Here is a 72089-nt window from a genome sequence, read left to right on the forward strand (position 1 = left end):
ACTTTTCTGTGCACTAAACCTAAAAGGACAGTATGGCGTGTAAGCAAAGCTGGGTGAAAACAGCAAGCCATTTTTTTCCATGTAAATTTGAATGCATTATTTTCTGTGTTTGTACCCCATTCATGGTTACTTTTGCAACTTGATTGAGATCTGCTCATCCAATCACAAAACAAAATCATGCCATATGACTTACATGTCCAATTAAAACAGCTCTAATTAAAAATACTGAATATCCTCAATGAGTTCCTCATGAGCAAATACAAACTAAGAATTATTTATAGTAATTATTGGGTGAGTATTTCAAATAGCAAATACATTTGAGAAAATCACAATCTGTTCTCAGATAACTCATAAAAGAGAGAGGATGCAATATTTGTTAAATACGTTATGAATAAATTCACCCAGCTTCATGTAAAAGGAATATTTTAGAGTGCCATCTGGAACTTCTCAGAAATGAGATGCACACTCACAAGGGTAATTCGAGTCCTGGCTGGGAAAGAATCCTTGGATTGGTTACATTTTGAAATACTTTTGGCTAAAGTTTTGGGACTGATAAAAGAAAACCCACTATTTTACACATGGTACGGTAGAATTTGTATGTACTTGGATTTGAGTTCTGTGATGTGGAAAGACACACACAAAACAGACAAACAAACAAACAAACAATACTTTTTATGGTTGAGGGAGCAGAAGCAAACCTGCCAAACATGATATTGTTTTCAACACAATAATTCTCTTTTGGGAGAATCAGGGAAGAAAGTTCAGGGCAAGAAAACAAGACTAGGTCAAATCTGGACAACTGAAAACTTTGAGTCAGAGATGTATCCACTGTTGTCTCTCATCTTAGACTGTAAGCTTTTTAGGGCAGAGACTATTTTTTGTATGTGTTTGCACAGAGCCTAGCAAATAGGACTGGGACCTCTAGGGGTTACTGTAATGCACATAAATAATAACGTTTAAATAACGTACACCCTGAGCTCTCTTTGCTTTAATCGGGTTTTGTGTATACACAGGGGTCTGCCTCTCTGCACAGAGCTCATTGCACAATCAAGGCCCTAATAGGTTCCATAGTACAGAACACACTAGAAATGCCACAGATGGTTTGTTGTACAGTAGATAACATAAAATATAACACATACACGAACACACACACACACAATTAGAGGTATCTTCTACTTCTCTCCTTGGTGTATTTCCTTTATAAACCACTGAATTACAACTTTTCCTTCCTTGTTGGAGTTTCTGTTGGAAGATTCACCTTCTCCCCATATAGTTGCAAAATACAAGCTGCAACTGGATCCACCTAAGCAGACTTATACATATATATTTAATCACTTGGTGGAAACAATGTCCAGTCAAAGTTGTGTGGCTATATAATTATGCTAATTACAAGGGAACAAATCCCAATCGGGTTTTTAAATCAGAGCTGCACAAGAGAATTAGGAGAACAGAGAAATATGACAAAGAAACAAAAATCAGGCTGCTCAAACACTCAGTTTTCCATGTTTAATCTGTATGTGGGAGTTATAGCATTAATGCTGCTAACTAGTAATAGCCTAGTTTTTCCTTTAGCAAAATATAAACATAATTATACAACTTTGGCAGAAGGAAAACACTTGTCAATTTCAAAAGTGGAATCATCAGATTTTTCTTGCCAAAAATATAAAGTACTGTAGCACTCACAAGTGATGTTAAGCACTGTAATATTTTTTTCAGTATAAATGTATCCTCTTTGGGGGGTTAAGTTGGTTGTTTTACAAAAAAAAAAAAAACAACCCTGGGTAATGTGTCAGATCTCTGTATTTACACACATTATTTTTTTTTTAATCTGGACTCTGTTCCCAGGTCATCTCCGGGAAATAGGAAGTGATTTTTTCCCCAGTTAAAAAGAAATGATCCCTGTGTGACTATATCAATAAAGGTCTCACCACATAGATCATCACCAAGTTCTGAATGATTGGATGTTCACACCACCAACTAGCACATTTATGGTACTCTCATAAAACAGGCATGGAATGAATTGGGATAGAGACTGAAAACCCACTGGAACAGGATTAAGGCTGATGGGCAGAAGCTCACATTGTCACTGTGACTGCAGTGGCTAAATAAAGGAATTTATACCCCCGGCCTGACAATCCAGCATTTTGTATAAGTGCTAAGATAACTTTTTTAAGGGAATTTTAAAAAAGCCTTCCTAATAATCAGACCCATATCTTTTATTTTTCTAATCTCTGGTTTGTTTGTTTGTGCCTCTGCATTTGATACATTTCCCATTTAGGAACTCTTTTTTTTTTTCTTTTTTGTTTATTTAAGTGTCCCTTTATTGCTGCTGAGGTGTATAATCTTCTGTACTGAACACCGCTACATTTTCTACAGCATTTTTCTCTGCATTGAACTCATGCACATTATAATGTAAATGCAATGCTTATGCATACAGGAAAGAAAGTTTTAAAAGTTCCTTGTTTACATATTGTTAGATTGTTCTTTTTTATCTTTGCTTACCTGTCAGTGTGAGAAAAACTAATTCCTTTTACAAACTTGAAACGCAGGGACTGACTCTCTTTACTGGTTTTACACTGGTTTAATTCTATTGATGTCAGTGGTGTTACTTTTGATTAAGTCTGGTGAGAGTTACTTCATGCAAAACTGAATAAAGAGAAAATTAAAAAATAAGAAATCTTTAAATCACCATTCAAACATCTTCCTTCCAGCTACAAGACAGCACCTATGCTAAGCTTTTTCTAACCACTTACTAAACCTGGAAGGACTAACTTCACTATTGCTACCCTTGAAAGTGTTTGTTAAGGTGGTCATTGTACATACCAAGTCAGTCTGTCATGATAATCAAGCACAGTTGTAGCTGTGTGGGTCTCAGGATATTAGAGAGACAAGGTGGGTGAGGTAATATCTTTTATGGGACTCACTTCTGTTGGTGAGAGACAAGCTTTCGTGGCACACAGAGCTCTTCTTCAGGTTAAGGTCAAGAAGAGTTCTGTGTAGTTTGAAAGCTTGTCTCTCTCACCAACAGCAGTTGGTCCAATAAAAGATTTTACCTCACCCACCTTGTCTCTCATGATAACCAAGTGACAAATAGGAGCTCTTCTTCATTTTAAAGGTGGTCTATGGATTTCCAGTCTCATTAATTGGGGAAAAAATCAAGTGACCCTGGGGAATATTTCAGGCATTTTAACAGATCTGAGTTATATCCTGGTTAAGTCTTAATGACCTTTGCTATACTGGACATCTTACTTTATGAGAGATTTAATCAGGGAAATAAGTAATTAGAATACCGTCTTCTTTGATTTATGTTCTGTTCTTTTTGCAATGCACCACAGTATTGTGCTTTCCCTTCTTTACAATAGTCTTACACTCATTTTGATGGATTTAAGAAGTTTCCTACAATAACTCCCAAATCTATTGCCTTATCAGTATGCTACAACACCTTCCCAGGTCTTTCACACACTGACTTTTAAAGCTTTTTGCACTGACTTATTATCCCATCTATTTATCTGCATCAGACCACATTTGTCACATTCCAACTCTTCAAGCCTAAGTCAGATGTTTATAAATTCTATGCTTAAATAATCTTAACTTTTTATGAGCTGGCTGCATTGTCTCACAATTTAAGATGCCTTCTGAATTGATGCATATTAGAACCATCTGCAAACGGCTGGATAAGGAACATATATCCCAACCTACCGTGAAAAGTCAGTTGTTGGTTGAGCATTCATAAGAAGATTTAGGTGCTCTGCTTGTTTGTTGTTCAAGAAAGTTGTACTATATTTCTTTCATTCACTGGCCTGCTATTTTATATTCTCCCACAAAGTGGGAAGGAAGAGAGAGAAAGGTTTTGGCTATTATTTCTTTAACACTTGGTCAGTATTCAGATTGTATGGTGATGAGGGATATAAATGGATTTGTATCCCTAAAGCAGAGTTGCTTCTTAAACCATGTAGAACAATAGTCACAAATAAAAATGGCAGAACCACAAAACTCATGGCAGGAAAGAACTAATCATGGGTGAACCTCAAAGGTTCAGTGGTTTAGGTGAGCTAAGCACCCAGAAGTTCAGATGCTTATCTAAACCTAACCAAAACTATTCCATGCTCTTTTTTTGTTCAAATGAGCCTGAAATCTCATCAGAACAGACTTTTCTTGTGAAATTTCTAGGACTTCCATCTAGCTAGACCAGAAATACTGCAAGATGGACTTATTTGTGTCTTTATTTGTTTGTGATATTTTTGTCAGTTCTGCTTTCAATCACAGCTGGAATGAAGAAATTCAGAGGTGCCCCCAAATGACACAAACACTATCTGGATATTTCAAACCTCCATAAATGGTTCGTTCTGACTTTGGGAAATATGCTGGATCAGTTTGTATTTTATCCAAATTGCTGTGGGCAGCCTTAAATATGCATGTAAAGCCTGGAACTTTCTTTGGGCCTGGGAATAGTGGATTTGAAAATAACAAGGCTCAGGAACAGGATTTTAATACGGTTGGATTGTAACTTGTGTTAAAGAATTGTGCAGAAGAGTAAGGGGAAGAGAGAGCCCTTCTTGCATCCACCCCTGAGGAGGCTCGTTGGAATTTGGGTCTGAGTGGACAGGACATGGGTGGGGAACAATGAGGACTGGGCTAAGCCTTTTCTCCTGCTCCCCTTTCTTCTGCCCAAATACTGGCCAAAACTGCTGCGCATCAGTCAGGAGGTAGTAATTGGCTCAAAGTATAGCCCCGCAACAAATTGCTACCTCGTGGAGTAAAGGAGAAGCAGAGAGAGAATTGTGCCTCCAAAACATGTTCTTTTCCATCTGCAGTAGCTACATTTAGCTCAATATTCGGAGTATTTCTTATACTAAGCCTGAAAAATACCACAACACTATGTTGAAGGCAAATATTGTGGGGTACAGTAAAATTCCATTTCTGAATGGCACCCACTGTACGTCCTGTTGAAATTCTAGACCACCACCACTTATGCACCATGCATATCAGGAAAGTGTGACATGCTCCTGGAAGTCCCCCTATTCCCTCCTGCACAAAGGGGAACACAGTGCAGGAGATAATCTGAGCCCATATATTTTTTCTAAAAGGGATTGTTCTTTGATTATCACTGGCCAGCTTACTTTCAGAGAGGCACAGATATAAGCAGAGGATAAAAAGCTGAGAAGGGGAAAAGGTAAAGAAGGAAGGAGCAGAAACAGTGAAGTAAGCCGTTGCCTAAGATCCACTCTCTGACATACCTCAGATGCCACAAACATGTTTACAGAATGGTTCAAAACAAGGTAGAAGTGATCATAACACAAGTTATTTTGGACTATGGACTTCTTGGAAAAAGAGAACCTTTCAGTAAAGAGACACCATCCCTTCCATATCTTCTAGATCAGTGATTTTTAAACTGCTTAGGCTGCATAACCTTTTCCAAATAATGTAGTCTACCATGTACCCCCATCTGAGATAGGCAGAGGTGATGCCTGGGGGGGGGGCATGCACGGTCACATGTCCCGCCCCAGATTTCTAGGCAGCAATAGCTTCTAGAGATTTTCAAACTGTGGGGTGTGGGTGGTCCATTGAGGTGAGTCGGGGGTGGAGGTGGCACTCCCTCCTTGAGCCTCGCCACGCTGGGCTGGCCCAAGCCGCCTGGTGTCACTGCTTGCCCCTTTGAATGTTCCTCTGCAGCCCCCCCTATGGGGGTGCACCCCACAATTTGAAAACCATGGTACTAAATAAAATGCATTGTCTGACATAACAGGCTTTTTCTCATGTGCTCCCTGATGAGAGCTTGTGTACCCGTAAGGGTATGCATACTCCAGTTTGAAAACAACTACTCTAGAAGCTCCCCCAGCCCCAAAACATGTTCTTCATAGGCCAACTCACTCTCATCCACACCCTGATCTCAGTCAGGCACTTGGAAAGCAAAGTCACTCTACCATCGGCGTTTACCATAGAAGAGACTTAGAACTGTGTGACATTATTAATGGCATCAGGATCCAACTCCTTCGCTGTCTCTTCCAACAGCCTCACATACACATTGAACTGGAAAGGATCCCTGTGGAACATCCTACCAGAGGGCACTGGAGGCAGGCGTGTAATTCACCAATACCACCCACTGAGATCTAACTAGAAGGAATGTGTGGAATCACTTAAAACAATCCTATTGACCCCAGCTAGAGTCTGCAGGTGCATCCACAAAATCTCATGTTCAAAGGTATCAAAGGCTGCTGACAGTTCTAAAAGAATCAGCAAGGACACTCTTCTACCGAGGCAAAAAAAAAAAGCCAGACTTTAGCCATTGAAACTATAGAAATCTGATGGAAAGATCGAAAATAGCTTTCCATATACTGTACGAACTATCTTTGATTGCCAGGAAATCAATAGATTGTGCAGAGCATTGTGGGGAGATCCAATACTCCAGCTCTTATCAGGCAAATGCATGTGGTTATTTGTCTGTCTCTCTAATAAGGCATCCTTTGATCTTCATGTTCCCTTCTTGATAGAATTGTCAAGTGTAATACAAGAGATGTCTTGCCTACCAGATTTAATTGCAAAGAAGAGTGAGTCACTAAAAAGATTTTGTTAAAATATCTTAAATATAATAATTGAAATGATTAACAATCAAACAGAAAACTGACCTCTTGACAGCCTGATAATGCAGGACTAAAAAAGTTGGCTTTCCCCTATTTGAAATCTTTGGAAATCAGGTTGTTTCCAAGTTACTGCAATTAAGTTCTATAGTTTTGTTTGTTTTTTGTTTTGTTTAAAAATCTGTTTGGTCTATTGAACAGCTGGTGTAACAAATGGTAAATGAACCAAACTAATGTTTAAAATACTTATATTGAATTTACAGCAATTATTACATTTTCCCCTGGGAAAACCTATCCGTTTAGACTTAGTTTGAAAAATCAATTTGGCTATATGTCCGTCTCTCTCTAATACATCCATTACCTTAGTATGTAGGAACCAGACTAGCCCTGCTGGTTCTTGGCAATAGCTCTCTTCAGTTAATGGAGATACTATATTTTAAAAGTGTCAGGTACTTCTAAAATCCTTCTAAATTCCTTCTAAAACATATATTATACATAAAAAACATGTTAAAAAGAACATTCAGGTTGTAAATTCAAGCACTCAAAAGTTAGGAAATGACAGAATTAAGGTTACCTGATGCAATGTTAATTCACCCCCCCCCCCAAACCCCAGGGGCACGGAGGAACATTTTTGCGGGGGGGGGGGGGGGGGGGGCACAATAGGGCCTGGGCCAGCTTGCACGGGGGGGCAGGAACGGAGCACCACCCAGCTCCACTATGCCCCCAGCTCTGCTCCAGCCCCAGCCACATCCCCCCAGCTCCTGGCCCTACACCTGGCCTAGCTGTGGCTATGTACCCAGCTGCAGGCCTGGCTGCCAGCCCCCACTGTGGCCTGACTGCAGCTTTTCTCCCATCCCTGCCCCTGACCCCAGCCTCGGTCCCTGGCTGCAGCTCTGTTCCCGGCCCGTGACCGGGGCTGGGGTGGGGCCAGGAGCAGAGCCGCACCTGGTTGCGGGCCCGGGTCTGACTCCATTCCCAGCCCCGCTCCTGGTCCCAGCCTTGGCCCCCTTACCCCGTCCACGTCCTCCTCCCTGTCACAGGAGCCGCGGCCCCGCTCCCTGCTTCAGGGGGTTTAGGGGGGAGTGTGACCCTGAAAAGTTTGGGGACCATGGGTGTATGCATTAGGATACAATCTTTCCTTATGTGATCACATATTATTCTTTTCACAGGACCCTTGCCTCATTCAGTGCACAGGATGGACTGTGCTCACTTCATGAGCAGTATTCAGTATTTTGTTTTCTTCTTATTGTTCAGTGTGTGGTCCTGTGCCTTATTTACTGCACACTATTCAAACCCTGCTTGGCTATTCAAACCCATTGCCTTGACAGTTCCAGTCTTTCATCCGTCCAAGTTCCAGTCCCAGTTTCTCTCTCCCTCCCTCCATCTGAGTCAGGGGGTTTCCTCCTCTACACTGTGTGGGCACCATCAGGGGGCTATTGAGTGTGGAGGAGAGACAAGCTCCCTACTATCAGTTGCAGTGCCCAGCTGGACCCTGACCTGGAGCAGCCATTATAGGGTAAATCCAGCTTCACCCCAGGAGCCCTGAGCTGTAGCTTGCTCATTTGCTCTGTAGGGATTGTGCAAATGTAGCCTGGTCCGTACTAGAAGCTATGAGAGGCTCAAGCATGCTCCTACATGCTCCCACTCTATGCATGCACCATCTAGAATTTTCAGAGCTTTTAGCTGCTAAAATCTAAGAAGTCTATTCTGAGCATGTGCAGACTGTGACTTTTCAGGCTTACTACCTTGGCCAAATTTGAGTGGATTTTTACAGGAACAGCAACAGGTACATGCCTGATTCAAAAGCCACCCCCTGCCAAATTTCAAGTGCCTTCTCCAAAGGATGAGGATGCTACAGCTTCTCAAATAAAAATTCACCAGAATTTTTTAATATTGAAAAACACACACATTTTTGTTGCCAGAAATGTTTCATTTTGGCTGAAAATTTCCAGAAAAATCAGCTGGAGGCAGATAGGGGGAATTACATCCCAAATGGTTAAAGTTTGGCAAAGTTATAAGTAACTGAAAACAGGGTCCAATGAGACATGTCGGGCAACCCTAATAATGAGTGGTGCTAATAACCCCAGATATGTACCATAATTGGAAACATTTATTTTACTATCTAAAGCCCTGATTCTGCAAAGATTTATGCATGTTTCACTCCATGCACTATGAGTAATTCCACTGACTGCAATAGACTACTTCATAATGCATAGGTATTGGAGAATCAGGGAACTTAGTATTAAAATTTCCTATTCGAATTTTCCTTGAAAGGGTTTAGAGGAAGGGTGGATACTATTTGAGTACTCTTTTGTCCTTTGCAACCTGGGCTCTGGTTCACTAAGAAAGAATTGACCCAGAATTGGGACGTGTGGTGGCAGATTCACAGCATTGCATTATCCCGGTGAATTTCCCAGCAGGATTGGAAAGCAGCTCACACATCATGTATTCATTTGGTCTGAATGAAAAACCAATAGTAACACTGCAACTATTTTTTTTCTTGGAGACTACACTTTAAAGTGTGTCCAGATATCCACTTGGGAAACTTGGCATGCTAGAGAAACATGTGGAAAAGATTTGAGCAAATTTGACTTGACCCAGATCCCACCAGAGGAAAAGTGTACATGTACAAAATAGGCTTGCATAGCCAAGCACAGACAAAGAGAATGAGAAGTCAGCAAAGCCTGCACATGTATTGTTTAGTTGTCAGATTAACAATCGTTTGGGAAATTTTGCCATACATTGGAAGAAACCCCAAGTTGCAGATTTAGCTTATGTCCACACTGCAGCTAGGACGTGTGATTCCCAGCACAGGTAGACAAATTAGCCACCCGAACTTGAACCAGAGCAGACTTGGACTCTGGCAACTAGCCTGAAATGCTGCTTGTGCTGCAATGTCCACACTGCTATTTTTAGCATGTTAGCTCAAGCTGAGATACCTGTGCTAGGTATCACACCTCCCAGGTGCAGTGTAGACATACCCTAGGTCTGCATGTGTTTTCCTTATTCACTCACCTGTTCTCTCAATCTTTATATTACCTGATATTAAAATTGCTGTCATTATATAAAATAAAAGCTAGAAATGCAAATAAAAAATGAGGAAATATCCAAAATTTAGCCATAATGGATCACACCAATGGCCCATCTAGTCTATTTGTTTCCAGCTAGCCCATGCCTGTTGCTTCAAACAAAAGTTACAAGAAATCTTGCAGTCGGAATTTATGGAATAACCTCTCCATAGAAAACGTTTCTTCCTAAACTCCATTAGTTAAAAGATGGCTTGTGCTCTGAAGCATGAGGGCTTATATGTCTTCCACTGTGATTTATCCTACTGTATAAAGGCATATACATCTAGATATCCATTGTCCAAACCCACATGAATTTCACCCAGAATAATTTCTGTGTAGATGTGTATTTGTTGTATAAAGAATTTGATTAATATTAATCAATCAGGTCTATTTAATAATATGCACTATGATCTCCTTCTCTACTACTTGGATTTTCATTCAGCATAGATTACTTATTTTCCTTCTATATTATTTTTCCTTTTTTGTACCTGGCAATGGACACTCCTCTACCACTAATATTCTGCTGCATAATGTTCCTCAAGAGATCAACCTTACTTTTTATTTATCTCTTCCTTCTTGGCCACCTTCTGTTAATTCAACCTTAAGTATCAGTCTGTGTGGATTATACCCACATTTCTACTTCCTTTTCTCCTTACAATCTTTTAGGATTCCTCAGCCTAGTCAACTCATGACCCTGCAGTAAATGCCTTCAACTCAATCCATTAAAAACTGATCTTATACTTCTGTCTGCATTCTGATACCTCCACCTCACTCATTGATTTGTTTCATGTTTGCTTTTCCCACACCTCTCAGGTTTGTAAACCTGCTTGCTTTTTGTTATTTGCTATTGAAACAGTTTCCTTAATACACAATTCTAACTACTTTTCATGCCTTCCTTTTCCACTGTCATTTCCTTTTCCATGATCTTCCCAAGGCGGTACTTCAAGCTATCCAAAATGCAGTAGCTCATCCTTTCACCCAGACATGGAAATGGGAATACATTGCCTCCATTCTCAGCCATCTACTAGTGCCATCCCATCCATTTCAGATCCCAGTATTTGTTTTATTTATCCGCAGGTTTACCTATAAAGAATATGATTGACATGTCATATCCACTTTATTAACATTTCTGGCCTTCTAAGTTTTTTATATACATTCATTATTACATAGCTAATGTCTGAGAAATTCGCTAACCTGATGCTTTTTGTTTATTTAAATTACTGTTATTTCAATAATGCAGAGAAGAAATAAAGCCTAAGTGCACACAGATGGTGGGCCTACATTGCTAATTAAGATTGTGGACCTACCATCTGTGTTCACTTAGGCCTTTATCTACTATATTTACTGTATGTTCCCTTGCTCAGTTAAAATATATGTAAGGCAGATAGTAAAGTAATGCCTAAGTATATGACATAGGCACAGATGCACCTTAGGATGGATGCTTAATGGACTTAGAAGCATCATTGCAACCTTCACAACTGCAGTTCTTCGCTGCTCATCTAGTATAAAAACTGTGCACACTGGCAATGAATTTGCTTGTATTGTGGAAGATTATGGTTTTGCTGCACTTTTTTTTCAGCTATTGTGCTGACCAAATGTAGAATCTTAGATTCCAGTGCCAGAGGGACCATTGTGATCATCTAGTCAGATCTCTTATATAACACAGGCCATGCAACTCTTAAAAAAAAAATCCTAGAGCAGATCTTTTAGAAAAACATCCAAACTTGATTTTAAAATTGTCAGTGATGAAGAATCCACCGTGACCCTTGGTAAATTGCTCCAATGATAATTGTTCTCACAGTTAAACATGTATGCCTTATTTCCAGTCTGAATTTGTCTAGCTTCAACTTCCAGCCAGTGGATCCTGTTATATCTTTCTCTGATAGATTGAAGAGCCCATTAATAAATATTTTTCCTCATGTAGATACCGCTAATAAAGTCACTCCATAACCTCCTCTTTGTTAAGCTAAATAGACTGAGCTCTTTGAGTCTATCACTCTAAATCATGTTTTCTAACTCTTTAATCATTCTTCTGAATGAACCCTCTTCTCTGAACCCTCTCCAATTTACCAACATCCTTCTTGATTTGTGGAAGCTAGAACTGGACACAGTGTGCCAGAAGTGGTCACTAAACAAAGAGGTAAAATAACCTTTCTGTTCCTACTCAAGATTCCTCTGTTTATGTGTCCTAGCATTGCAAATATGTCAATTATGTGTGGGAGATGTGTAGTACCTGCCCTAATTCATGCAAGTGAAGCATCTTTGGGTGAACTTCTGGCCCCATTGAAGTCAATGGGCGATGGAACAAACTAGTTTGTAGACCTTGAGATCTTTAAATGATGAAGATCCTTAAAGTGAGAGAGAGAGAGAGAATTTTATAACATTTACTCACTCATTGCCAGCATGTCTGGCTATTGGAATAATCATAGAATCATAGAAGTGTAGGACTGGAAGGGACCTCAATAGGTCATCTAGTCCAGTCCCCAGCACTCAAGGCAGGACTAAGTAATAACTAGACCAACCTGTTCTTAAAAACTTCCAATGATGGAGATTCCACAACCTCCCTAAGTAATTTGTTCCAGTGCTTAACTATCCTGACAGGAAGTTTTTCCTAAAGTCCAACCTAAACCTTGTTTGCTGCAGTTAAAGCCCATTGCTTCTTGTCCTATCCTCAGAGGTTAAGGAGAAAAAAATTTCATCCTCCTCCTTGTAATAACTTTTCATGTACTTGATATCATGGCCCCACTCAGTCTTCTCTTCTCCAGACTAAACAAACCCAATTTTTTTCAATCTTTCCTCATAGGTCATGTTTTCTAGGCCTTTAATCATTTTTTTTTTTTGCAGTGAGAGATCCCAATTTATTTTCACTTCTTTGTTTAACGGTTACAATTTCTGTCATACCACTTTGTTCTACCATCATCAGATCTCACAGCCTTAACAGATTAGCCTGGCTTAGATGGAAGCTCTTCATGGCACACCTAGGAGTGATGTTGGTCATTCATCTAGTGGAGTTCTTGCCTTTGAATCAGTACTGAACGAATCTCCCAGCATGCTTTGAAGTGTCATTGTGCTGCTAGAAGTGCTGATTTGCATATATAAAACCATGGCCGCAACTGGAGCTGGGTAAAAATTGCAAAACCCATTAATAAACATTTTGTTTGAATAATCCTGTAAATGAATTTTGATGCAATTTGAACCCCTCATTGTTGGCTTTTTAGTATCATTTCTACTGGCAACTTAAATATTCATGGAAGGCGAAAGAGCTATGACTCTGGCAATGTGACCATCTTCAAAAACTTTGAAAATATTTGAAAATCATCCCATTAAGGAGTATAAACAATATCATGACCAACTACACAGCAAGAATTTCAAAGAGTGAATGCTCAGAGCAATAGTCATGGTGGATAGTTTGCAAGTAATTGATAAGCTGGAATATGTTGGCAGAAAACATTTGTGGAATAATTTTAACAAATAATTAGAAATCAGTTTGTGGATGGATTATTCACAAACTGAAAAAGGGACTAAATTTCTTGACTAAATTGTTCATTGAAAATATTTTGTCTAGCTCTAGACCTGATCACTTGTCACATTTCCAGGAGATGAGGTATTAACTTCATCGTCCTAAGCAAATTCCACAGTAGAATCAGATGACATTCTTCCTGACCTCATTCTGCTAGGGTGTGTAGCTGGTTCCTTTTCAAAATTTGACTGTTTCAATGGTGGGTGAATTGACGGTTGTTAATACTTACTACTTTGGGCACGTAAATAACACTATGGAATGAAAAGTGCCCTGTGAATATCAAATATTTCATTACTTTAGGTTTACATATTTTTGACTGGTTCTATACCAGTCTGGCTTAAGTAATACCACACAGTATGTACTTTATCAAGCCAAGGGTTGCTTTCCCTAGCTATTTTCATCAGCAGATGTCTTTTTTGAACAGATGGAAGCAGACAGGAAAGCTAAGACAGACTCAGGAAGAAAAAGGAGGCGCTGATATGCTCTCTCTGTCCTACATACAGAGCACATTTTTGGAGGCAAATCAGTTTATTACATTATTCCTGCCAGCACTAGAGGAGATTAAATTACTATAAATTAAAACTTTTACTTTCCTGAGAAACATTCTCTTTGTCAGTTGATTTCTCTGACTTCCCAGCACTGCTAGAAGTCATTTTAGTTTTGTTTCTAACTGTGAGATAGCAATATCAAGTTCAAGTCCATAGCAAATGGAAGTTTTAGTCCATTTGTTTTCATGGCACTTTGAAAGACTTGAAGTGGGGGGAGCTACTGTTTTTTTTTTTTTATGGAAGGTTCCCTTGCACTATGATGGCACAGAATTCATTTTACAGGATTTATGGGGAAACATGGGGGCATGGATCAGCATTCATGTTGCAGTTCCCGTCAGTACTTGGCCTGGGCCAGGGAAGCTAATGATCCAACCAGTGGATCAAATTCGGTGATGAATCCTGGTCATGTGCCAACTGAGGCATGTTGCGCATTCGCTAAGAAGATGAAGGTATACATGATCGTATGCAAAAAATCTTATAACTGCAATGATGAGATTTCTGAAAAGAGTCAGATGTAAGAAAACTACACTTGAAAAATATTGTAAATCGTGTGAGATAGAAGTGGAGGGCTTGTGGTATGGGGGGGAAGGGAGGTGGATAAGATTGAGGGGTGGTTGGGCTGCTGGCATGCGGGGAAGGAATCGGGTGAGGGATGGCATAGGTGTCGACTCCGTGGGTGCTCCGTGGCTGGAGCACCCACTGGGAAAAAATGGTGGGTTCTGAGCACCCACCGGCAGCCCCCTATCAGCACCTCCCCCTACCCCCAGCACCTCCTGCCCGCTGGTGGGCCCTGCCAAGCTTATGCTGAAGCACTTCAACAGCACAACTTTAGACACTATCTCTGAAAAGGTTTCTTTTTACTATGTCAAATTGTCTAACTATTGTGTCTATTAGCACACAGATAATAACGCATTAGAACAGTAAGTGTGATCTGCATTCTCACTGTGTTTTGGAGTGGGATGTCTTCATTCCATATATCATTTACTCTTTGCTAAGTGATTTCACTAAGTCAAAATCACCTTTTTAACACAATAAAAAGAAAGCCGAGAAATAGATCTCTCTCATTGGTTGGGAAGCTGGATGAATTGGGCACAGAAGTGACTGCAGGTGTCAAGAGAGGGACACTAAGAACCCTCCCTCCCCCATTGCCTTTAAGGAAATTAGCATTGTCTCACAGAAAACCTAAAGCCATACAAATAATTTGAGAAATGAACCCTTTTTTGTGGTCTGCAGAATATGTGCAAGCTGATTGTGACATCCGGAAAAAAATCAGTAAAGCCAGGAACACCTTCAGGAGCTTAAATACTGCCTGGAAATCATCAAAATACAACATCAAAACCAGACTCATAATTTATCAGAGCTGCGTACTTTCAACACTACTTTATAGTGCAGAATGCTGGGGAATGAGAAAGTATGACATGTCCAGACTGTCTTCATTCCATATAACCTGCCTCAGAAAAACCCTCAGTATCTTTGGGCCCAGAACAATCTCAAAACAAGATCTATTGACAAAGTACAGCCAAGAGGATCTGAGCACCATCATTGCCAGGAGGCATTGCAGATGGATTGGCCATGTGCTTCGGATGGAAACTGATTCCATCACCAGACTAGCAATAAGATGGACACCTCAAGGCAAGTGAAAACGAGGCCACCCGAAAACAACATGGTGAAGAGCTGTGGAAGCCAAGCTGAAAAACCTGGGGCACAGCTGGGGAACCATTGAAAGACTTGCCAGAAACAGACAGGAGTGAGGGAGCTTCATCGCCGCCCTAAACGCCAGAGGCGTAATGGGAACATGATGATGATGATGATGATTGTGATTTTCTCCACCTCGTCTGATTTTTGTGCTACACAGGCTTACATTTCTTCAGGAAGGTTAAAGCTCCATACTTTCTACCCCCCCCCCCAGCCCCTATCCCCATCCCCATTCCACCCTGTCCCTGCCTCTTTCTGCCCCCTCCCCAGAGCATGCCCCATCCCCGCTCCTCCCCCTCCCTCCCAGATCCTCCTGCATGCCACGAAACAGCTGATTATGGAGGACGGGAGGCACTGGGAGGGAAGGGGGAAGAGTTGATCAGCAGGACCGCTGGTGGGCAAGAGGCGCTGGAGGGAGGAGGGAGCTTGGCTGCCAGTGGGTGCTAAGCACCTGCTAATTTTTTTCCTTCCTACGCTTTCTGCAATGCTAAGTAGGGCCACACTTCCTGGTACCTCAGACTCATTCAAAGAATGGAAACAGTTGCAAAGACTGAGACAGAGTCAGGCTAGATCATAGCACCATCAGTACTGCGTATATAATGAATGAAAAAATTATCCTCCATCTCCTCTGAAATGCCACGTGGTTCCATGAATTGGAGGCACAGCGTGCTGCTGAATCCAGGAAAAGAGCAACCGGATTGCAAATATTCCGTGTAAGTGATACTGACAGAAGAGAGGAGAAAGATATAATAAATAAAAACAGACTGCTGGAGGGTCCATGCAACTGCAGTATATTGTTGCCCCTTTGGCCCAAGCAGGTAGCCAACATTCAGGACCTCACAGGAAGAGGAGAAATTGATTATCTGAGCTAGGTATGTTCTTTGGTGCAATCCTGTTTATTTACAAAGAATCTACACAAAGTCCTGTTTCTTGAACACAGAAGAAACAAACAGCAGCAGGCAGGTTCCTTCCTCTAAAATACGCAAGCCTGCCTTGCTGGCAAGTTCTGCCCCAAAAGCTCTGTCTCTCTGTTTCTGTTCAAGGTCATGTTCACTACTGCTTTTTCTGCTTTCTGCTGGCTATCTCCTGGTTTTCTGCTTCTAACATATACACACCTGCAACCAATATCCTAGGCCTGTGTGTGCAAATACTCTCAGGGAAACATCTAATGACCTGTGTTAGTTTTCGGAGCAGGCTTTGCCATATGGCCCATTGTCCTGGATAGTAACTTCTATTTTTTAACAGCTATCTCAGTACATATATGGGATTAGTTGCTCCCTCCATTTAGTCTGAATGCAAGATGCTTAATATACCCATTTGCTTATTAACCAGGTCTTTGATTGTTTTTGAATCAAAGACTCACTTGATGGCAGCCATTAACAAATTCCAGCATAACAATAGCTATCCCATACCAGCCTTGAAAATGACAGCGAATGTTGATGAGACCTGGATAAAGTTCAAACAGCAATTTGAAATGTGCATGAAAGCAATGGTGTTTAGTAAAAATGGAAGATGAGCACACACAAAAACCCCAGCTGTGTTTTTGATGTCAGCAGGTGCAGATCACTGGGTCTAGACAATGTATTTCATACTGAGAATGATGATGAGGAAGGGAAAGAAAGCTATATAGAAGGAAAAGTGCATGAGGATCATTGTGTCCCCAAGAAACAAAAGTATTAAAGATATCTAGATAAGATCTGGAGAATATGAGAAATATGAGTTTTTCACAGACTTAAAATTAAAAAGATGGTTTGTGAATTTGGAATGGAATTTGGAATTGGAGTGAATTTGAGGATGCAGTAATAAAAAGGAATATGAAAAGCTACTCGGGGACATGGACCTGACACTTGAATAGGGAATATTCATACACCAAGCAGCAGAACAAACAGAAGTACAAATAAAGGCCCTCTGGAGAGGCACAGACAACAGGACTGTGAACACTACAGTCAAACAAGTAAGGAAAAAGTTCCCAGAAAATAAAAAGGCAAAGGTGGAAAGAATACCAAGTAAGGAATGCTGTCAGTGATGAAACAGCTGCCATGACTTTACAAGATGTCCAGCTTTGGGGCAAATGTAGAAACAGTGATAAACCCAGCCACTTTGCCTAAATATGTAAACAAAGCAGAAAAATGTGGTTTAAAGTTCAAATGTAAAGAGTCCTCAAGGCAGGGGGGAAGAATTATTCAGAAAACAAAGAAGGAAACTGAAAACTCAAAGAATGGCTAATATGTGAAAATGCCCTCCATGTGACATACAAAATAGACACAGGAGTGCAAGAGATTGTAATAACAGAAACTGAAACAGTAGTACAAAGCCTGAAAAAATAAAAGGTGAGGCTGAATTAAAGTGAGGAAAAAATTCCAACCCTAGGACAGTGTGAACCATTACTATAAAACAAGAGTTTGTGGTAATGCTACCAGTCCTTCCCCCCCGAACTCCACCCCCCACAAAAATCGTATGCTTACTCTATGTTCAGCCATGTCAATTAGCGTCTGGGGGGGGGAGTTGTAATAACTCTGGGAACAAACCTCAATCATACATGAATACTCTAAGTGCATCATATGAGTCTATTCATAGGAAAGTGATGTCTCTTGGCAAGATATAGGATACTCTGGGAAGATTCAGAGCCTGTTACATATGCCACCTGAAGTGTTCTACAAAGAGACTAGAGAAGAACTACACAACATGAAAGCAGATGGCATCCTTTGCTGAACAGAAAAGTCAGACTGGATTCACTTCTCAGTAATTGTAAAGAAAAATGTGGTTTCTCTTCTCTTTCCAAATATATTTTAGTGACCAAATTTGCTAGCAGAAATTTCATCGGAAAGAGCAAATACTGGAATATTTGTGGAAAGCAAATTTTAAATTTGTAATTGAGAGATTTTTCACTAGAATCTCAGTTTAGAGAGTTATGGTCATCCAATCCAACCTTATCCAGCTTCAGTTCCCAATACAGGATACTCACAGCAAAATGCTTGTGATTGATAACTATTCTCCATAATTATTTGGCAAACATTTTGAATAATGATCTGTTCGCAGCAATATGACCCCACAAAAAAGACGTGACATTTTTTGAATAACACCTTTACAAGTTATTTGATCAGCTCTAGTCTGGGTATGTACAAGAAACAAATACAAGCATTTTTCTTTTCTTTTCTCCTATTGGAGGGGTAGACATAGTGCAGGACATAAAACTCTAACGTCAAGCTACCGAGGTGCTGTGACAACTGCTTGTGGTGTTGATCAAAAGTGTCTCACTATTTCCCTGAGCTCCCCCTGTCTGTGTTGTGTTCACATGTTGCTTCTCATTGTATGGATTGTAAGGTCTTTGGAGGCAGGGAACAGTCTTTTTCTTATGTTTGTACAGCAACTAGCACACTGGGGTCTTGATCCAAATAAACAGGACCAAGGAATAATAATATTAATACTGTACTACAAATGGTAAATAATAAGAGGAAATGTGCCTGATGGCAGGAAGGCATGACCCTCCTGCTTGCCATTAGAATAAGTACACAGAATATGCATAAACACAGTTGGCTACTAAAATACAAATCAAGGTGACTTGGTCTCCTCTCATATTACAGGTTCTCTGCAGTATATTTACTTTCCACAGGCCAAGAACCTAGCAGGCAGAATCTTTTCTAAGATACCCCACATTTCCAGCACAATGTTCTGCCACTGTGCCCATGGTCATTCATTCATTATTTAGTGTTTGTTTTGGACAAGGTGCCCATCTTCATTATCAGAGATTACAGGAAAGTGCTTATGCTAATCACTTTTATAATGTATTATTTGTTTCTGGTAGTGCACACAATCTGTTAGGTGCTACCCAAACACATGAGAAGGCAGGAGACCTATTTACAGTGTAGAATAGATAAAACGAAGCAAGAATAAGATTTTGAAGGACTGAAGTTTTGAAGTTACCTGAGTTGTAACTTTTTAGCCTGAATTGTCTTAATCAATTACGAACAGCTAAGATGTCATGCCTGAGCATACTACATTAAATTAAAGAAAAAATGTTCCACAGAAGAAGAAAAGGCACATGCTATAAAATAGACTGCCTCTGTTCCTCTCTCACCAATTTTATACTTTGCATGACACTGCACTATTATTTATCATGCCTTCATTCAGGATATGTAACAAAAGCTGCACTCAAACTGTGCATGAGCCATGAACCTAGCCCCAGTTTCTTTTTTTCATGTTAATTCATTCAAGTTATTATAATATTTCAAACCTTGACACAGCTTTAACTCTAAACCAGTGACTACATACCTTTTGACGCACATTGGGGTGGGTGTTCTATTCACATAAAAAAAGGGACTTCCACCTACTACAGCAGCAAATATGGAAAAAGAGACCAGTTGTACTTAAATCAGTTTGCTTGACTATTCATGTTCTGAATTCCCTTGTCTAATATTTCAGATATTTCTGTATGGCTAAGAGCTCTCTGTCTCTCTGTCTCTCTCTCTCTCTCTCTCTCTCTCTCTCTCTCTCTCACACACACACACACACACACACACACACACACACACACACACACACACACTCTCTCTCTCTCTCTCTCTTCTCTTCCTTGATCCTACTCTGAAGTCATAACGATTCTGTCTTTTGTGACATCAGTCTGTTGCCCTGGTGAAGGATATGAGGTCACAGCTTCGGTATCTTGACTTCCTAGCAGGATCGAAGAGGACAAGAAGATGGAACACAAATTAACTGAAAAACACATATCTGTTGATAAGCCAATGTTGCAAGAAAAAATATGATGTAACAAATTCAGGGAACTATGAACTCAAGTTTTTCTCAGGTCAGAAGTTTATAATGCCTTTATAGAAAATATAGTTGAAAAATATACTACATATTACTGTCAAACTAGAACTTTCTAGCAATATCAGGATTAGCTAGCAGCCATGGGAAGGGCGGGGGAGGAGAGAGGGAGGAGGAATATTATTATTTTGACAGTAAACCCTTCTCTTAAAGTGAAATATTTGACACTCCAGGGAGTCATCACTATTTTCTATGAATATGAGATATGCACTGAAAAATAAAAAGGGAGGGCTAATGACCTTTAACATTAAGGTTTTAAAAAAACAAAACTACTATTATGATCAGTTTAGCACGAAGCACAAAAACTTACTCTCCCAGCAACACAATAGAATGTGTAGCACACTAGAGCAATTAATAAAATGAAAGAACTGTTTCTTGCAGATGGATATGAAGGGGAATAATGGAGCAACACTACACTGAGCTGTCATGCATCAGATACTACATCTGTTATGGAAATCAGTGGTAGTGGGGGCCTTTTGTTCAGGCTAAAGTCCTCCCAACAGGGATTTGGCTGAAGTAGATTTTCTTGTTATTAAACATGATTTCTAGCTAGTTGAGAGCAGATGCTACTGCAGCATTTGGAACTAATAACCAACCTTCAAGTGTGTGACATCCCTTAAAGAGTCTGGTACCATCTGAAAGACCAAATTCAGTTCAAAGATGGGCTCAGTTCAGTTTCTACTTTGCACATGAATGCAGTTGACACCAGATGAGCCTTATGGCCTTCCTATTGCCAGAGACAACAGAACAATAATACTGACCTTGTTTTCCAGCAAAAGCAAAATATATGTTTTACGTTACCCAACAAGAAAGTGAAGCAAAGTCTTTTCAATTCATTTAATAATACTGTATTCCAGAAAAGCAGTGTATTGTTTATTTTTATTGGGAGTTTTGTGGTAAGGGGAAGACAGACACAAATTTACACATAGCTCTGCTCTTCCTGCTGTGAATTCTGTTGAATGGTTCACCAGGCCTTCCCGCCCCCACCACCTATTCAGAAATGAAAAACCTTCCTCATCTCTAGAAACCACTTCAATTCATGTAGCTGCACCATGTCAGCCTCTAATCTTAACAAAATTCCTTTTATTTTCCCTAAAGATAACACGTTAGTTCTAGAGCATGTCTGATCAAGCATGCTCCACTTCTGTCTAGAACTAAAAAAAAAAAAAAGGAAGAAATGGAATAGACATCTGTCTCTACAGAGGAATACATATTTTAATCAATATCACTTTCATCAATAAAAGTAGACAGTAGCTAGAAAGCAGAATCAAAATATCTCATTGCCCACTCAAAAATGCACCTTCACAGTGGCTTGGTGGCTAGTATCTAAATGTTTATTCCCTTCTATCATTACAGAGGAAAGAGATTTGCAGCATCTAACCTTTTGACAAGAGTGTCAATTCTCCTATGTTCTTTCTAGAATCTGTATTATATTGATCTTGATTCCACACACTTGTCATCCCCCAACAGATAGTTCCATTTTAATTTGCCATTACATTTTTAGCTATTCTAAAATGTTACACTCTTGCCTTTGCAAGCAGATAACCTTACCCTGGGATCTGCAGTATTGTTTACAAGTCATAAAAAGTATAAAGGCAAGTTATAAAAAGGTAACCAGAATGTTGAGGATCTTTTAGAGTTCAAATCTATTTTTTTTAAATTACTGGTAAACAATTATTTAAATATATGTACGTTGCATACATGTAACATGGCAAATCATGTATTATGGACACAGAACCATTACTAGATCTTTTACAATCATTTTCACCCATTTTGGGTTTGGGGTGGGTGGGTATTTTTTTGGGGGGGAGGAGGGGGCGCAAAATATTTCAAAACCCAGGTCTCAGCAAAAAGTTTTAGGCCATGTAAACACTAGCAAGCTTACAGCAGCACACCTGTACCAATGCAGCTGTGCCGCTGTAAGATCGCTCATCTAGCCATTGTATGTGGACAGGAGAGAGGTCTCCCACTGATGTAATTAAATCACCTCCAATGAGTGGTGGTAGCTATGTTGGGGAGGGAGAGTTTCCTGCCGACATAGCGCTGTCCACACAGGAGCTTCTGTTGGTGTAACTTATCTCACTCAGAGACATGTTTTTTTCACACCCCTGAGCGACATAAGTTATACCGACAAAAGTGTTAGTGTAGACATAGCCTTAGGTGCCTAAGTCACTTTGACATGTTTGAAAGTGTTACCATTTGTCTGCAATGTGGAAGAGTTTGAAGTTCAAAGCTGGCCAATCATCTTTGTTCTTTCAAGTGTAGTTTTCTCTGTGTAACTGGTGTGTGCACTCTTAATTAGGCCTTGGCTACACTGGCAATTCACAGCGCTGCACTTGCTGCGCTCAGGGGTGTGAAAAAACACACACCCCCCCCGAGCGCAGCGAGTGCAGCACTGTAAAGTGCCAGTGTAATCAGCGCCTGCAGCGCTGCACGCTCGCTGACAGCGCTGCAAGCTATTCCCCTCGGAGAGATGGAGTACTTGCCGCGGCAGCGCTGTGAATCCGCGAGTGTAGCCAAGGCCTGACTATATAAATGGGGAGGAATCTTCACACATCTTCTGTTAATCACTTAAATGTGCTAAATTAGGCTGTTTCCTTAGGTGGGAGGAGTGGCTGCTACTCAGCAGCAGTCTGTGTAGAAGGGGAGTCTTTCTCTTACCTCTACAGAGATCCCTCGCACTCAACTCACACCAGTTACTGGTGCTGTGTTCATTGTTTGTCAGGATGACTAGACCAGCTTTCTACAATTAGGAAATAAGAACCTAAATTCTTCCAACAAATTTTTGTCCATAAGTCAAGACAAAGTTAGTTATTTTAATTGATATACATAACAGATAAACAGCCAGGCCCGAATTCAGTCTTAGTGAAAAAGGGATTAATTACATAGATAGTGGAAACAATGAAGAGTCCTTGTGGCACCTTAGAGACTAACAAATTTATTTGGGCATAAGCTTTTGTGGGCTAAAACCCACTTCATCAGATGCATGGAGTGAAAAATACAGTAAGCAGAATATATATTCTAGCACATGAAAAGATGGGAGTTGCCTTACCAAGTGGGGGGTCAGTGCTAATGAGCCAATTCAATTAAGGTGGAAGTGGCCTAGTTACACATGCCCAATGGGTCTTCAGATCTCAGTTCCAACGTCTATGATTTTGAGGCCAGATTCTGATCTCATTTGCACCAGTGTTAACCAGGAGTAATTCACTGAATTACACAAAGTAGTTTGAAGGGGGATCAGAATGAGGTCCAGTAAATTTACAGTCAGCATATGTGCTATGATATAAAACATGAACAAGTATCTACTATCTCATACCTCTAGCCAAACACCTCTTTTTAGATAGTCCACAACAGTCAAGTGTTTTTATCTTGTTTCTCTTATCTTAAATATTGGGAGAAAAACCGAGAAAACATAAATTAGGGAAGATCCATGGCTAGCTTTAAATCTAGGCATCTCCCACACAGCCATTGAGTTGGGGACCCTGATCTGCTCTTTTTCAATTGTCCTCTGGAGCACTGAGAGAGAATCAATAGGACTATCTGGGCCTATCAATCTCCTGTTGTTGCTAGAGTTGGACATCGCTGAATCTTCGTCTTTCCTGTGGTTTAGTTTTGCATTTTCGTGTACGTTGACAGCATGCTGGGCACTCCACCCTACTTTTTCACAAGTGACTTTCGGGAGCCTCTGTTTCTGGATGCTCCACCTGCTATAGCTGATTCTCAGAAGGCAGGTGCTGAGCACTTCTGAAAGTCACATCCTTTAAGGTGTCTTAAAGGTGGACATGGAAAATCAGCAGTCACTTTTGAAAAGTTAGTCAGTAGGGTATATGACTTGGTAAAAAGCTAAAATGGAATCCCATTGGAGGGATGTGGAAATGATAACTGCCAGAAATACACATGAACATTCAATATCCATTTTCATGTTCTAGAAATAATGAGAATCTGCACTGAAATTCCTTTATTTAAAATTAATTTCTTTACTTTTATTTTAAAAAGTATCAGTCCAAGCATTGGATGCTTGTACAACAATTAAAATATACGAAACTTAAGGATAAATTTCCACAAGACAGAGATATGCCCATCCTCTCTGAATTAAACTCCAGTCTACCATCACCACCACCACCAACCGCAAAATACATCTTAGATAATTGAATGTGTTCATTATATCTAAATATAGTAAACATGATATGCCAGACTGTGACTTGTCCCTGCATACATGCACAATGAGGGGTAAAGCTCAAGATTTATCAAGCCCTAGCTGAGGCTATAAGAGGGATATCAAAGGACTGGCACTTTTAAAAGACAAGCCTGTATCTCTTAACTGAAATACTCTACAAAGTCTACATGACAATGGGTAATTATTGGAAGAGATGCCACCTTCTCAGAAGTATTGGAATTTTTCTTATGCCAGTAACCCTACTAAATTGCAAATGAGAGGATTGTTTTTGAGGAGTATGAAGAATATTTAAGTGGAATACAGGAACTGCGAGGATCAACTAAACAAGTAAATGGGCATGAACTAGTAATGTGCAGAAAATGCAAAACATATTTGGATTTTCAAAAGCATTTAGCACTGGCCTAACTCTGCTCCCATTGAAGTCAAAGGGCCAGTACTTTTGGAAAATCATACCTTTTAAGCATAGCCGCTTTAGAATAGTCTAGCAGGGAAGAGGTGGAAGCTCTTGAGCCATCTAAAAGTAGATGGGAAAAAGCACTAGTAATTACACTACAAAGTGCCATGCTGCATTGGCAAGAAGATGGGCTAGATGACTTAATAGACCTTTCTATCATGCAAAGCTTAAGGGGGTATATTGTCAGCATAATGTGCAGGACTTTAATCATATAACTCCCTTTAGCATTAGTGACTAAAGTCCTGGATATCAAACAAAGAATATTTCCCTAAATGTCAGACATAGAATAAATGACTCACTGTCTGGTTAAAGCAATATCTCAAATTTAATTTGGATTTAGTACAGTCAGAAAAAGCTTTATGGGTTCATTTCATGTAATTTCAAAGTAGCCAAACTGACTTATGACAAAAAGTCTTTCAAAAACTCACTGCATCTCATTCTTCTGTGCAACCACTTGTTAAAAAAAACTCTGCCTTGCAGCTTTGTAAATTAGATTGGCTTCTCTCTGCTCATATTAAACAAGTTGCCCTATTCTATAAAATTAATAGATTTTTAATGATGGGATCATATTACTTCAGAATTCCATTTATCTTCTTTGAAAAGTATTGTAATGCTTACTTCATGTCCATTCTGTATACTCCATCTTGTATCAGGGAAAATCTCTTTGTTGGAGGTTTGTAGTCCAAACTGCTCTACTATTTCATCTTGATCTGGTTCTGTTTTGTTAATCTATTCTTTCCTCTTACAGTTCCCTCCATAGTGAATGATATCTTCTGTCAACACTACAGTGGGCCCAATACAAAACTATTGCACCTCCATTGTCATCAGAGGTGTTATATTTGGGATTAATTTGACCCAGTAACTTTTGCAATTTGTTTTGCATGGCAATGATAATCACCTACAATGTATTAACATTTGTAAGTGTTTCCTTCCAGTTGATTCAAAATGCTTTGCTTGTGGTTATTTTCTGGCTGACTGATCCCCTGTGTTACCACTGATGACGGTGATCTCTCCTGTTGATACATGAAAGCTCTGATCAAATACAGCCCCTGACCCATCACTCTGCTGCTTGCAACTTATAGCTGCCGTAGACTTTTCTGTTTCTTAAAGATACTCACTGTGTTTGTTATTGTTATTTACTCCTTGAGAATCATAGAATCAAAGAAATATAGGTCTGAAAGGACCTCAAGAGGTTATCTAGTCCAGCCCCCTGCACTGAGGTAGGATCAAGAATACCTCACAGATGTTTGTCTAATCTGTTCTTAAACACTTCCAGTGATGGGGATTCCACAATGTCCCTTGGTAATCTATTCCTATACTTAATTATCCTTATCGTTACAAAGTGTTTCTCCCTAATATCTACCCTTAAATTCCCTTCCTGCACATTAAGCCAGTTACTTCTTGTCCTACCTTCAAATCAAGTGCTGCTCAAAGTCCAGAAACACACTGCTCCACAACAGCACCCAAGCATTGTCTCAACCAGAATTTGAGTTTGAAGCTGAGTCCCTGAGGCAGCAGAGTTATTAGAAGTTTACACCCTGAGCTTTCATGAAAATCCAAAGAACTTTATATACCAAATACTGTAATTGTGCTCAATAATGCAACTTATTTAAAATGTCCCTGTATTTTTTTCTAAATATTAAGTTTTACATTTCTCAGTTTTTAACAAAACCCACTTGAAGACACGTTTAATAGTTGGCATATTTTTTACACAAAGTCTATAATTCTTATGAATTAATGGAGCAAATCTTTTAGTCTGACTGGGCTCTGCTCAGCATAAAACTAAGGGGTGGGGGTCAGAAGTTGCTGTACATCTTCTTCATGATATCCTGATCAAAGTCTGATGATAATGGGCCATAAGGGGCAATTACACCAGCTGGAAATCTTTGGAGCTCAGCAGTGCTCAGGCCAGGCCAGGCCCTTCCCGTGGACACGCCCTGAACATGTACATATTAACTACAGTGATATATTGTGTACTTTTGTGCGTAAGCAGGGATTTTCACTTCTAGTCATTGGTTTTGGAGGCCGTTGTCTTATGTGAAAATCAGGCTAGCAGGGAAATTGAATATAAGATTTAAAAATTAGATAAATCATATATATTACATTGAAGGTTTATTCTCAATATGGAGGGTGGTGAATTTTAGAGTCTGATGTGTAAATAGAGTCTGATGTTTACGCAGCTGAGTGTGTTTTGGAACTAATGTACATCTGAAATCCTTTCCTGGAGAAGCAGGTTTATTTCATTTCTTTTTTTAAAAAAGGTCATTTTATTGTCCATGTAAGTGAGGGAGTGAGAGCAACAGTGAAAGGTAAATATACAGCAGACATTGTACAAATTCTTCTGCACAGTTCTACCCATGAACTTTAATTTTAACCTGAAAGCACCTTGCCGGCCCAGTAATGGGGCTCCTCTGAGCAGAGACTGCCAATTGTGATGTCACAGGCATTTAGTAAGGAAAAGGCTGAAAAAACACCAGACTCATTTTCACTTGTATCCTGCATGAGTGAAACCTGAAACCAGGTATCCAGAGGTGAAAAGCTAATACCTCTTCTCCTAGCTCTCAGAAAAAACAAACAAAAAACCCATAAACCTCCGTTCTAAAGAGGTGTTTATTCAGCAAACATCAAGTTCCAGTGAACCACTATTTACAAACTTGCCTCCACTTGCAAGAATGATGTCCAACCAAATTACTGGAAGGAGATCCACTGCCTGCTAGGGAGCTTTCCTTTAAAGTCTGCTATGTTTATCACTAGCTCAGTCATTTCAAGTTAAAATGTGGTAAGTGCTAAACCCATGTGGTTCAGAGTTAGACAGGCACTGGCTCAGATCCTGTAAATAGATGTGCCTCTACCATGGGGTGTCCCACTGAAATCAAAATGATTATAGAAAGGGCCTAATTTTGCTTTCACTTATACTGCTGTAAATCAGGATTGAGTTCACAGAAATCAATGGATATGTCATGTTATAAGAGTATAACTACTGGTGTAAGGAACAGTAGAATCAGGCCCTGCATATTCAGTTAACATGGATTAGTTAATGCACGGTCTAGGGCTGTAACTAGGCAGGGTGAGAGGGGCAGTGCCCAGGGAGCAGAACTGGCAAGGGCATAAAAATGGGTCCGCGTAGGATTGGGCCCAGCAATGTCAGCTGCAGTCCATGGGTGTAGATTGGGCAGGGCCGCCCAGAGGGGGGCAAGTGGGGCAATTTGCCCCAGGCCCCAGGCCCTGCAGGGGCCCCCACAAGAATGTCGGAGGCTCCCCTCCGCCTCTGCCTTCCCCCATCCCCCGGCGCCTCAGTGCGCCGTGTCCAGGAGCGGCCCTGGATAGCGCTGCAGCAGCGGGACCTGAGCTCCTCCCGCTCAGAGCCACGTGGTAAGGGGGCGGGGCTTTGAGCTCAGGTCCCGCCGCTGCAGTGCTGTCCAGGGCCGCTCCAGGAGAGGTGGGAGTAAGCAGCATGGTAAGCACCTCTGAGCCGGACACCCCCTCCCCCCACAGCCCTGACCCCCAGCTCCGAGCCCAGCCCCTCTGAGCCAGGCAACCCTAGCTCCGAGCCCAGCCCCTCTGAGGCGGGCACCCCCTGACCCAATCCCCCCCGACCCCCAGCGCTGAGCACAGCCCCTCTGAGCTGGGCACCCCCTCACACCATCCCCCCACAGCCCTGACCCCCAGCTCTGAGCACAGCCCCTCTGAGCCAGGCACCCCCCGACCCAGAGCCCAGCTCCCCACCCAGCCCTGGGCAAGAGCAACGCCACCCCCAGGCAGCAACAGCCCATTGGCACCAACCATCACCATCACCCAGCGACAGCCATTATGTAATTGCAAATGTATTAAAGCATTTAATGTTTTTAAATAATGTATTTTGTGTATTTTCAAATTATTAAAAATTAATTTTTGAATGTATTTTACTGGTTATTTTTTACATTTCCAAATACATATTACTATAGTATTGCAACTTTTTTTATGGACGGGGCCCCCGAAATTGCTTTGCCCCAGGCCCCCTGAATCTTCCGGGCGGCCTGAGATTGGGGGAGACATTGACACACACCCACAACAGAGGCCCGGCCCAGGAGCAGAGGGAGGTTGTCCAGAGCTGCTTTTCCTGCCAGGTATTCACTGCCTCTGCAGCTGGACGCCGCCCCCTGGGTCCTAGTGCATGTCAGTCAGCTTCCCCGTCTATGTGTGTTGGGCACCCTATACGACCACCAACCTGTTTTCTGTACAATGATGCAGCTTGGGCACATCTCTTACTGTCCAACTCTAAAGCATCTCAAAGCTCAACTGTCTCCTAATTACTATGGTTTCCACTGCAGAAAGTTCAAATCTTCCTGTGGCCTTACTAATTGGTTATCTAAAATATGCAAAAAAGGCCATTGATGCCTTATTTGATACACCAACATTTCAGAAATGTTGATCTGCAGCTGAAGTCAGTGGAAGAGTGTGATGGTTATCAGGGTGCCCATGACTTTGAGTCATCTTGTTACTCCTCCTGTCTCCAGTGAGAGAGAGAGAGACTTGCAGGTGCTTCACTGGATGTAGCCCCCGAGACAATCCCCTTAAGGCTATGACAGCCCTTACTTTGCCTTACAGGTTACCAGTATGCGCAACCCAGTTCCCAAGCCCCTTTGAAGCATTCCCCTGTGATATCCAGCCCCTGTAACTGGCTACTGACAGAAATACCAGGTTTGCTATCCCTGCCTTGATTCAGACTTTCTTAGGAACATATTTTCAGGATATGTATACATAACTTCTTATATGATAGTTATATACACATTTCACAATGATATTAATGACCAATTTGACCCCAGTTTTTATTGAAGACTTCACATGACATTCTTTATGACTAAATAATATGAAAGCAGTATGCTAGATGTAGTGAGTTGGTTAGGCCTGTGAAGAGTCACTGTTACAGAACAGTGAACGCTTTACCAGTTGCAAGTGAGGCGCTCTTACAAGTGTCACAGAGTTACTCTATGATTATGAGTAATTTCCTTGCTCACTATTCTAAATGATCTTTGAGTACTTAATACTTTGGTCACCATTAGTTCTGCTAACTAGAAGGGAATCGAATTGGTGCATAAAGAATGGAGGCAAGAAAGTCACACCAATTGAGAAAAATGTAGCCAATATTTAGGAATGCTGAAAAAGGAAAAACAACCAAAATGTCTGTGTGTGCAGTGAGTTCTTTTACAAAAGAATATTTTGGGGGGGACAGAGAGTAACTGGACGAATAGGGAAGAAACAGACAAAGAAGACTTGAGATATTTAGACTACTATGCAAGTTTTTCATTTTACACTGGAAGAGCGGGTTCTACATTCCAGAGGTTACTAGTACAGGAAGCAATTGTATTTGTATAGATGAAAGCTTGTCAAAGGTTTTGGTAGTCAGCCAATGAGTTCCAACATCAATTGACAGGAAGTAATGGAAAAAGATGAAAAACACATAATCTTGGAGTAGAACTATTCAAAATTTATTTTTCTTAGATATCTGACTATTAAAATTCCAGGATTAGAATTTCTGAGAGAAATAAAATCTTTCTCTGTCAAAATGCTGCTGTCCATCATGCTGCTACATCTCCTCCTCTGCTTTTGATGGGAGTATGTACTCTCAGGGGATTGAAAACACATTGACACTTCACAGGGCAAAATGAGGTAAATCAATCTGCATCATCCCTGAAAACCACAGGGAAGAAAAGCCACTGATCTTGGGAACTGACATTTGGCACAGACACTAAAGACACATTGCACCATTATGATAATGAACCTAGGTCACCATTTTCAAACTTGGTTGCCTAAAGTTAGTATCTCTGAAAACTGTGTGCTTTTGATGCCTAAGTACCCCTAATCTCAAGGTCAGAAATTTAAGTGCATACATATAAATTTAAGTGACTAAGTAGACAAGGAATCACAAAAGTATAATCCATATGCTTTAGTCCCTGTGTGTATGTATAACTCTATGCAAAAATGTGTGTTATTTAAACTGCTTGCCTAAAATGGGAATTATAAATACTCGGAACCTCATAAAATCATGCCATTGAGTTAGATACCTAAATATGGATTTAGATGCCTCGCTTTAAGCAACTAAGTTTGAAAATATTGGCCTAAGTTCACAATCAATTTAGATATTATACTGTATTATTTAAGGAATAATATGTGATCATGCTATTAAAGTTTGCCTTGTAATGCATATATACATGGCAGCAAAGTTAAGGTCACACTCTTAACCTTAACTTCGGCATCTCCTGATTTCTGATAGCTTAACTGTGAAGCCTTAACAGTGCTTTAATGTAGAGGGGGATTTTTATTTTACATTTATTTATTTTTACATTGAATAAGTCATTTATCTTGATTTTTACATAAGTCACAAATAATGATCAGTAATTAGCTTCTCCCATGTGAGTTGGTATGCACCAACATAGCTTATTCTATAGGCAAAAGAACAAGTATCCAACTGGGTATATGAAAAAGGAGCTGTGCACAAGCCTTAAAGGAGGGAAGACTCTAGGACGAAACAGAACACTACAACCTAACAAATGGTCAAAATATGTCTGTTCAAACACTAAAAGCTTGAGAAATTGTTTTAGGAAAGACAGACATATAAGTAGATAAGCACCTTAGCAGGTCTTAGCTATGTGACTCACTTACACAGCATGTAACGCAAGTCTGCAAAAATGATCTTGTCAGTCAGTGTTACTAAGAATATTGCATTCATTTCTTCATTTTGCAAGACTGGCATTTTCTTAAGCACTTCCTATGGTGCTTTATGAACAGACAGATTTTCTGTTAGCCCTAAGCATGGTTGCCACCATCATCCTCAGTATTTTCTTTAAGCGTTATTTATGGCTGATTCCACACCCCTCACTACCTTGAAATTCACCTACCATCAATACTATGGTGAGGGAGGATACCCCGCAAGATTCTGGTAGTCTCCAGTGCTACAAAGCAACTGCTCTATAAGTACTATTAATTGTGACTTACTACATCTGCAGCTGCATATATTCCAGAGTAATTTTTTTCCTCTGCCTGCCATGTAACAGACCCATCAACCAATTACCTGCTGCAGCACCAGCAGCAGGGTAGATTGAAGTAGCAATTTCTCCTTTGTAGTTAAATGGGTTTCAGCAAGGACAGCAATAGTCACAGATTGTGTTGATGTATTTGGAATGTCTGATGCTGCTAGCTGAACTATTCCAAGCTATTACTCACTGGTGAAAGCGACTTCCAGGTTGATAAATACAGTGCAGCTTATACATTGCACATAAAGACAAAAATAGAGGGCCAAACCCCCATTGATGGAAATGAGTCTAGTTCCAATGACTACATCAATTTAAATCCAGCTGAGGGTCTGGCCTGCAGATTTTAATCTTGAAGCTAAAACTTTCACATAAAGGTGCATTTTGCCAATCTTTCTCTTTTGATATTTGTACATAACTGCATCTCATGATTTTGTGACGATGAACATCATGCAAACAACACAGTGTATTGAGCACTTGTAAAAATTGGCATTCATCTGTGTTTGTAATCCACATTTGTGTCTCAAATGCACCAATATATTTGGTCACGTATTAATAAAGTAGTTCATATACATAGTAACTCTCTTTTCTATCACAATTAGATGTTGAACATTTATGAATAAAAATCCACTTTAATTATATTATAAATTAACTGCTTGGTGTTCTATAAAAAGCAATACTACATAATCAGCCCAAATACTAACATAATAGTTGTTTCATTACTTATACACAGAACATATAAAAAGCAAAACAACAAAAACTCCTGTCACATTAATCATTGCTAGTATTATTATTTTAGGATGATTTAAAGCAGGGGCAGATGCAGCCTCCTGATTCAATGGGTGCACTATACTAAACTCTTGGATATGATTTGAAGTTGTAGTCAAGGGGCGCACCAATCACACACATCAGCACCCTCCGCCCCGGCACCACAACCCTAATTGGGCCCGGTGTGGAAGGGACCCCTAAAGCTGCCCTGATTTAAAGTCAAGCTAAAGCAAGGGTCACAGTCCCCTGGATTATGAATGAACTCTGCTCTTGAAAGCTGAGTGCTTGTAGGTTTTTAACCCCAGATCTGGCATTGAGAGGACAGGAGAAATTGAGAAGTTTCTTCAGGGGAGAGCCATAAGCAAATTTCTGCCTCTGCATTTCCTACTGGTAGAGCAGGGAGCAGGTCACTAGTGGATTCCTTCTGCACAAAGAGGGGAGTGGGCTTCTATTGGCTTTCACAGACATCCTGCTGTTGGAGGGTGACAGCTAGTGGCCTGGTGATCTCAGCCTGAAATCCTTTCTGTTGGAAGAGGTACCAGTGGAATCCCTCAAGTCTCTCCTACTGGAGAAAGGAAGTACACTTTGATACTGGCTTTCCTTTCCTCTGCACCACCCTAGACCCTCTCTTGAATCTGTGCCACCAGTGGCCATGCATCCTGCTGCAGCAGAGTGTGGTGGCACTTACCCAATCATACACAACTTGCAAAGTGTTCTTGCTAATGTAAGTGAAGCAGCTGCCTAAAAGGCCCTCTCACAAAAAATAACATGACCATGAATTCAGACACTAGGAAAAAGTAACTGCCTGGTCTTCCTGGGCCAGGTGGGCTAGTGTGGTGGAGAGAAGTTGCTGGCATCCTGGGTTCTGGAGGAATTGCTGCCTCTGGATTGAATGGGAGGAGAATACAAAGCACAGGTGTAATGTGTTCCCTGCATGAGACACAGGTAAGTAAGTATGCAACAACATTCTGTACTGGCTGAAGTAAACTCACTGCTGTAATTCAAAGGGAAGGAGACAAAGCCAGCATGGATAAGAACAGAAAAAAAATCACAAGCTTTCAGCCAAGCACAAATGGGAGAAAAACCCCAACCGCTCATGGCCACCACTGTTCTCTGGACATTCACCAGCAGCCAGGGCTCCAACAGAACCTCTGAGGCAACTTATCTTGACTGTCCCCTTCAATATCATAATAGAGCATGTGAGGTACGGCTTCAGAATGAAAACTAATGATGTGTGTTGCACAGCAAGTGAGGAGAGTGAAGCACTCCAGTATATTCAATGACAATTTAACCATAAGCTGAGAAATAAGGCTATCACATACATCATTTCCTCTCTTGAAGGTGTCATAAAATGCATTTGATGGCTGCTTTCATTTCTCCTGTCGTCCATGAACTATTAATGGCAAGGCAATTGTTGATGATCATAGTAGACAAGTGATATTGGAAGCTAATATATTTTGTGACAAATGTAGTATACTATGACATATATGATAGTACTAATAATTTGAACTATACTTGTTGAGTACCATACAGAGGGTCAGATTTTGCACTCACTTACACCAGGGTCAGTCCAGACTAACTTCAATAGTTCCTCTAAATTGACACTGGTATAACGAAGGGTAGATATTAGCTTGAAATCTGCCATTTGTTGTAATATGGTCATTTTAAAAGGCACCAGAAAGACAAGATACAAGGAATGTAGTTTAACTAGGCTGCAATTTTATTAAATAACACATCTGTGAACTATTTGGCAATAACTCATTCAGTTCAGGTCACCCTCCCTTTGTAATCTATTCCACCTGGTGGTGGGCAGCCCTGTTAACCTGATCCCAACACCATTACTGAGAACACACCACCCTCCCTTGTGTGAGAGCTTAGAGAGTGGGGCCAGCAGTGGATGTGTTATTCCTTGACTTTAGCAAAGCTTTTGATACGGTCGCCCACAGTATTCTTGCCAACAAGTTAAAGAAGTATGGGCTGGATCAGTGGACTATAAGATGGATAGGAAGCTGGCTAGATCGTCGGGCTCAATGGGTAGTGATCAATGGCTCCATGTCTAATTGGCAGCCGGTATCAAGCGGAGTGCCCCAAGGGTCGGTCCTGGGGCCAGTTTTGTTCAATATCTTCATTAATGATCTGGAGGATGGTGTGGATTGCACCCTCAGCAAGTTTGCAGATGACACTAAACTGTGAGGAGTGGTAGATACGCTGGAGGGTAGGGATAGGATACAGAGAGACCTAGACAAATTAGAGGAAATCTGATGAGGTTCAACAAGGACAGGGGCAGAGTCCTGCACCTAGGACAGAAGAATCCCATGCACTGCTATAGACTAGGGACCAAATGGCTAGGCAGCAGTTCTGCAGAAAAGGACCTAGGAGTTACAGTGGACGAGAAGCTGGATATGAGTCAACAGTGTGCTCTTGTTGCCAAGAAGGCTAACGGCATTTTGAGCTGTATAAGTAGGAGCATTGCCAACAGATCGAGGGATGTGATCATTCCCCTCTATTCGGCATTGGTAAGGCCTCATCTGGAGTACTGCGTCCAGTTTTGGGCCCCACACTACAAGAAGGACGTGGAAAAATTAGAAAGAGTCCAGCGGAGGGCCACAAAAATGATTAGGGGGCTGGAGCACATGACTTATGAGGAGAGGCTGAGGGAACTGGGATTATTTAGTCTGCAGAAGAGAAGAATGAGTGGGGGATTTGATAGCTGCTTTCAACTACCTGAAAGGGGGTTCCAAAGAGGATGGATCTAGACTGTTCTCAGTGGTACCAGGTGACAGAACAAGGAGTAATGATCTCAAGTTTCAGTGGGGGAGGTTTAGCTTGGATATTAGGAAAAACTGTTTCACTAGGAGGGTGGTGAAGCACTGGAATGTGTTACTTAGGGAGGTGTTGGAATCTCCTTCCTTAGAGGTTTTTAAGGTCAGGCTTGACAAAGCCCTGGCTGGGATGATTTAGTTGGGGATTAGTCCTGCTTTGAGCAGGAGGTTGGACTAGATGACTTCCTTAGGTCCCTTCCAACCCTGATATTCAATGAAGTTATGATTCTATGCCAGGGGTTTGTCGCTTCGCTGTATCACACATTAAGAGCTCCAGTCCCATTCCCCATCTTCTTTAGGAGATGCCTTCTCCTAAGTCGCTTCCAATTCCAGTTTACCAGGGAACTGGGACCCTTATTGTGCTGGGTACTTGTCAGGTTGTGACAAAATTAATTCTACAACCTAACTAATCCACCAGACCCCTGGGCTGCTTACAGGAAGGCAAAAAACCCACCCCACCCTGGCAGAGAAAAGTTCCTTCCCAATTCCCAGCCCCAAGAAGATGACTAGCATGATGCCCGCAGCAAATATATATATTTTACTCTAACCCCAAGGAGGAAGGGGGGGAGTTTTCTTCCTGGTACAGAATGGGACTCCCAAGCAGGAGGATGTTCAATAAGCCTACTCCTTGAGTTCACAGGAGCCAATAGGATTATTCCTCTGTCCAACCAATCAGCTTCCAGGTCCAGAGAGAGGGATGAAATCCTCAGATGGGCCCGGAGTTTTCTTTCCTCTGCTGGCCCAGATAGAGCCTCCGCACAGCTCTGAGGCTGTGAGGGGAGCACTGTGGTGAATACCAGTCAGCATTTTTCTTAGAGTGATTTTGCTATATCAACAAAGAGGAATATTGTGCCAGTTGAAGATCTGGTCCCTGGTGCCCTAGTTGTACAGACATATTAAGATACAGTCCCTCCCCTCAAGAGTTTATAATCCAAATAGACATAACAGACAATGCATGGCAGGGGAAACAAAAGCACAGAGAAGTGAATTGACTGGCCCAAAGTCACAGAATAAATTGTTGGTAGAACCAGGAACCAAAAAGGTCTTCTGAGTTCAATCCAGTCCAGTTACTCCGATTTTACTCGGTCCTTACTTAGGCAAACCCTTATTGACTTTAATAGGAATTTGAAGTTAAAAAGCTGAATCAAAATTGAATTATTCATTCAGGATTTGTCCCATAATAGGTAACAGTGAAGTGTTTGATTTCCCAACCACTGCTCTGAAAGGAAATACAAAATAGGTTAATGCTGTAGGATTTCCCCCTTTTCCACTGCTTGCTTTTAAAAATGGGGTAAGAGCAGCCCTTTCTCTGGAGTTCCTCTTTCCTTCCCTAGCTGTAGCTCTGCAAACAGATCTATTTTTAGAGGAAAATAGAGACACTTGGCAGAACATTTCTTTTTGGATGTGGAACAACTTTACTCTTTCCAAGACTCTTGTGCAATTCTGTAGGGATAGGAGGCTGGGCTAGTTCATTTCCTAGTAAGAGACTAATAAATCATCTTTTTGGATATAAGGTATTCCTAATTAGCAGACTGAGCTGGTCAGTCTGCAGGAAAGTATAAAAGTTTTTTCTGGTTTGTTTACCTCGGAGATGAAACTTGTTCTAAACATGCTTTGCCAGGCTAGTGTATAGACTGGACATAACTGTTTTACAACCCTATTTAGAAACTGCAGTGGCTTTGTTAGCATGATTATATATAAAGTCAGTTCTTCTAACATGGCTTTATTTCTAGTGTAGATGTGGCCTTTGCAAAGACTAATAAGTCTGATCAGTACTCAGGATAGATTTGTGGGGGATTGAAGATCTGTGAGATGATGTTTTAGCAAACTTTGCTTTGTAAAGGAAGATGTTCCTTAAACTTTAATGTGTTGCGAGATTTCTACCATGTATTGAAGTTCTTTGGAGGCCCAGCCACTCACCACTCTGCTAAGTGCTGTACATACAAAGATATGCCAAATAGGAGTCACAGATGATATCTCTTTTAGTGAAAAAGGCAGCAATAGTGCCAGCTTCCCCATCGTGCTCTGCAGATTCTGGCACAGAGGAGCCATTTTTTGAGGGTGAAAGAATTAGATCAGTTTCCATTCCTACTCCACCTGTAGTCTCTCTTCTGAGACTAGGAGTACTTGTGGCACCTTAGAGACTAATAAATTTATTAGATCTTCTGAGACTGTGAGCAAGAACATCTGTTATGGTAGATTTGCTTTCTTTCCATGCTGGGAACCAGGTAGAGACTAAAAACTCACTTCACAGATAAGTCACCAAACAGCAACCATCTGATGGTGACTTAGTGCCACTGCTTTGAACCAGTTACAGAGACCTTTTCATCAGTAAGTATGTAACCAATGCCTTGAGTCAACAAGAGCACCACAGGTGGAGGGAGGTCTATACAAGAATTGTCTATACAAGAATGATTGGCCTATTTTTTTAAATGTCACTTTTGCTGAGTTGACCTGAATTCATCCAGCAATCGTAAAACAGTCTGAGGTTTTTCTCTGCCTCACTCTTGCCACTTTGATGACTGGTAACTGACTAGTCATTCCTGTCTTACAGACAGGTTGTCTAAGTCTTTTTATATACAGTAAATGTTTGCTGAATAGCACATATTCAACCTGGTGATCTTTCTTTGTTCCTTACAGCCACCTAATTCCAGTGTCAATTCTAGTTCAGCATCATAAAATATTGCAGTGTTTAGCAGCACTGTTCTCTTGTGGCCCCTTTGATATTTTTCTGCTGTTTATGTATCTAGTAAGATGATTCATTTACTGTAAATGATTGCATAACCCAGTTGCACAATAGAAGAATACAGAGGCAGAAGCCAAGTGTTTTTGGGAATGGACTAACAAATGCAAATCTGCCAAATGTATTTCCCAGGACCAAAATGGCACTTAAGAAAAACATCTTACCAAAAGACACTTACCAGAGATTACAAATAAAAGACCTTGTGATTTACCACTTCTTTAACTATAGGTTTGAAAGGGATGATAATTTTACAAACTTCAAGTCCTCAAAAAGCAAACAAAACATTTGCTTTGTTACTGATGTGGATTCTACTTTTGTACATACTGTTAACCACAGCTATTCCATTTGAGAAAAGCAAAACTTTTCTGTTGATCATTTTTCTTGGCTTAAAATATAGAATGAAAGTTACTTGGCTTTTCATGAAATAGTTTCTTAAAAAGCTGCCAGGTGCTTCCTCCCCCCGCTTTCTCCAATTTTTTTAAACCATAGTTTCAATATTAATGAAAAATATTTTTCCATGTGTGCACCAATGACCAGCTCCTATGTGCTTTGACTGCCAAGAAACTAAAGTACAGTATCCTATGAATAGAGACCCATGTTTTAAATGGTAACATTCACAGATTCAGTATTTCATTCAATATATACAATTAAAGAAAGGATTATCAAATCCACCTTTCTAGACATCTTCAGCTTTACTTTGAATACCCTGGGAGATGGCATATGACAACCCTTTCCCCATGATATAGAACAACCTTAAACAATAACAAGATAGTCAACTGCATGGGTACCCTTGGCAACTTTAAAGAAACTTAAACCAACTCATGGCTTGTTTTTTTGTAGGATTTGAGGACACAACTCAGAACCTAATTTCTTCTCCTATTAGCTTCAGCTAACTCTTGGTTAAGGACTTTCCAACCATAAGGCTGGTCCAGCATGATTAATATTATTAAATTGTAATCCCACAAATAAAAGGAACTAGAGTTAGAGAAGAGGGACAAACGTGACTATTGGAAATGGAGTCTGACTTTCAAGCAATTGCTGCTCCTCAAGCGGGGGTAGTTTTAAGAATTCATTCAGGGTGAAATCCTGACCCCACTGAAGTTAGTGACAAAGTCCATTGACTTGAATGGAGTCATGAGTTCACGCTCACTGTTCCAGCATTATCCTGAAATATTTTAAGAGTAAGCTTGGAAACTCAACCTTCCCTTGTGGAGTGGGAGTTTTTCCTTCAGAGGCCACTATAAATATGTCATATAGTGATGAGAGATGACATGCATGCCTAATGCTAAAGAAAAGTCTGGTTTTACTTAATACAGAGCAATCAGTGAAGAATGTTTCATCACAGTCAAAATATTAACCCACCTATTGCTGCCAAGGTCAGTGGAAAATAGGAAATTCTGCAGAAAGTGCAAACTCACAACTTACAGCAGTCTAAGGATATGTCTACACTGCAAAATATTTTGGTATTCTGTTTTAAACTCAGGATATCAGCTCAAGTTAAAGCCAACAGAGAAGTCTGGGGTTGAACTCCAGCTGGTAACCTGAATTAAAAGCAAGCTGCCATGTCTTCATGGCTATTTTAATCCAAGTTAGCTAACCCGGGTTAGCTAAAATGAATTAGGAACACACCTTTCTTTGTAGTGTAGACAAACTGAATGTTTGGAAGCTTCCTTAACATGCATTCAGTTTTTTAAAGGACAAAAAGGAGAGTGTATTTCACTTATTTGCACCAGTTTACTCCCCTTCTACTCCCTGTCATCTCTCTGTAACTTTCTGGAAATGTGATTCAGACAAAGTAACCCAATAAACACACACAATTCTAAATGGCAACAAACCAAAATGGCATAACTTAAATGAGAGACAACAAGGATAGGTCACAATTTCATTCAGACTGCATAAAAACTCCAAGATGTACACAGCATACTATTCAGTACAGTAATGTCAGGAAAACAAACACAAATTACAGTGAACTGGCCACACAGGTCATTTACACTAAGACTTGGTTATTATTTTTTATTCAAAGAAAAAAAAGATATTTTAATAAATACTGCAGAAACATTAATCAAACATACAAAGTGACTTCAACGTTAAAAAAAGAGAAGTAATGAATGTCCTGTTTTATAACAGTTATAACTTATTTTCTTTTTACAATACTTAAATACAGAAAGCACTTGCCAGCTATTTTGTAATACTGCCCTAAGCATATTGTTGCATCAATCAAAAGCATATACGGTGGTAAAATGTCTGGGTTTTTTTGTGGGAATGACTGGAATGGTATTTTTTTTCTTTTTTGCAGAAACAAAGCAAAGTGCTGGTAACACGTAGGACTGAGTGTTTTAATTACCATCATCCTCTACCCTGCCACAGCTTAAAGCAAACATCACTTGAATACTTCAAAAATGAAGCATTTTCACTGGAAAAGAATGCTTGTTTTCAACAAGCTAGAGCAACACTGGTCAGAGCTTAGAGTATCCTTTTAAAAAGAAGCCATGACAATAATTGGTCAGTAAACATCTGCAACTTATTTTAAAGGCTGATTGATTTATTTCATGTAAGTATAGTAATCAGCAAGTGAAAAAGAATTTGACTGAATCCGGTTCGCTGAAGTAATGTTTAATGACCACTGTCTGGATATGCACATATTAGTCCTTTAGGATTAAAATAGTATCCAGTTTCCACTGGGGGCTCCTTAAGGCCCCATTTCCTTACAGCGCTCATTCTAAGAAAATGAAATCTGAAATAAGAGACGGTCACCAAATGCAGCCCTGTTAGAATGTATCATATACAAGATAACTTGGCTATGTTGGCTCATGTGTGTACTGTTATTTTTGCTTAAACATAGTTGCAGAGAACCATACCACAGAATAGCACTTCTCCATTACACAGCCATAGGGCCTGGGAAGAACTGAGCATCTCCACTCCCGAAGACTAGGAGCTGAGGATTCTCAGCACCTAAACAGGATTGGGCATTAAGGCTGTAAGAATTATGTTTTAAACTGAGGCTCATTTGTAATCATCACTGATAGCACCTTTCATCTGATTTTGCAACTCAACCTACAATGACATATCCATACAGTACATCATATCTTAACACAGAAGATGTAAAACAATAAAGATTAAGAGCATTACTTTTTAAGTACAATCACAATGATGAACAGAAATAGTCAATGTTTTGAAAAGTTCTGTAACAAGCAGATAATTTTTTTCTACTTGATCTGTCTAATTTTGTTGTGCTAGGGCACTTATAATAATGGGAAGTCTCAAAAGGTTCTCGTCATGAACATGTTCCAATTTAGCTTGTGCAGCCATCTCAGGAAGGCATAATTTCCAAGCTTTTCATATACAATGTTTTCCTCCGGATGACCCATGGTTCTTGATATAATTTCCATTTTAATGATGAGCTACAAGGAAATTAGATCATATCCTGTGGCAAAACTAACTGTAAGGTCATGGGGCTAGTTCCCCAATGATGAGGATGTGTTATTAACCTCTTTAATTAATTTATTTTTTAAAAGGAACATTAAAATATTATTTTAATTAAATCAAAGTAGGTATCCAGGAACAGATCTTTAAGAAAACAAACAAGCACTGTCAAGGACATCTTCTTTCTCTGAGGTGCTACTTTTCCTCCTCTTCTCTAGCACATTCAAATATTTTCCTTTTTTGGCATTTCTTCCATGTAACATTTTTGACAGCCATCTCATTCAGATCCATCTCTTCCCACTGCTTAGTCTACATGCTGAATCCCTAAATACAATCTCACACAAAAGGTGAAGAGTATCCTTTAAAGTCTTGACTTAAGCCCACACATTATATACCACTTTGGCTGTGTACTTCATTGAGTCTTCACCTTTCCTGAACACATTGTCTCTTCCTTCTTCCTAAGGAAACCCAGATCCTTCACATCACTGTGCAGCTCTTTGCTTTGTCCTTTCGCAAATCTGTAGCAACTGTAGATAGTTCTGGCCTGCCAGGCATGTGTGAAATTCGCTTTGTTGCCCTCTGGGATTTGTTCCGCTTAACATTTTTGTTTGTTTTGTTTACACATGCCAACGTGGCAACATGAAAAATGTCTCTTACACTGTTCTCTGACTGTAAGGCTGAGCATTCAATGTAAGTGGCTGCTCCAATCTGTTTGGCCATATTTGTACCCTGGGGGGATGGGGGGAGAAAAAGAAACGGCAATCAATAAGGAGGTTTTGTACAAAGCCAAAGTAAACCATCCGGTTATTTTTCAGCACTGTCTGAATACATAATGTTGTGTGAAAACTAAATCTAAGACAGCAAAGTGACACACAGCAACTCGTTAGGTTTTTTGCAAAATACGGATAGGGATATGCACTCAAAATGTATTATACACATATCTAAGAATTGTTTCCTGTGAGGAAATACGCATAATTTGAAAGCTATATATGATAAGGACAATGGCCTGTCTATACCTGAAAACAAAAACATTACTGATTTTTCCTATTCAGAAAATTTGTACTTTTTGGTTTGGGAGACTCTTGTATTCATCCTGAAAGGTACTGGACTGACTGCCTGAAAAATCAAATCCTTATCTCTGCACAGAAAAGGCATCTGTTGTGCAGCAGCAGCTCTTCCTTACAGCCCTGTCAAATGCTACCCACCCGCATGAGCGGGTGGGGGAACTTGATGGGGCCAGCAGTGAAAGGGGGACCATCCCAGCAGTAAGGGTGGGAGACACTAACCAAGGGCCAATATGTATCTCCTCCCCCTGGGAGTCTCTAGAACCCATTGGTCATCTGGAGAGAGGGATTCTGACTGGCCAGCATTCCCCTGCTCCCAGGATTTAAGCTGGTGCAGGGACCACTTGGAGCCTCTCTTTGTTCTCTTCCAGTGAGTTAAGTAGGAACATGCTTAGTATCAAACTGAGGTACTGGAGTGGAACTGTTTATTCGTTGCAACTTGCAGACAGTTTCCAGTGCGGTGAAGATAATAAAATGAACAGTTCTCAGAGGTAAAAGTCCTGGGATTTTGGTGGTGGGCTTGGGCTCATGTGATAGGGTGAGACCATGTGTCACTCATGGTTTAAGGTCCCCATTCTGCTGCACCCTCTGTTCCCCTCGCAGTGGGGAGGGTGCTAGGACTCAGAGAGAACTGAATCCTGGGTGGTAGGCTGAGGAGAGCCTACCCTGCGTTCTGGATTATATGGTAAGGAGTCCTGTAACCCCTCACCGGAACCAATTACATTCTGGCATAGGAGAGTATGGGTCGTGGGAGGGTAGTGCACCTTCCCTGTATATTGCGGCCTGCCACTTAATTCCAAGCATGTGTCTGTTCTCATTTTGCCACTGTGTCCACATCAATGTGCCTCTGTCCCGGAAAGGTCACTTCTAAGCTGGAGAAAGCCACTCAGTCTCTAGCCTCTCCTCTAAAACTGCCAACGAAGAGTCATTTGAGGTGGTGGCAGCTTTTGTGATGTGCACAATGTTCTGCTAGCAAATTGGCCCCCACTCCCAACCCTTTCAGATAATCTATCAAACAATGATCATATGGTATCAACATTTGGTCTCGGTCAACGTGGGCTGGATTCAAATCAATGAACTAGAGAGGAAAGCCTGCATATTCCATTACCAAACACGCTGTGCTTAACCAGCATTTTAACAAGCTATACCATTATAATGCTTTATTTACAGTCTTTTGTAAGTCCTCAGTTACTGAGCAACAGGCATGCACTTTCCTCATGTAAATGGCTATACAATCAGAGGCAGTATGGCTGAACAACGCACCATACTCTAAAATAAATTCTCTTTCAGCTATATATTAAAAGAATTGTCAGTGAAAACACCCTCAGCAAAGAGAGAATTAAAATTTAATTCAGAATAATAATGATAAACTACATGGATCATACCAGTGTTTCCTAATACCCCATGTACAACTGTGTTGCATACCCCAGTTATACTGTAAGAAATACATGATAGCGCTACTCTACTCTGTCTGGGTTCTTAGATTCACACTGCGGATCTCAGTTCTGATGTTACATCCTCAGGACACACTTTAGAGTCCAAGGATGTTGAAAGGGCAGAACTTTGGCATCAAGAATGCATATGCACCATGCAGATGAGAAAAGAATCTTGGCCAAAATTTGCAACAGAATGTTTCTCTGATCATTTTAAACACAAAATGTTCTAAATAAAGAAAAACTGAGTATTTTTGTTGTGATAATTTAACAGTTTCTGCCAGACTTTTGGTTTACATTTTAAAGTTTGTTAAACATCAAAGCACTTTTTAAATTCATAAAGCAAAGAAAATGTGTTGGAGTAGTGAGATATGAGGAAAATTAAAGTTGCTTTTGTATATCACAGCACCTTGGTGCCCTGTTATAGGTTTGCTACACTGACAGTACAGTATTGGGTGAAAAATGAGCCACCATTTCACTATATATGGAACAATTTACTTTTAAGGACTTAAACCAACCACTAAATCTGCTCTAATGTTGGGGTTCACCAAAACTCAGCTGTACATGTACAACAGACATTAGCAAAGTGAGCATCAGAGCTTCCTTGATCCCTGATTTGGGCACTCAAATTTAAAGACCAGGTTGATGCGCTGATTGCCCTGTGTTGCTTGTAGTTAAAGGTCTTTTTCCACATGAGCAGCAATGCACATGAGAAGTGTGAACTCAAAGCACAACATGTTGCACATTAAGTGGTCTGTGTAGACCCTGCTGGCCCAGACTAAAAGTTCCCTAGTGCGTGTTAATAGAGTGCTGTGTCAGGCTGCCTATAGACTCAGCAAAAGGACTGCATTAGTTTACATTCAGTTCACTTTTTAAAGATTTTCTCTGCAACCATTAGAGCTAGAAACATATTTGTGACAGCTTATACTTCTGGGACACAAGTCTGCAGGAACATGTGAATTCTGCAGGCAGAGAATACACAGCCTTTGGTGTTTTCAGACTCACCTGTGGTGATTATTAGGTAACAGCATGTATCTAACTATTTTAATGTAAATAAGCTCAGTGCAGAGGGAGTGCTGTTTCTCTTAAAAGTGAATGCAATGTAACCGAACTGCATATTTCCCACCACCACCGTAACAAGTGGAAAGAATGAGACATGACACATACCTGATCATATGATACTGGTGTCTGCCTGTGATTGGAAAGCTCCACTAATGTGCTCACATCTGTGCGCAGATCAGACTTGCAACCCACCAGAAGCATTTTGGTGTTAGGACAAAATTCCTGAATTTCACCTTTCCACTGTAAAATATTAATTTGTTATTATACTAATGCAGTACATTATTTAGATTAATTAAAGCATGTTAGTGAAAAGAGGCAATGGAAACAGGATTAGAGTTTGGTAAGTCACAAGAACCATTTTTTACATAAATACATTACATCGGTACTCGTTTAACTTGTAACCATGCTACAAGTAGACTTCGATGATTTAAGAGCATATGAACTAGCAGCTTCCAATCTAGGGCAGATCTTGCAACCACTACCCACCCACTAGTCCTGCTGACTTCAATTGAAATATCCGTTCCTGTGAGTAAGGATTGTCAGAGCCATGCCCTGATCCCGCCTACAATCCGTAAACAGTATACAATCTCATTCTCTCACCCTATGATTCACTGGTTTTACCCACATTGCAGTAGAAATAACAAAGGGTGTTGCCATTAGCTAATTCAAACAGTTCCTCAAATGACTAATTACAAGCAGGTCTCAGACAAATATAAAACATATTAAAGATAATCATATACATTGGCTCATGGCTTTATTTGAGCGCTGTAAAAATCTGTTTAATCTGTGGAGAATCAATTTGTGGTGATCAAATAATATGCTTAATCCTGAATACACAATAGTGTACTGTATATCTTGTGCAAATACTGTATCTGAACATGGACATAAACTCATAATGGTGTTTTTCATAATGTTCTCTTCAGCCTAAATCTGTCAAATCATAGAATCATTAACATTTAATGGGGAACACTTTAATTTTTACATGTGTATTGAAAAAAAAAAATCAACCACACTTCTGTAAACAAGTGAGAACACAGTACCCACTGTTTATTCAGGATCTAAAATATTGTGTGTTCTGTACACGGAGAGCCAGACAGGAAGACACATTAACAAAAAAAACCAACCTGTTCCCACACTTTTGTTGACATTGTCAGTGACGGTGATGCTCAGACAAGAAAACGAGTTATTTTACTTTCAAATCCATTCAAATAAAGGAGGAAAAACAAAAATGGCCTAACTCCTAATCTCCATGGAAAAAACTGTATTAGCGGACAAAGTAGTCAGTAAACTTAGGGTTACCATACGTCCGGATTTCCCCGGACATGTCCTCCTTTTGTGTGCTAAAAATAGCGTCCGGGGGGAATTTGCAAAGCTCTCACAATGTCCGGGATTAGCAGAGAGTGGCTGGGAGGGCTGCAGGGAAGTCCCGGGCTGGACTCGGGAGCAGCTGTAGAGGAGCCGGATCCGCCCTGCATTCTGAGCCAGCAGCTGCCTTGCAGCCCAGTCCGGCAACACTGTGCAGGGCCAGACCGGGTTTTGTTGTGCAGGGCCAGACCGGGTTTTGTTGTGCTCGGGAGCTCAGCCACGTGTCCGGCTCGGCTGCACAGAGCCCAACTCTGTTCTGAGCAGCAGGGTAAGGAGGTCAGGGGGCAGGAAGGTTCTGGAGGTGGAGGTCAAGAAACAGGGGGGGCTTTTTGGGGGCAGTGGAGAAAGTTTTGGGCAGTCAGGGTACAGGTAGGGGGTAGGGTCCTGGGGGGCAGTTGGGGGGGGTCTTAGGAGGGGGCAGTTAGGGGACAAGGAGCGGGGGGGGGTAGGGGGCTGGGAGTTCTGGGGGGGAGCTGTCAGGGGGCAGGAGTGGAGAGAGGGATCGGAGCAGTCAGGGGACAGGGAGCAGAGGGGTTTAGATGGGTTGGGAGTTCTGGGGGGAGCTGTCAGGGGGCAGGAGTGGGGAGAGGGATCGGAGCAGTCAGGGGACAAGGAGCGGGGGGGGTAGGGGGCTGGGAGTTCTGGGGGGGAGCTGTCAGGGGGCAGGAGTGGGGAGAGGGATCGGAGCAGTCAGGGGACAGGGAGCAGAGGGGTTTAGATGGGTTGGGAGTTCTGGGGGGGGCTGTCAGGGGGCAGGAGTGCGGAGAGGGATCGGAGCAGTCAGGGGACAGGGAGCAGAGGGGTTTAGATGGGTTGGGAGTTCTGGGGGGGGGCTGTCAGTGGGTGGGGAGTGGTTGGATGGGGCGTGGGAGTCCCAGGGGTCTGTCTGGGGGTGGGGGTGTGGATAAAGGTTGGGGCAGTCAGGGGACAAGAGGCAGGGAGGCTTAGATAGTCCTGGGGGGCAGTTAGGGGCAGGGGTCCCAGGAGGGGGTAGTCAGGGGACAAGGAACGGGGGGAGGGTTGGGAGGTCAGGGGGGGGCGGGAAGTGGGAGGGGCAGGGGCGGGGCTAGGGCGGGGCTCCTCCCGTCCTCTTTTTTGCTCGCTGAAATATGGTAACCCTAGTAAACTCTAAAGTTAACATTGCAGAATTCTTGATTCATGTTGCACCAAGAAAGGGGAGAGGTCTGAGAAGTCACAAAGGGGCAGGTGCCGGGCCCTCAAATGTAGCTGAGCTTTAGTTTTGCTGAGAAATCATGCACTAATCCTGCAGACCATGGAGCATCTGAAAGGAAGGCCTGCACTTCCACACTGCTTTGAGTCCCCTTCCTCAGGAGTCATGTTGTCACTGGCTCTTCCACTCTGACTGCATATCACCACCCCTATAATGTGGAGTAAAAGCTATGGCGGAAGTCTTAATGCTGGGCAGACTAGTATTAACTGTGCCAATGCAAATTGCTATAAAGTCGTTAATCCCCTTTGCTAGAGGAGCATGCCTTGAAAGGCAGCTTCTTCATGGCTCCACTCCTTCTTTTGACATGACATGCCCCTAAAATACTTGCAAAGGGCTTCTGGGAGTGAATATTCTACTTAATTCCACTTCCCTAATGCCTCTTCTTCTGAGTATTTTTCAGTCTTCTCAAACGATGGACTAAAATTCTAGCTCTGCAAAGTGCTAGATTATACACTTGAAAATAGTGACACATTTCAGAGTTTTAAAAACAGATTCTATTTATAAATAGTTTTGAAATAAAAAAATATATTCCCATACACTTGCCTTTTTTAGCACGCTGTCAAGGGTTTCTGGCCGACTGATGTCAAAACAAATCAAGACAGCATCGGAATCTGGATAGGAAAGCGGGCGGACATTGTCATAATAAGGAGACCCTGTCCAGAAAAAAGAAATTATTTTATTGCTTAATATTCCTTTTTCTTCTGCAGTCATGCAAACTTATTCAGAAGGTTTACAGTAAAGCTTTTGAATGGTAGGTCACTATCCTTCCTTCCAAAACATACTACATTTCCAAGGTTATTTTTGGTGCTCACTTCTCCATACTCCAATTCCTTCTTGGGCCTAGTCCTTAATAAGGGCGATTTCTTCCTCAGGTAGTTAATCAGGTTAGTAGCCCAGTGATTAAACTTCCTTTGCAAGCTTGAAAGCAGCTGTGACACTCCCTGACAGCCCAAAGAGTGAAATCAGGTCTGGGATAGAGTATGGAGCTAGTGACAGGCATGTCTCAGAAAAGTTTGGGTTTGGGTATGACCCCACCAAAGGCTTGTGTGACCTAATGGGCCTTTTGTGTCTCTTTCTTTTATGACTCTATAGAAAATCAGAACGTGTGGGAGCCATTACCCATTGCTGGACTGGGTGACCTAACATGTCTTTTCCATCTTTTATGCCAATGATTCTAAAAGTTTGGATGTCTCTCAGCTGTTTATCAGAACTGACTGAATCCCCGGAGTTGGCAAAAATCAGCAGGTATTCTCAAGAAAGAAGGCTCTTTCACACATACTTTGTACTCTACTTCTGGACCCCTCCAGAAGCTGGACTAAACTTTCAGTCTTCAAAAGCAGTATATTCAATGAGTCTTGGGCGAATGTTGGGAGATCTTAATGTTTTTCAGAAGCCTAGTTGGAAGGAATCCCCCCATGTTAGCACATAGGCCTCTCAACAACAGCAGGATGGACCACCATTGCATATTTTAAAGGTGTCTTCAATGGTCAAGACTAGAATAAAATGGTGTTTGCTCAATGAAAGAAAGCCTTAGGATACTGTACAGAAGTTACTCCAGTAAACGTATGTAATATAAACCCTGCAAAGACTTATATGTGGGGTAAGCTTTACACACTGAGTAGCACCATTGGTTTCACTGAGATTACTCAGTGTGTAAAGTTAAGCATGAGCATAAATCTCTGTAGGAATGTGGCCATAATAGGTATTGACTAAAGGACTCTGAGATAGGTGACTACGGGCCAAATTCTATGCTAGTATAAATAGGTGCATATCCATTGACTTCAATGGAATTTCATCTATCTTCATTAGCAGAGAATTTGGCCCTAGACCTGTTAAAACTTCACTCATTAGGGCTCTGATTCAGCAGGGTTCTTATGCACATGAGTAGTCCCATGGACTGAATTGTGGGCTTGATTTAAGAAAGGTATATCTATAGCTTAAGAAAAGCTATGACATAAAACAAATAATTAAGTTTCCGTATTTCTCCATTCCATGGACCTAAAAAGATGGCATATGACATTTTTTTGAGACAATACCATTCTATTTTTTAAAAAAATGTGTTGTATGATTCATCAGCTAATTAGATCCCTTATTTTCGTCAAACTATCCACAGCTAATTGACTGTAAGTTATCTCAAAGGCTGAAAAACTATCATGATTAACCAGAACAGAAAAATTCCGTAAGTTTCTCCCTGAAAGAAAAACAGTTAATGCTATTACACAAGGTAGTAAGAGAAACAGTGAGAACACATCACAGTGCACTCCAGCTAGACAGCTTATGGCAGAAGAGAACTGCAAGAATTCTAGGAATTTTGTTTTTGAAATTAGGAGCAACATACGGGCAATGAAGCATTACCCAACTAGGTAGAAGAAGATAGTTTGACGAAACTGGGCTTCCCCTCCAAAAATTCCCCCAGAAGAATTGTAAACAATGTCAATCCCACAATGAATGAATGAATGAATGAATATTCATAGTTTCAGAATGCTGCTCTTCAAAAACTTTTAGCACTCTTTGACATTAAACAAAATACTAGAGGAAAAATATCAGATATAGTAGGCCTGACAAAGTAAATATTCAAAATACTGGGCCAAGTCCTGCTCTCAATTATACCAGTATAAATCTGAAAAAATTACATTGGCTTCAGCTGAATTTCTGTATTTACTCTGGTGTAAAGGACAGCTAAATTTGGCCTCTTTATGGAATGCACAACGCCCATATTTTGCCTCTAGATTTCTGTGTCTTACAAAATAGTTTCAATAGTTGCTTATTTAACCCCCTTTGTATAATATTTTGATATCTGTGGGCTCTCAATCACAGCGACACTATGTTCTATATCTATTATTGCATCAGAAGACCTGACATTGTATGTACTGGACTAGTATTTCACCTTAGCTGGCCTTTCAAATGGGGAAAATCCAGAGTAAATCATATGGATAAGTATACCAAAGAAGGAAACAATCATATGCCCTCCCCCCACCCACCCAAAAAAAAGCAGAGCAAATGCTTTTAGCTTTCTACATAAGACATATTAGGACTAATTCATCCATGATGAAACTCAATTGAAATTAAAGGGAAGAGTTCGCTCCAATATACGTATTATGCTTCTGCTGTGTCAATTGTATCAATAAAATACATTCTTTTCTTACAAATCCTGTTCTATGTTGTAAAGGGGTATTGTGATGGGGGCATCTTCCTCACCAATACCTGTCCCTACTGTTAAATCTGCCAGCACTCCAGAGCCTCAAGGGAATGATCTGCCAGATAGGTTGCATGGCCAGGCTCCTAGTCCTCGGCAGATATTCTGTGGTATGTCACGGATATGCTAACAGGAGACCTATACTGTTTTGTAGAACAGCAGAAAAGTGTACTGTATCACAAACTCCATCCCCAGCCATCCTGCTCTGTGCTCACTAGTTAGTTGTGTGAACCACTTCATGGCTCCCAGCTTTCCTCCCCCTTAGCATGGCTCAGACAAGTAAGAGCAGGATTAGCCCTTTGTCTTTAAGATCATTAATATTTGGAAAGATAAAAGTTGCCAGCTAAAGAGAAATCTTGAAGAGCCTCACCCAGAAACTAATTTCTTAGACACATACCTAACTGCTCAGTCACTACTCCTCAATGATACAATATATACCATATATGTGCATAAATATGCATTTATGCATACAGAGGCATGCACTTACTAAATTCAGCTTAGTGATTCCACTCACCATACTAACTCCAGATGTTTTGTTTTTTGATGTTGTTTCCTTTTGAGTCTCTCATGTTAAAATGCTGAACACTAAGATAGTTAAGTGTGATCTGTCAGTTTGGTTGTAAACTAGATATACTTAACACATTCTTTTCTCTGAGGAAGTGTGTGGTAGAACTAATAGGAATCTTTTAAAATATTGACGGTGTGGAATGTTTCAACAGAAGAAATATATTTACTGGTTTCATTCAGCAGCAATAACCAAATCTTTGTGATTTCACAAGTAAAGAACAACTAAGAACCTAACTGCATGACTCAATTCAATGTAACATTTCATCATTTACTCCAAATAAATTTCTCAGAACCTAAGGAATCTTAGGAATGTGAATCAAGTCTACACAGACCTTCTGAATACAGTTCAATAACACTCTGTTCAATCTTTTTCTCAAGTTAGTACCAATCTGAAACCATGCCAAGAGCAGAGAATAGGAGGAGAATTCACAAACAGAGCTGCCATACTCCCATCAAAACTCTACATTTATTTATTTTTAAGTTTGTTAGAGCAGATTGGTGGCAACCACAAACACATTTTTTGTCAGGGTTAATTTCAACAATTTTACATTTTATCCAAAAACTGGCTGACAGAGTACATGTTCATCTTATTCTGTGGCAGAGATTGGTTCCAACAGCATTTTTTATTTCTTAGTTCTATTTGGCAAATTACATAAATAGCTTAAGCCTAAATTGGCTAAATATTTTCATAGCTGCCTATTTAAGATCTTACGTTTCATATAGAGTTAAATGATCAAAACTCATATTCATTATCATTTAAAAAATACATTTAGGCCCTGATCCAGAAAAGCACCAAAGCACATGATTAAAATTAAGCAAGTGAATGCTTTCAATAACTTTAATAAAATTAGGCATGTGCTTAAATGCTTTGCTGGAGCAGGATATTAGTGATAGTGTAAGATGCCAGATCACTGTTACTGGCTACTGAAATCCTCTGTTTATCCACAGAACACACAAAGCATTTCCACACATTGCCTAAACAATGTGGCTTAACCCTAACTACCTAGGAGGGACCAACTCTAGGTAGTTCATTGTGCTTGCTCAATGTAATTCTTGGCTGCTCTACTGAGCCTGCCCATAGGATGTCATTTCATGTTGTATGGAATATGTGACACTGGTACAGTAGCATTATTTCATTTCTTACAGACCACCAAACAGCCATCAGATGTTAGCAATTTGTGGCCATTTTTTTTTTTTGGATCGGTCAAATAACCAGTGACCCATAGGTGAAGGATTGCATTATCCCATATCAACTCCCTGAACTGTCTAGTTACTAGCTTCATGTGTTAAAAATTACAAAAACTGTGGTGGTAACTATAAGAAGTACACACTTCATTGAATCTCTCTTGCTGGCATCCTTCTTTTAATATTTCAGTGAAGGATTTTGGGGAAATGAAGGCCATTTTATTTATTATGTAGCAGAATTCAATGATTTATCATCTCCAAATGCAGGAAGTACTACAAGCATTCACAATAATTTAGTGTATTTATGGATTTAGCAATCTTTCACTCTAAGCAAAAAATATTCTTTAATTCCTGGTTTTTTCCCTGACCTCTTATAAATCTTTTCCATTTCCCATTTATCGACAATACTTTTTAAAAAAAATAAACAAATTATGTGGAAATTATGTGTTTTTCAACTATTACCAAAGAGTATAGGCCCCAACTTGACCAATTAGTAAGTGATTGGAAAGACAAAGATTTCAAACCCTGAAATACCTCTATGGTGCTTTCTACTTTTGTTGGTTCTCTATTAAATGCAATTCTTATATGTTACAACTCTAATTTATATATTTTGCAAAACGGTTCAGTGGAAAGATCTTCTTCGTAATTAATGCTACATTTCTACACAGACACCAAGCACACTGTGCACATGCAAATCACAGTAAAGCTAATTTGTTTGAAGCTCTAAGGCCCTTCTGGATTTAATTATATGCTAATCCCCAGCTCTGCAGTACTATTTCTGGTCCTGTAGAGAATTATTTTATTAGAGTGTTCGACACAAAGTCCACATTTCAACCTTCATATGTGTGCTACAAAAATGACCTACAGTCTATAGTTAGACATGGAGAGAAAGACAGACATATATTTAAAGCCCCAAATGGTCTTACTGCTTTGCAGCTTTTTGCTGTACAAATAAGAAATTTGAATTTAAAAAAGTAATGTTAATGTAAGGAGGCAAAAACTTGCTAACAGGATATATTTAAAGTTTGATGTGTGAACGATGGACTGAAAGAAGTCTGACGTGTAGCTACTCATCATACTTTCCATGAGATAACATTGTGAAGGTTCTTCAGCTGCCAAATGGAATATTCCTCTGAAATATTCCGCTTAGCAAAATGAACATATTACACCCTAACTGGCTAGAGACTATCATACAATATCACTACAGAGTGAAATAATTTCTAATGAAATGATATTGCAACCAGATAGCACTAATTTGAAAAAAAGGCTTGGTAGTTCTATACTAGTTAAATCTCATTTTAACAGGCATTTTTCTTTACATTAAGAGTAATTTTAATCCTTAAAGACTTACAGGTTTAGACAGCACCAGAAAATATTTTAGATAATCTTTCTTCCTACCCCGTCCACATTTTTAAACATATAATGTCCTAACCCCATATTTATTTAGACTTTGATGATCTTGGAAATTCATTAAAAACTTTCCAAATAAATTTATGCTTGGCTTTAAAATGTTTCCAAACATCCAGTATGTGGTGCCCACTGTTTTGTAGTTGTGGTCCTAGACCATACATTATATTTACCATTATATATTGGGCAGTTTTATATGTAACCAAAACCAGTGCTAACACTGGGGTCTGATACCACTCTGAGGCAGGATTATGAGATTCCACTTTATCCACGCCTGGAGGTTTGCCATTCACCTCAATGGGAGCAGAATTAGGCCTCGAAATGGCAATATCTGGCTCTTGAAGAACTCAATGGCAAGACTTCCATCAACTTCAATTAATTGGAGGTACAGGGTATTAATCAGTTAGCCTGGAATCTTGATGCAAGCTGTCTGTAGTTTAAAGAAAACACACAAGACAGTTTAACACAATTAAAAATGAATACTGGAGACTGATAAAGTCATCTTGAAATGTCTCAGGTATATTGCTGTCAAAGTCAACTAAATGGCATCATTTTTATGTAAACTATATAAATGTATTCCAAGTGGCATCATTAAACATGAGTCATTGTCTCAGTGTGTTGTAATGTGATTTTCTAATACATTGAATGCTAGATGTTTTCTTAATGTATAAACCTGAAATCAATAATAATTTGAAAAAATATACCAGTGGCATAAAATAATTATATTAGCTTGAATTTTGCTGTGGGCCCAGTCGTGCCACCACTGAATTTAATGGGAGTTTAGGCCTATATTCTAATTCAACAGATAAATACAGGACAAAGATTTGTAAAATAATACCAAATCAAGAAGAACTTGAGATAAGACAAAAATGTTAATTTATCTTTTGAAGTCTTCTTGTCTGGTAGTGTGATTTTCAAATTGAGTGGCCCAGGTTTGTGGTAGTATTTATTCTAACAATCAATGGGAGCTGGCTGTTTTCAGAATGTGACTTTTTTACCTGTAACCCCCAAATCACTAAATCAATCATTCAGCAATGCTTTATACAAAACAAAGTATTAGTTTGATCTTTCAGCTTTACCACTCTGACAATTTTAGTTTTAAATTGCAAGCATATTAACCCTGGTTTCAGAGTAGCAGCCGTGTTAGTCTGTATCCGCAAAAAGAAGAACAGGAGTACTTGTGGCACCTTAGAGACTAACAAATTTATTAGAGCATAATAAATAATGCATCCGAAGAAGTGGGCTGTAGTCCACGAAAGCTTATGCTCTAATAAATTTGTTAGTCTCTACGGTGCCACAAGTACTCCTGTTCTTCTTTTTGCATATTAACCCTGTGATCCTGCACTTTTGACTCAAGCAAATATTAGCTCCCTGATCAGGACCCAAATAGTTATTACATAGGAGTTTTAAAGCATTTTCAGGTATATATTCCTGTAAGACTACTTCTTCCCTTTTTAAAATACTGCAAAATGTATATTTCATTACATGTATACATCTGATCTATTTTTTCACACTGATTTCAAACCTTTGTATGTCAAAGGAGTTGACCTGTGAAGAATGGGTTACTTTTTAATTAATAAAACTAAAGATGTATGTTTCAATATAAATCTGCTCACTGGTGATTTTCTATGACTTCAGAAAGCTACAGTGTAGAGTTTATTTGTGCAATGAGTGGTTATCTTATGCTGTGGAGCAGCAATGAAAATGAAAACTCAAACCTGGTACTATATGTTGTATTACATTCTAAAAGTTTGTAACCCTTACTTGTTTGTATTGTTAGCCATCTTGCTTTTTGAAAATACTATTGAGCATGGGCTATGAAACTACTTGCTTTTCCAGGCAATAGTGCAGCAAAAAATCAGAGACCACACCTAGCCAATCAGAATAAAGATAATTATCTTAAATCCAAAAATTACCAATATTTAAAAAAAAAAAAACCTTTACATAAATTTAATTTCCAGTATCAGGATCATCCTGCCATTTTGGAGGAGGAGCTGCCTTCATCAGGCCCAGCATCAAAACAGGCCATCCATATCAACTATGCACCTGTCTAGGGATCAGACCAAGAAAAAATATTTGAGAAAGGAATTGTATGCCCTATTCATTTCCTCAACCCAGATTTACTAATCTAATGCTGTGGTTCCCAATCACAGATACTCAAACCTCTGCTGACACTTCAGTCTTTTGTGGTTGTCATTCCCAGCTTCCCCTCCTCTGCCTTAATGTGTCAACTCTAACAACCTCCTTTCACTTCTTGGTGCTCTAATTTGCAATGGCTCTTGGGCTGTTCTCAGTTCCAGTCTCTCCCATGGCACTTAGATGCCATGGCAAATTAGGGCGGGCACAGTTGAATAGGAGGTTTGGCAGAGGTCTGTACAGCTGAGATCTTTATCTGATAAACTGATACAGCAGGCCCTAAAATGTTGGGAAGTTACTGATCTAAAGTCAAATCTAACTACTTGGCTGGTAGTTAGAGAATGCAAGGTCTCTCAGATAGACATCAGCATACAGAGAAGCTGAACCCCTGGGAAACTATTAGCATGCCAGTTAACCTTTGAAATAGAATCCATCACCAGGCATCTGAGTCAGTATTTCTGAAACAGGAGTGGGAAACACAGTTGGAAGGGGGAAACAAACAAACCTAAATACTGCTTTTCTGCTGTCCATATTTAAAACTGAGAGGAGAAATTATATTCTCTCTATCACCGCTTGATGACTGGCTAAGGCTCATCCCCAACATCCTGCTGGTTAACATTGGGTCTAACACCTCCCAGAGCCAGGGAAATAGACAAACACTCTGTTTTGTCAAAAGTTGGAACACAAAAGAACCTATTAAAAAAAAATCCTATAGGAGCATCAGATGACTTCATCTAACATTACCACATGTGCACACACATCTTATCTTTTACTCCCCTAGTGTCCTGTAAGGGGAATAGAGGTTACCAAGCCGGGATGATGGTCTGGGAGCACAGATTCTTAAGATAGCCCTTCCTATCATGTCAAACAATATCCTGTGTTTTTACTTGTCATGCTCATTCTCCTTCCATTACAACATAGACTGATCTTCTCATTAATGGAGATTTTTATCCCCCCCTCCCTTTTCTCACATAATGTAAATGGCTGGGAGAATCCCTCTGTAGATAAAGAGAATTAGAGCCAGATGCAGCTGTCTTCCACATACAGCTGCCATTCACATCTGGAGGCAAACACTCCATTGATGTGAACAGCAATAATGTGCTCCTTAGGGTCGGTCACCAAGGCAGTAGGGGATGTTTAGTTCCTGTCTTACAGTGGATTCCATCAAGAATCCCACAAAGGCTGCTGCTTTGCAGTTGAATGCTGGATTGTAAGAAAATGATTTATCTTTCCCTGAACTCCCTTCCTGATGTTAGCGTCATGTACAACACAAACAGCCACTTGCTTTGGCACTTGATGCTCTCATGCAAAGTCTCCCGAGTCCTAAAATTATTGCAAGCCAGAAAAGGACTTGACTATGTTGTTTTTCATCTGGTTCTGTTAAAGCCACACAAGGCAGTACTCTTGACAGAGGACTTGCTCCCCAGGCTATATAATGAGAAGATAAATTGAATTCAGTTTCCTTGGATTCTGCTGCCCTGGGGGTGCTGCTCTGTTTCCTTCTCAGACTCATGTTCCCCTCCACTCATTAGGTGGTCTGTCCCTTTACCACATTCCATTGTCTCTGTACCACTGGGTGCTGGATGCCAACTCCCACAATCATTTGTCTTTCCTGCCTTTGGTTGCTCTCTACCACTCCCTTATCTTCCCGTCACTGAGCGATCTCTTTCTGCATTTCTACCCATTCCCTTTGTTACCCTGCTCTGGAGTTCAGTGCCCTCCCATTCCACCTGCCACTCTCAAAAGATTCTCCTGCCACTCCCCCTACAAAAAACTACCTCCTGCCTCCCCTTCTCAGCCATCTGCCCCTCTTGTCAGAGCTCTGTCTCTCCAGTACCTGATTTCCTCCTTTCCTTCCCTTTCCAGCCCTGTGGTTCTGATTTCTCCCAGACGGTCAGTTCCTGACATGCTCTCTGATTCCCCATGCTCTCTGTTTCCCTGAGGAGGCTTGTTAGCCCAATGCTCTCTGGCCTATCAGGAAGCCTTTCCTATATCATGTGTTCTGTTGTCTCTAGGAGGTTTGTCCTTTCTACACTTCCTGTCCCCCAAAAGCTCTGTTTATCTCCCTTCCACACACACACCCCCAACCCCCGTTGAGTCCACTCTTGGATCCCAGTGTTCTCATCTTGTGACTGTGGTGAGGGTCAGGTCAGGGATCCACAGACTCACTGCCCTGCTCACAACACACCCTGCAGTAGAAGAGGAGGAAAAGCAGTGCAGCTGAGCTGTGGGCAGGGCTTCCTCTCTCTGCAGGCTGCAGAACTGGGTTGTGGTGGAGGGGGAAGAATGGACTAGATGCTAAGCCATTTGTTCCTGGTAAAGTAGTGGGGCCATACACTGTTGTCCCCCATCTCCCAAGCTAAAAGTTGGGGAAGGGTTTGGGATGGGTCTCTTTGTACTCCGCTATAATTACACATATGGCTGTACATCCTTTCCTTCAGGCATCAGAAGTACCACAGAGTTCCTGCTCTCAGGTGACTTCTTCACCAGATAGCCCCCTGATGGCTTTAGAACCCAATCCTGCACACAGTTATACACTGGGAAACTTTACTTACCCAAGTAGTCCCATTGAAGTCAGACACCCCTTGCCCGCGTTACAGGTATTTCTGTGCAGCAGCGTGTGCAGGATTGGGCCCATATAGGGTGACCAGATGTCCCGATTTTATAGGGACAGTCCTGATATTTGGGGCTTTTTCTTATAGAGGTGCAAATTACCCCCCACCCCTTGTCCCGATTTTTCACACTTGCTATCTGGTCACCCTAGGCCCATAGTAGGCAAAAAAAAAAAAAAAAACCCACTTCAGCAAAACACCCCAAACCCATTCAGATATCGGCGTGACTATTAATCTCGCTGTTTTTGTATGATCAGGTTTTACCCAAGGAGAACCCCTGCTGGCTTTCACAGCAGTGATGACAAATATTAAAATGAAAGGCTCATGATATGCAATAATAACCTTCTCCCATCTGCTGGGCTAATTAGTACAAGAACTTTTGGGGGGTCGGGGTGGGGGGAGGGGAGGCTAAACACAACTGAGGCACATTAAAACAATGCCTTCTCCTGGTATAGGTGACTATTAAACTAGAAAGCAGTTGAAATTCCTGCTTGAAAGAATGAATTATTCCGTAAAAGCTCAATGGGTATTTGTGTCACACAGGAGCAAATATTTAGATTTAGCAATCGCTTATTAATATTCATGATTAAAAGACTGATCTGAGTCACAAGTATGACATGAATGCAAAAATAATCACGAGGCATCTGCTATGCTGCAGGTCTCTTACCCGAGGTGTCCCACAGACTCAGCTCTATTCTTTGTGTGTCAATTTCAAAACTGGCCGTGTAATTTTCAAATACTGTAGGGACATAATTCTGAATAAGAGAGAGAGAAACAAGGACAACGTTATTGTCTTTAAAATCCACAACCATACCAGTAAGCCTGTCTGACATCGTTCATCGCATTTGAGAACAAGTTGTAGAAACAAACAGCTGGGTTCAGAAATGTACTTTCCCCCACATTTAATCGTTTTCCTTTTCCACTGCAGAGTAAGTTATTGAAATCACAGTGGCTGGTTTACAAGCAAAGATACGTCTGCACAATTGTAAAAGACTTTGACCGGGAGAGCAACACCCGTGAAGGTTAAAAATAGAGGCTGTACAGGGGGTTTGCTCCATCTCGGGACTAGGAGACAAAGCGTGAGTGGGTTAGACATACCTCTGGGAAGCAGTCCTTAGCAAAGACATGGAGAAGAGCTGTTTTCCCACATTGGCTATCACCAACCACCACAATTTTACATTTCACGTTCTGGTTAGGATCCATGATAGATTTGCTGGATAATTTCTGGCTCGCTCTTCTCTCCTTCATTGATGTTGCCTTATTTTCTCTTGCAGCAAAAAATAGTGAGTTTGCCCAAAAGAAATAAAGCCACCGAAACACCCAGCTAAGTAGGAGCCTGGCGCTCCGTGCTCCCCTCGCAAGATGATCCCTACTGCGCAGCCCGTCTCCCAAGTCCAATTCCGAGCCGACTGCTTTGTCTCACTCCTCCTTAGCCGACTTTATATGGCCCGTCTTCCAATCCTGTCCCCTCTCAATGAGAGAGAAACTGATCCGCCTCTTCCCCTTTTATGGAGCCCAGAGAGATTGTAAATGCTGGCTGCCTCCATCGCCGGTAAACAACACGCCCTCTAGGGGAGCAGCGCCGCGGTACACCGCAGGGCCACGCCGCTGGGCCGGGGCCGGGAGAACTGGAAGCCCTGAGAAGGCTTTGCCGGGACAAGTGTGTGCATGCAGGGCAGAGCTCTCCGGGGAGCCCGGATCTCGGGAGAAGCCCTGGCTAATACACCGTGTATGGGACTTACGGGTTCACACAGGGCGGCGAGACCCGCTGCCCGGACTCACAGGGAAATGCCCCCAGCTGGGTGAGAGGAAGGGGTCCCTTTCCCTCGCTGCCCCCCACTTTTTATCCCTCCTCCTTAACCCCCAGCGGGCTGGCCTCCCTCCTGCACTTCGTGCCGTGGTTCCCATTGTCTCTTTATCTCTCTTCTGCTGTCTTGCCACTCCAGCGGCGTCCCACTGTCCCGCAAGCGAAGCCCCAGCGCCCTGCCCCCCGCGATCCTTTCTGCAGTACCCCCGGCGCCGCGCCTCCTGCGATCCTTCCTGCAGCGCCCTGCCCCCTCCCGCGATCCTTTCTGCAGTACCCCCGGCGCCGCGCCTCCCGCGATCCTTCTTGCAGCGCCCCCAGCACTGTGCCCCCCGCGATCCTTCCTGCAGCTCCCCCAGCACTGTGCCCCCCGCGATCCTTCCTGCAGCGCCCCCAGCACTGTGCCCCCCGCGATCCTTCCTGCAGCGCCCCCAGCGCCGCGCCTCCTGCGATCCTTCCTGCAGCGCCCCCAGCACTGTGCCCCCCGCGATCCTTCCTGCAGCGCCCCCAGCGCCGCGCCTCCTGCGATCCTTCCTGCAGCGCCCCCAGCACTGTGCCCCCCGCGATCCTTCCTGCAGCGCCCCCAGCGCCCTGCCCCCCCGCGATCCTTCCTGCAGCGCCCCCAGCACTGTGCCCCCCGCGATCCTTCCTGCAGCGCCCCCAGCGCCGCGCCCCCCGCGATCCTTCCTGCAGAGCACCCTAACCCCAGCACTGTGCCCCCCGTGATCCTTCCTGCAGCGCCCCCAACGCCGCGCCTCCTGCGATCCTTCCTGCAGAGCGCCCTAACCTCAGCACTGTGCCCCCCGCGATCCTTCCTGCAGCGTCCCCAGCGCCCTGCCCCCCCCCGCGATCCTTCCTCCAGAGTGCCCTAACCCCAGCACTTTGTCCCCCCCGCGATCCTTCCTGCAGCGCCCCCTAACCCAGCACCGTGCACCCGTGAGCCTTCCTGCAGTGTGTCCCTTTATTCACCCCCACTGTTGCCATGCTAGGACTTTCACTCCCTCTCTCTTCTCTGCACATGAGATGTTCTGATCTTTCTCTCCTGCGAGGGCTGTTCTCCCCTCTATTCTTCCCTCTGTAGGGTTTCCCCTTCCCCTTCATCCCCTCCTGTTAGGAGCAACCCAGCTCCTGCTCATTCTCCAACCCATCTGCCACTACACAGTGCTGCAGCGCTCTTCGCCTGTGTCATGGAGACTACTGGGAAGGTCTCTGTGTAGCACCACCTATGGGAAGGGCAGAGAACAGGGGTCCCAGGCAGTAGAAGCAATAGCTCCCACTGCCACGTCCCACTGGAGGTTCCCAAATGTTGAGAATCTGCGTTTCAAGTGAAGGCCCAGGGCTGAGAAAGGACAAATTAAGCCTGGCATAGAAAAAAGCGTTTATGCTGCAGTATGAAAATGCAGTTGTAGGCTTAATTCTCCAGTACAAATCAACACCAAGGTAATCTCATTGTAAGTGAAAGACCAGCGAATGTGGTATGAGTGCATGATTTCTACTGCAAAGTGAGATACCCAGCTATCTAAGCCCTGACAGTTGCTTTAATCTGCAGTTCAAAAACACGTCTGTGCCATATAAGAAATTAATTGCAGAGGCAACAACTAGCACCCTTTTCAGTAATATTTATTGTTTGATTGATTATGTGAACAAATCATGTTGAATATTCTCCACAAAAACCCAAATGCCATCTTCACTGTAGAGTCTTGAAAAGTGACTTTATAACAATTTGGACTAAATATTTGCTTAGGAGGAAAGTGTGGTTCGGTAAACCAGATCACCCCTGGATAAGCTGGGAAGCACACCTGAGTCAAGTTCCCCCCTGCTTCCTCTTTGCTCTGGGGAAGCAATAATTTGTTGGCCTATACCAGCAGAAAATGACTGCTGTTACACACTGGCTCACCTGTGCTGGCCAACAAGTATGGGAGGTGGAGCCAAAGCTGTGCCCATTTCCCACCCCTCCCTGCCGTCCTGTGCTGGGGGTATGCAGTGGTGAGGGGTGCTTAGCCCTGCTTACTTCTGCATGCCCAGACTTCAGGTTTAGGTAGCCACACAGGGAAGTTAAAGCAGGGTCTTTCTCTCTGTTACGTGTGCATGTAGTCCAGGTCATAATCTAGCCCTATGTATACCCAGGTATCATCTGAGGAGCTAAAAGTGCTCCAAGTTAATAAAGTCTCACAACACCTTTATGTGGCTAGTATTATTATGAAACCATTTTACAAATGAAATCATAGGGAGTCCCATCAGTAGTCAGGGGTAGTAGACCATTCTAAGCATAACAGTTCAAACGTCACTGTATATTTTCTTCTTTTGTTTCTGTGTTTCACAACTAGAACTGGTCAGATGATTCATCACTCATAAATTATCTGAGGAATTTAGCCCTTGTTTTCTGCTCACAAATCATTTGCGAAAAGATCCCGAGTTTTGCAAATGTATTCCTTATTCATAAGGAGTCATTGAATAGTTTGGACAAACAGCTTTCAGCCTAAGGATTATTTGTCAAGAGTTGATGTCAGCTCTTCACTCTTCGTATTTATGATGGGTCTCCTATATCCTGTGATGTTGTTTCTGCTCTTTGATTGGATGGTAATACATTTTAACGTTTTAAGAAGGTCTCTTTCTATAAGTCTATAATGTATAACTAAACTATTGCTGTATGTAAAGTAAATAAGGTTTTTAAAATGTTTAAGAAGCTTCATTTAAAATTAAATTAAAATGCAGAGCTCCCCGACCAGTGGCCAGGACCTGAGCAGCGTGAGTGTGTCTGAAAATCAGCTTGCGTGCTGCCTTCGGCACGTGTACCATAGGTTGCCTACCCCTGGTGTAAACTTTTAAACAGGAGAATAATGAATAACAAGTGACAAATAAGTAACAAATACTTGCTCAGATACAAAGACCCTTGTTTACATTCAAACATAGATAGCCATGTCCTTAAACATGAATGTGAACAAAAACGTATTTGCATGAATGTTCACAAATAGCAAACAATAAGGGGATGCATCATAGGAGGAACAGTGGCAAGATGCCAGTCTGTGGCTTCATGGATCCACTCACCATTATCCCCTGAAGTGGAGGGTGCAAGTGGGGCAAATATGTAGCTGCCAGCCTACGGGGGGGGGGGGGGGGGGAAGGGGGTTCCATTCCTTCCCCTGGGATCCAACTCACCACAACCTTTGCATTAATCTTTCAATGAAATCAAAGCAGTTTCATGTACAGAATAAGGGTAGAATGTGGCATAAGTTCCCCCTATGATAGCTTTCATTTATTTCTATGTCATATCTTACTATTTAAGGGAGCATTCGTGGTCAAATGTGCTAGTCACTATTTAGAATCCGTCTCCCATTGCTGGTATGTGAACACTTCCCCTTATTAAAATAATGAAGTAGTCAAATTTTGTGGTATCCAAATGTGTAGTGAAGTGGTATGAATCACAGTATAAAGGCTTGCCATTGTATAGGAGGCAATGTTTTAGGTGACCTAGTATTTGTTATGCTTTACAATGATGTGTATTGGATAGAAAAAAATGTTCTTATTGGGTGAAGTTTATCCATGACTAAAGTGCTAGCAGAAGATCTATATACCTCTGAAGTCCAACTTAAGCCATATTTTGAGGACTTAAATGGCACAAAAGCCTTTCTTCTGCTGGCCCTTTGCACAGGGGTAATTTTGAGCAGATGTTGAATGCAGGGTGTTAACATCCTATCTGCATCAGAAATGTCAGCACTGGTTGAAGTAGGATATGCAGTCAAAATCTGATCCTGATGTAAATTCATTTACTGGCTGTGGCTCTGCTTTCCCTCCCAGAATGCACACGGGTGAGCCGAGAAGGAAAGAATTTCCAAATGTTCAGGCATCACTTTACCAGGTCTGGCTGGTGACTTTTCAGAGGCATGTGAGTAACATGAAAAAATCTCCTGCATCTTCCTATATGAGGAATGCAGAAACCTTAATGCATATGGAACACTTTACTGGCCTTGATTGCAGTTATCATCCAAGCATTGTTATCACACAGCGCACAGAACTATTGAACACAGTATGTTTTTTTTTTATGGACCATAAAATGCTGATGCTCCCTCTTCTGATGAGACAGTATTTTTCAGGCATTACTGAATGACATTCTTTATCAAAAATGCAACAGAATACCCTTTGAGCATTCATCGGCCATCCTGAAGCCCAAAAGAGTAAACTATCACTAGAAGCAGTCAGTAACATCACCAAATTCTCATTGGAATACAGGTGCTGGAGTAGTGAAAGGAGCAAAAAAGACATAAGTATGGTACACAATTGATAAGTACACTAGGTTATTGATATGGGAAATATAAGAAAACTCATATAAGTGAATGTTGGTTCAGAAAACTAAAGACATGCATCATGTCTGCTGCTGAAAGAGCTTGTTTGTTGGGGAAATTATTCCAGAGCAGTTAATCCTTGTGAAAATATTACTCATGTAATACTGTGAGGATTAGCATCTGTTAAGGTGTCTTGATATCTAAGGGGATAACACATAAGGTTAACATCTCCACTGGTATTTTTCACATACAGTCTGGGTTTTTGATTTATGAATTAGAATTAGCTGTTTTGTTCAGATCAAATTCTCATTTTTCTTCATTCCTAATCCCTTTTCTAGACTTTCATATTTTTCTCCGCCTTCCATCTAAGGGTATCTCATTACGTGGAGTCTAATCTATGTTAAAGAATACTGATTTTGCATAACATTGTATGGGACTGTCAGGACACATGTTTTTTTCCCCACAAGTAATTTGTCTGGACATTACTTTTATGACTCTAGTGAAATAGTTGACAAAAGTGCCTGAGTAGCTGAGTGACTGCTTCATAATTTCATCTAAAATTGCCATCATCACCACATTCAGTGCCAATCACTGAAATATATACATTAATTTTCTCTCCGTATAGAATATATTAGACAAAAAAAAACTGCATTGGAAAGTCAAGCACTTAAGTTAGGAAATGCCAGAATTAAGGTTTCCTGTAAGACCTTAATTTGGCCCCTTTGTACATATGCCTTATGACACAGTCTTTAATGACATGATCACATACTATTTTCCATGAAACCTGTGTTTTCTATTTTTTAAATTTGAGATATGCTATGATATATGTTGGGGGCTACATCAGTATCTGGATAGGTAGATTTGTGGAGGAGATATCAGTGGGAGGAAATTGTGAAGCCACGTGATAAAGATACCTTTCCGATGTCCCTCATTTCAAGGGATGTCATTCACTGTAGACCCAAATTTACCTATATTCCACACAAATTATGGGGGGAGGGAGGAGTCCTCTCATGTTTTCTGGTGAAAATGATTTGTATCAGAAATAAAGAATCATGACATTTCAGCTGTGGAATGAGTCATTTCCACTAATAGAATGAATCCCACAGCATTGTTGTAGGGAGGGTTGTTGTAGCCGTGTTGGTCCCAGGATATTAGAGAGACAAGGTGGGTGAGGTAATGTCTTTTATTGGACCAACTTCTGTTGGTGAGAGAAACAAGTTTTCGAGCTTACACAAAGCTTCTTTTTCAGACCTAAAGTTATTATGTCACCCACCTTTTCTCCCTTTTCTTCAGGTTTGAAGAAGAAGCTCTTTCCATCAAACGTAGAATTTCCTCCATATTCCTTGAGTCTTTTCTTTTTCTGATATCTGCAGCCCTTTCCCAGCACAATTGTGGGAGGCTAGCATATGTTGTGGCCAGAAGAATAAATGGCAGGATGTACTGAAGCTCTCGTGACTATTCACTTTCTGCTTTCCTCTATGTCCAGACTACTCAGGGTGTTCAGCCAGAGCGCTCATGTCTGAATGCAATTATGCTGGGACAAAACATTCTTCCTAGGAATCACTGGCATGACTTCTAAAAGAATGTCATTATTTCAAGCAAATTACAAAATAGTAATGTATTTCCTGTCCACAGGGAAATTTACTGAACAAAGAGAAAACAAGTAACAAACTACAAAAAATTATGTTGTTCTTTATTGGCTAAATTCCAGTTCAGGTATTTACATTTTGCCTTCCTAAATTCCTTCTGTAGTTTCAAGCCTTCGTTTCCTGCCTCAGGACCCAATCACTCACTCACTGAAGTTAATGTGAATATTGCCATTGACTTCAGTGGGAGCCAAATTGCACCTTTAAACTGTTTCTTCCCACAACCACTAGTTTTCAAATGATCTGAGCCAGTGAGTGATGATCAGTGCTTTGGTCACTGGTGTCTCTGATACTAAGGACTTGATCCAAAGCCCACTGAAGTTAATGGACAATTGACATCAATGCACTCTGGATCAGACTCTGAGACTTGTAGAGACCCTGATTCGAAAAACACACAAACATGTACGTAAGTGCTTTACTGAATAGGGGTCCCTGCCCCCAGTTCTGAAGGACCAAAGTTCTAGCTGCCTAAACAAACCTCATCCCTACAAACTTTCCTGTATTCCAATAGGTGTTTTAAAATGTATTAATAAAGAGATGATAATAATGAACAACCAAACCTGATTAAGGACTTCTGAATAGTAACTATGCAGTAACAATTCCCACACAGTAATAATTGTATAGACATACATTTTAATTAAGTGTGGATTGAAAACAAAATGAACTTTGACAGTCATATAATCTATCTTTCAATATTTAGCAGCATTTGCCTTGTCTTGGCTACTGATAAAGAATTAAGTATAAAGGCTAGTTCATAAAATTAATTCAGAGCACCTATAAACTCAATCACAGTGGGTGGACTGGGAGTACTTTGGATGCTAAGACTATGATGTGAAACAAAGCTGAGCTGTTCTAACTTCCAAGGTATTCTGGGTGCAACTCCTTGACCGTGTTAGAGATGCCTTTAAACTAATTTCAGAACCCTTTTGTACAACTTAAAGAAGGATTTTAAGAGAGAGGATAAAACATTTTAAAATCTGAAAGGTTTTACGTTCAACAATAAATTGATGCACTCTTAAAACGTTTGAAAGGGGATCATTATGAGTCTGATATGCAGAATGCTTTTGGTAGAGTTCACAAGAGACCTTCCGTAAGAATAATTATAAGCTTTGGAATTTTCATAACAGACGCAGTTTGGCAGGTTTAAATTTTCTTATTAACTTCCAGTAGTTTAATAACAACACTTTGATTCAGAGAGTTATCCTTCCCCAGATATGTTCTATTTTATTTCCTTAATGTAAGCAACTAAATTAACTTGAAACCTGTGATCAAAATCTAGATCACCTTAGAAGGTGTAGACATGCCTAATGTGTTACTCTTTGGTGCTATGAGAATTACAAAAATTCACCAAATTTATTAGCTTAACCCTAATCTGCATTATTGCCTCTATCTTGATAATTTAAATAAGCTTGGCTTTTGTGTCAGTTGAATTTGCCTGTTATTTTATTTTGAAATTCTGACACAACAGGTTTTTATATGCCCTTCCATCTATTGTATCTGAAAGCCTCACACTCTTTCCTATGTATATCATCGCAACACCTCTCTGACATAGGGAAATACTATTACCTCATTTTATAGATGGTGAACAGAAAGACTAAGTGACTTCACTAAGGTTACACAGGAAGTATGTGGCAGAGTTGGGAAATGAACCTAGGTCCCAGGCTAGCCCCCTCACCATGTGACTTGTAGGTTATGTAGGAATTTTGCTATTATTTCATATATTGTCATAGAATGACATCACCTTTTAAGTTAATATGTTGATAACTTGTTAATAGCACAAATTCATGTGCATTATTCATATACATGTCTTTATTCTGTTTTCTATAGAGTTGATGCATGGGAAAACAGGGACATTTTTTCTGTTAGGGCCAAGTGAAATCCTGCCAGGGACCTCTTCAAACAAAGGCAGTATTGTCTCTTAGTTAGAAGAAGGGATCAGGGGTCAGATCCAGAAGGAGCCACTCTCTCTGTGACTTAAGGCCACTTGACCTTCTTGTGCCACAATCAGGCCAGCTGTGACACAGTTTAAAGATAGGACTTCATTGAAATATCACATATTTATTTTGGTTAAATAAATTACCAAAAAAAATCTGGATGAATAAAATTAAATTATCTTGCGCAGACCTGACGTTAGCTGCTTCACTGCTACATTATGTATGAGTTGCCGTTGCTCTTAGTGAGAACAAATTATACATCCCCAGTGTTCTGCCATCCATGAAATCACATGCATCTCAAGGACATTTCTGGTTGTGTGATGGGATACACATCTCTCCAATACAGGGAAGAACAGAGAGTCCTATTCAGGATAAAAAGTCATAGATTTAAATGATACATTTTGTCTAGTTTCCCATAGCTGTATTCTGCATGTATCATTCATATACTAATATTTAGCTTTCATCCATAGATCTCAAAGTGCTCTAAATCCTGAATCCTGCAAGATTCCCAGAGTATAATGTGGGATTCAGTTGTAATAAAGAGAGATGAGAATTTTGTTTTTTTCATATTCACCTTTAAATACTGAAAAAAATTCTGACGCTATAGTGATATTTGATTGACCCAGAAACTGATCCAAAGCCCTGTGAAGTGAGTGAAAAGTTTCCCACTAACGTCCAGCATAATTTGGATCAGGTGTCAAATTGTTTCCATGTGTGTGGTGGGAATGCCCCAAAATAAAGTCTTTATATTACCAAACTCTAGGAATTAATAAAGAAATAAACTATAGGGTACCAGTAGACCTTCCTAGGTGGTGATACTGCAAAGCCTTCCAATAAAACTTCTTTATGAAACTCCAGACTAATATTCCACTTACTGCCAGTGACTAAATATGTAATTGCAATTATGGGGAAATTAAAATAGCCTCCAATTAGGTGAAATGATTTAGGACAATACATTACCAGTTCTTATAGACATTGCAATCTATAGGGCTTCCACCAAAGGAAGGTGGCTTTAAATCCACCAAATAACAGTTGCTTTCATAGAATGCCATTTAAAACTCTTAACTTTTTCAGTCAGCTTTTGAATTTCTTTTTATTATTTTCTGTCTCATAGACAGGCTGCTGCCATACAGTTAGGGGGGCAAATTCTGTACTGATGTACACCTCATGTAAGTCCCATGAAGTTAGTGGGATTGCATGGAGTGCACATTTGTCCAGAATTTGTCCCATGCCCTTAGGGAAAAACCTAGATAATTTAATGGGGATGAAACCAATAGGACTCTATAGGAATGCAATAAGAAACGTATAGAGAATGTGTAACGTATACATGTATGTATGTCTAGCGTAAAAGAGAATCTTAATGAGAGACCCTTTCTATACATTTTTTAGCCATCCTATAGCCGGGATATAATTTTTATTAAATTCTACAGGAGGGCCTAAAACAAACCTATGTAAAAGTTATCTTTTCCATAATGATATTATACATCTTTTTACAATTAACATGATTGAAGGATTGGCTTCTGAGGAAAGACGTGGCCATTGAGCAAGGCTTATCCTTATTCTATTTCTCTAAAAGCAATTTTTATTATAACCTATACTGTCCCACCTATTCATTCAAGATAGGCACTGAATGGTTAGTGACACATTTATTCTAAACACATGTATGCTGGTACCAAAATTCAGAGGAATACGAACTATCAGCTTAACCTGTAATAGCCAGCTGTTACTTACTAGTGAACACATATTTTTAAAGTAGTTCACAGGGATTTAGCTATAGAACTTTTGGTAATGTTAATATGAGTTGCATAGTTAAATGTCTTCACATTATACAGAAAATCAACCATTTTAGTCTTAATGAACTTCCTCCTACCAAATCATTTAAAAAGGAAAACCTGTTAGTTTGGGATCCTTGTCAAAAATTCTCATTAACTAAAAAAGCTGCCTATTTTAAAGCATTTTCTATGCCAGAAAAATAGTATAATGGACTTTGATATCACTATGCTGACTAAAGGGTTACTGTTTAAACAGAGCCCACTGTGGAAGGAGGATCTCTCTGGGGTGTATTTTGGCATGAATAAAACTGCAAGTTGCAGCTGCAACGCAAAAATTAGATTTTAATAAGCCCTGAGTCAAAGGATCTTTCTAGGTCAGTCGGAACCTCTCTTGGATTTTCATACAAGTTTAAAAGACTCATCTAGACAGGATGATGAACAGCACAGAGAATAAAATATTGGCCTTTATTTCATTTCTTTATTCACTGCAAGATATAACAGAATCATGTAAAGATTTATACCGCATTATTTTTGGGCCTAATACTGCCCCCAGTGCAGGGGCAGCTCTATGGTTTTTGCTGCCCCAAGCATGGCAGTCAGGCGGCTTTCAGCGGCCCGCCGGCCATGCAGATTAGGCGGCATGCCTGCAGGAGGTCTGCCGGTGCCGCGCCTTCAGCGTCCCTGCCGCCGAATTACCGCCAGGCATGCCACCAAAGGCAGCCTGACGGCCGCCCTCACAGCAATCGGCACGCCGTCCCCCGCGGCTTGCCGCCCCAGGCACATGCTTGCTGTGCTGGTGCCCCTGCCCCAGTGGGATCAGAATCAGGACCAGAGTTTTCATTGCCAGCCTCATTATTTCCTTGACAAATATGTTCTGGAGATTCAAATTCCACATGATTATGGACATAGTCTGAATTAATCCACTTTGCATTCTATGGGCTATAAGTAATATTCAGAATATAATCAAATACAACTCAATGTAATTTTGATATGTGAGGTATCTCTTTAACTTTGATTCATTATGCCCTGTCTTAAGCCCCCCAGGCCATCCCTGTGAACTCAGTTTGCACTTCCCAGAACTCTTCAAAACAGCTTTCTTATACACATCAAGTTTTCATACATATATGTTGTATAACATAATACATTTTGTATTGCTATTTTAACCCTCTTCTCAGTAAACACTTTCACATACATTTATTTATACTGTTCAGCCATTAGACTTAGTATACTGTGACTGTCATAGCAATCCAGCTCTTCAGCTAGAGCCAGAAAAAAAAGATGACCTTTGCAAGTCTGGCTTCTGTCCCATATCATCAGCTCTTAGATCAGATTAGGGTAAACAAGTGTGACCATCTGTAGATTACACACAATTTGTTTCTCCTCAGGGAGGGGGCAAGTGTGAGAGTAATTGAGTGAAAGGCAGTGGGTTTCAACAAGTCTCGCATACTTTCAAATCTGGGGTTTCCGCAGATAGGAAAAAGGTTATTTAATCAATTTAATTAATTGACTCAGAACTGAAAAATGTTCTTTAGAGCGTATTCAGTGTTTGTGTCACTAGTAAGACATTTTTAAATGTGCAAATAAAAATCTTAAAAGTGCTCTTCCTCCAATAATGTGTACTAAAGACAACAAAGATTATTTAAAGGTGACAAAAAGCAAGACTTGGTTAATTTCTCTTACAATTTGACTGGCTGTACCACATGCCATATATTATATAAACGTACAATTTGTGGAATATAACATGGCAATGTGATGAAGTATA

General features: G+C 40.9%; 1 protein-coding gene across 1 annotated transcript; it reads right to left on the bottom strand.

The window, feature by feature from the left end:
* Positions 1–40075: 40075 nt before the first annotated feature.
* RND3 (Rho family GTPase 3) lies at positions 40076–60518 on the bottom strand. The gene is made up of 5 exons (XM_005296448.5): positions 59987–60518; positions 59556–59643; positions 48329–48438; positions 45295–45429; positions 40076–42359 (listed from the first exon to the last, which is right to left on the bottom strand). The coding sequence occupies exons 1-5, from the start codon at positions 60134–60136 to the stop codon at positions 42108–42110; spliced, it is 735 nt and encodes a 244-aa protein (XP_005296505.1). The 5' UTR covers positions 60137–60518; the 3' UTR covers positions 40076–42107.
* Between the last annotated feature and the right edge of the window lie 11571 nt (positions 60519–72089).

This window comes from Chrysemys picta, chromosome 11, assembly GCF_011386835.1.
Source record: "Chrysemys picta bellii isolate R12L10 chromosome 11, ASM1138683v2, whole genome shotgun sequence".
Taxonomy (NCBI): domain Eukaryota; kingdom Metazoa; phylum Chordata; order Testudines; family Emydidae; genus Chrysemys; species Chrysemys picta.

Coding starts and splice junctions, on each gene's coding strand:
- RND3 (XM_005296448.5), bottom strand. CDS start 60,136: ATGAAGGAGAGAAGAGCGAGCCAGAAATTATCCAGCAAATCTATCATG. Junction 48,439..59,555: donor GAGTCTGTGGGACACCTCGG/GTAAGAGACCTG, acceptor TTTTCTGGACAG/GGTCTCCTTATTATGACAAT. Junction 42,360..45,294: donor CACCAGTATCATATGATCAG/GTATGTGTCATG, acceptor CCATCCCCCCAG/GGTACAAATATGGCCAAACA.